The 72089-nt window shown below is 34.9% G+C and overlaps 4 protein-coding genes across 4 annotated transcripts; 1 reads left to right on the top strand and 3 right to left on the bottom strand.

The window, feature by feature from the left end:
• Positions 1-4614: 4614 nt before the first annotated feature.
• Positions 4615-5592, top strand: LOC131941490 (uncharacterized). Its single transcript, XM_059300763.1, has 2 exons — positions 4615-4927; positions 5396-5592. The coding sequence occupies exons 1-2, from the start codon at positions 4615-4617 to the stop codon at positions 5590-5592; spliced, it is 510 nt and encodes a 169-aa protein (XP_059156746.1).
• Positions 5593-7339: 1747 nt separating this feature from the next.
• LOC131941508 (peroxisomal trans-2-enoyl-CoA reductase) lies at positions 7340-12174 on the bottom strand. Its single transcript, XM_059300780.1, has 8 exons — positions 12034-12174; positions 11245-11381; positions 10557-10722; positions 9571-9652; positions 9010-9106; positions 8731-8838; positions 7874-7988; positions 7340-7536 (listed from the first exon to the last, which is right to left on the bottom strand). The coding sequence occupies exons 1-8, from the start codon at positions 12161-12163 to the stop codon at positions 7439-7441; spliced, it is 933 nt and encodes a 310-aa protein (XP_059156763.1). The 5' UTR covers positions 12164-12174; the 3' UTR covers positions 7340-7438.
• A 33842-nt stretch (positions 12175-46016) lies between these two features.
• On the bottom strand, positions 46017-50103 carry LOC131941499 (peroxisomal trans-2-enoyl-CoA reductase). Its single transcript, XM_059300768.1, has 8 exons — positions 49971-50103; positions 49179-49315; positions 48297-48462; positions 48051-48132; positions 47797-47893; positions 47415-47522; positions 46793-46907; positions 46017-46309 (listed from the first exon to the last, which is right to left on the bottom strand). Exons 1-8 carry the CDS (start codon positions 50101-50103, stop codon positions 46221-46223), a joined length of 927 nt encoding a protein of 308 aa, XP_059156751.1. The 3' UTR covers positions 46017-46220.
• Positions 50104-53068: 2965 nt separating this feature from the next.
• LOC131941512 (nucleosome assembly protein 1-like 1) lies at positions 53069-55241 on the bottom strand. The gene is made up of 2 exons (XM_059300784.1): positions 54162-55241; positions 53069-53463 (listed from the first exon to the last, which is right to left on the bottom strand). The coding sequence occupies exons 1-2, from the start codon at positions 55210-55212 to the stop codon at positions 53321-53323; spliced, it is 1194 nt and encodes a 397-aa protein (XP_059156767.1). The 5' UTR covers positions 55213-55241; the 3' UTR covers positions 53069-53320.
• Between the last annotated feature and the right edge of the window lie 16848 nt (positions 55242-72089).

Below are 72089 nucleotides of genomic sequence, written 5' to 3'. Positions count from 1 at the left end.
GTTTAATTAAATATCATCACATTAAAATTCTGGTAGTCCCGGTTAAAGTAATAATTTTAGCCGTACTTTGCCTTTACTTCAGAACAATTGGTCTGTATTTGGGAAAACCGTATATCTGTAATGAAATTATTTTGGGTCAAATTATTTATAAAAGCGTTGCCTATCATATGAAGGTCTTCGTGTATATGCTAATGTATAGCTGATTGTAACCACAATAATAAAATATGTGTATAACTTTTAGAAGAAATCAACCCCACTTACATTCTTTATTTGGTAAAGACATAATCGATACAGAAATATGTGTCCTTGGCCTAATTGTAAACAAAGATATGTCTTGGTGTAGACGTCACCGTGTCAACAACTCTAAGAAAAGCACTAACAAGTGTGCTTGAGGAGTGTATTCCATTAATCTTGTTATAATGTTACTTTACCGGTAGAATTTGAGGTCGAACTGCTCTAGTCTCTCGAGAATCGATAAAAACTTTTCAATTCATATACGGTTTAGTGTATGAATAATGATTTAACCCTTGAAAAGAGAATCTCATTTACTCAATCATCGTCCAAATACAGTAAAACGAGCCTACGCATCTCATAGTTTGATAGCTCTTTAATAAAAATAAATCAATACATAAAAGTAGTACCGTTTGTAGCAAATATCGTACACGTGGCCACTTTAGTATAAAAACTAACTTAAAAACGATAATAATGTGCGGAAGCTTTATTTAGTATCTACGTATAGTTTTATTAAACGATATCACTTGAAGCTATTGATGAGTGATGCTCCGCTGTATAATTATGTTGTTCAAATTATATTTACTTGCAGCTAACACAAATCTTGAAGAAACTTCTTGCTTTGTTTGTTTAAATGCAGGGAAAGAAAGATAAAGTTAGAACTAGTTATGAGTGACATTTTGATTTAGATCTATAGAATGAAAATAGCGACTAAAACTAAATGAATAAATAATAATAAATTTCGTTTTCATCAGTGTATGTGCATTTGTATTTTTCAGTTCTTACACTCTAATCCACATTACATGGGCTTTTTAACGAAGAATAAATTTTAAAGAATTAACAGGCTCCTGTTGCAATTAAATTATTGTAGATTCACGTAGCTTAATGTTAAAAATGAGATTTAAGCTTTTAATTGTTACTGCTATTAATCTATTACAGCACTTTAACTTACGCAAATCAATAATATTTTAATATAATTTTGTTCGTCTCGCTTTTATTGTTCAAACATTAATTAGAGATAAAACAAAGCTAACGTGGACAATGATTGTTTGAGTAGTTTTTATCCATGTTATTTCTCTGATGAGCTTACACTATTTAGCAAAAGCAGACGATAAGTTGAACAAGGGTGAAGCAAGCGCGAAAGACGAAACTCAACCCCAACCAAACCTGAACATCGTTTCTGCTACAGAAAATGTGAATACGGTGTTAATCATACTAAGCCACTGTTCGCACATTATCGAAAACGCACAGAATGTATCAAACGAATTTATGTTACCATCAGATAGTGACTGCCTGTAGTATACTACTACTACTAGAACTTCATTATTCGCAGAAGAAGCTTCTCAAAATCTCTCCATGACGTTTTCGTTTTTAAACACGATGAACACAACAATAATGTCAACAACTGTCAGACAAAAAGGTACGCTTGCTATGTTCTCATACGAGGTTGAACTCGCTTACTATCTCTACGTTTTCGTCATCCCGGTCATTTTTTGCCTCAGCTTGTTAGGAAACGTGATTTCCTGTATCGTGTTTGTGAAGAGCGGCCTAGACAAACCGTCAAACATCATCACTCTTGGCCTGGCTATTGCAGATATATGCGCTATACAGATCAACATTGCCAAATATTTTTACGTATTTGGACCAGGTGTCAGTTTATTCCTCCCAGGGTGGGTCGCACCTCGGATAGTTGCGTACGTCGCCTTCATTGCTTTCATCATGATCGAATTTTTCCAGAACATGGGCTCCAACTGCGTCTCATTCATGACGGTGGTGATAACGTTCGAGCGGTGTCTAGCTGTCTTCTGCCCACTCAGGTTCTCAACGATCGTCACGGCGTCTAGAGCTAAGGCCACGGTCATATTCGTCTTTTTGTTTTGGCTGCCATGGAGCCTCTGCATATGTTTTGTGTATACTTTTCAGTATTACTTCACTGAAACTTATAACCGGTTTGTTGCAAGAGTGTATTATAGTGACTGGTTCTTTGAAAACGAAAGTATAATTAGCTTATTTAGCTATGAAATAATGTCTACATTGGCAACTCTTGTTCCATTGATACTAGTCACTATAGGATGCATACTCATCGGGATAAAAATCCGATTCATCAACCGCAAGAGGAAGGTCCTTACATCCTCGTCTACATCCGTCTCGTCCTCACGAACTACAAGGACCCTGGTCAGCGTCTGCTTCCTTTTTGTAGTTATCCACTCCTCCATCTACTTCATTGGACTAGTGAGTAGCCAGCTGTTTGCAGTCAATGGAATTGAAGGCAGCGGTTTCTACCTAGTGCTGCAGGTGCCTGTCATAAATCTGCTCAGCTCCATCAATAGTTTGATGAATGTCATTATATACCTCTTTCTCAATCCGAGGTTTAAGGATATTTTCTTAGACTTAATGCGTCGTTCTTTTATGTAAGCTTTCAGCAACTTGATTTTTCTTTTACTTAATGCGTCTCTGCTTGCGAGTGCAAGTAATTTAATCCCAAACACCGGAGCAACTAAACAAAAAATTCTATTACATTTAAGCTGTGTAATATTTATCAAGTAATACGAAATACATTTTTTAGTAATTTTAAAATAATTTGATGTTTTACGTTTATATTTCACTGGACTACTCGTTTTCCTTAGATAACTGTTGGTTTCGGGGGTCATTCATAAATGAAGTCACATTTATTTCGACGATTTTTATATTTCCCCACCCCTACTTACTGTACACTTCATCCCAAAACGCCAAAAGCCACATTTAAAAAGGCGTCACACCTCACTTTACTGTCTTTCGAAGCACCGATTTCTGCTCAGCATGGACCTGACCACATTATCCCTTCACGTGCTTAGGTTACAAATATCGGTGAAATCTTCTTCACCTTCCTTGTGTCCGATGTCTCGATGGGTATTTTTATCATTTAGGGGAAAAGGGGGTGAAAAGTCACAAATTTCACTTTTTAGGATCTGGAGACAAGAATTGTGAAACTTTAACAATGCCAATGCATCAGATACTAGTTCCACATTTCAGATAAGGGGTGGTCCATAAATGACGTCACACTCGTAGGGGGGAGTGAGGGTCGGTAATTTTGTGACGATGTGCGATGAGTGGGAGGGATGGGGGTTCAGATGTTGCGGGTTCAGATATATATATGGGGGTTCAGATATATATATATATATATATATATATATATATATATATATATATATATATATAAAGTAGCATTCGTACATTTTCCTTGATTCTAAAATGTTATTCACGCATTATCAACCATTTCTTTTTATTATTTTATCTTTTTTTCGTTTATACATTTATTTATTTGTTATTAAATATGAAATAAATATTGTTAAATAGTTAATCTAATATAACATTTGTTTATTCGACACATTATAACTGGTTTTTTGTTTAAAAGAATAATTCGATTTTTTTCTTCTTGTTCAGTAGTAGATAATAATTATATAATTTTAATTAGTCTTTTAAATTTCTACTCTAGGACTACAAAATGAACTTGTCAATATAATCCCAATAAAGTACATAAGTTTGTTTATGAACATGTAATTAAGTTGCTTTATCTTAAAACAAAATTTACAATAATAGCTACTGATTTTACTTTTTGTTGCATTGATTTTGTTTAGTTGCACTTACAATACTTACATGTTTCAGACCATTAAACAAAATTAAAGCTCTAACTATTTATTTCTTATTCAGATATTTTTTTTCATGTCAGTTCATACCAGCCGTTTGATGCGCTCAAAGCAAATAGGCCTACATGTCGTGTAATTAGTGCCGAATCACTATATAAGATCAACGAGTCTTTGATATCGTACCGAATCACAGCAGTATTCGGTAATTAAAACGAAGTTTTAAACCATAAGAGATTGCTGTGTTTAATCCAAAATACTGCTTGTCAGAAATAATAATATCCTGCAATTATCTTTTGAACTCTGAGTTTAAAAGTATGTTTGTTGAGTCGAGTGGGTAAAACAAAATGTTATTTGTAAGACCTACACAGTTAATATTTGCCATTCAATAACATTGTACTTCCCCACAACACATATGGGAGTGAGTAAAGCGTGTTATCGAAAACTTTGTCCCCGGGCGACGGGAAGGATCGCTACGCCTCTGTACATGAGAGAAGCTGTTTTTTATAGGAGAAATAGTTGCTTTCCAGGAATGGTAATCGTAATGTTTATTCCTCTAATGAGGATTAACGAGCAGAAAGTATTGCAGTTATTTACCATTCACTGTATCTTTCTTCTCTAGCTCCTGTGTAGTTGTAAGGAGATCTTGATCAATGAAATTCAATTCTTTTTCAAGGTGGCATCAAATACAAGTATTAAAGAATTAACTAATTTTCTATTTACTCAAGATCCATTTAAGAGCGTGCTGTACTTATACGCCATGGATGTCATCAGTATAATTTGTCTGGCTGTTGGCTCTATGGGAATCGTAGGCAACATCATCAACACTATCGTCTATCTCAACATGGGTTTCAATGATTCAGTTAACGTCAGTCTCTTTGCTCTGGCCGTGTCTGATCTTTGCTCCCTCCTGATGTCGATGGCCAGAGTGCCGTTCTACGCCCCTAACTACAAGAGCTCCTCTGATCTGTTGATGTTTGCGACACAGTTCCATATTCTGATAGCCGGGTGGCCTCGTACTGTGTTCACAAGGATCACTGCATGGATCACGGCCTTCACCAACTTTGAAAGATGTCTTTGTATAATAACGCCGTTAAAAGTCAAATCAATAATCACACCGAAACAAGGCATTTTGTCAATGGTGTGTATTTTCCTCAATGTGATTAGATGTTCTTCGCTAGCGTACGTTTTAATAGGTTTGGGGTGGGGGTTTTACCCTGCAGAAAATAGAACAATTCTTCATCTTGTTCCCAAACTTGATCATGGAACACGTGTCCTTGTTGACGTCATTTCCTTTGCAGTAAACGGAATATTTATGCCAATTGTTAGCTTTCTTTTAGTTTTTGTTTTTACCACTATTTTAGCCATTGCTTTAAACCGAAAATCTGATTGGAGGAGTTCACACTCGTCTGCTAAAACACAAACAGGAAACACAACTAGTAATACACTTTCGCCGAGGGATAAAAAAGTTGTGAAAATGGTCGCATTAGTTTCCTGTGTGTTTATAATTTGTTTTCTTCCTTCGGTGTGTATATTTTTAGCCAGCACGATGGAGAAAGGATTTACGTACGGCGGAGAATACACCTATACGTTTGCTGTGTGTATATTTTGTAGCGCCATCTTGGAAGGCCTTAACGCAAGTTTCAACATTGTAATCTATTTTAGGATGAGCTCAAGGTACCGAGACACCTTCAACCGAATAATAGGCACAAAACTGAACAAATTACTAACGCATTGAATCGGAAGATAATCATCATTATTCTTGTGGGTCGCTTGTGGAGATCAAGAGGGACACAACCCGACTTTTCCATCGTACTCAGTTCTGGGAGATTCCTTAAAGTTGGGTCCATGACATTCTGACTGCTTGTGATTCACTGAAAGTTGATCTTTCCGAAGTTTGTTTTGGCCTACCTACTTTTCTCTTGTCTTGGTGATTCCAATCTATTGCACGTCGAGTTGATTGTAGGTGAATTGGAAGTACACAAAGATTTTAACTTCATTAACAATTTAATTAACTCCTGTCCCCTGAGTCTATCAGCTGTGTGAAGGGGGGGGGAGGGGCTGGTGCATGTGCAACATCTGACTATTCTCAACTTAGGGCTCAATTTGTTTCCATTAAGATAACTGTGCTTTTTAGTGCAGTGAGGATTTACAGTGTACTTTATTATTTTAACTTTAAATAGTCAGTTTCTTTCAAGCATTTCTTTAGTGCGGCAACGCTACCATCCTAATTTCCTCTCCACCCCCGAACGAAATAAGAAAATATGTAATGCAAGTTTAGAAAATATAGTTATACAACTAGCACCCCCTCCCCGGAGAATAATAGATGAAAGAAATTCGTAGCGAGTTATACATTACACTTTTATCCAGTGTTTCTTCCAGACTTTTTTCTCCGGGGGGGGGGGGGGGGACTTGATATTTTCGGGGGGAGGGGGGGCGGTCTAAATTTTCCGGGGAAGGGGGGCGGACTCTGGTAAAAGTATATGTTTTCTATATAAATTCCATTTCGTTCGGGGGGTGGGAGGCGGTAGACTTTCTTCGGGTGGGGGGAGGGGCTTCGCTCCGAAGAGATGCCTGGAAGAAACTCTGTTTTTATCCTAGATTCTGTCTTACTAACTTTTTCTGGTATCATTTGACTATCACTAGTATTTTGTTGATGATATTTATTTTTGTTGTATCTTTCTATTGTATAAGTTCGTGACGCGCCGTGTCGGCGTGCTCTCAACGTGGATGTTACACAACGTTAAAATGATAGGCTGTGCTTTAAATATTTTGTTTACTTCTAAACAACTGTGTTCTTCAAGCTGCTTCACCGCCCATATTTTTAAAAATGTCTTTTGCATACATATATTTATTGACGTCACTGACGGATAAAGACGTCAACGATAAAATAAAATTAAAAAATACGTTTCGTCACGACACAGCAGCCTACTGGACAGAGGCGTCACGAGGCGGGAGCGGGGTGCGGGCCTCACCGGGTGACACCAATAGGGAGGGGGGGGACACCAAGATGTAAATATTGCAAATTATATAGATGAAAAATGCTTTTTGCCAGTTCAATTAATGATTCATTTGAGTTAAAAAGTCTTAAGTTTTAAATTGACGATCCCGACAACTACTCTTTCTCATCTTTCCCTTGTCTCATTTGGTTAAAAAAAAACTTCCACAACAAGTAGGATATTCAATGGGACAATATCCTTTTGCAACTAAATACAATTGTGCAGAAAAATGAACATCTCTCTAATCACTATCACCATTACCCATCCAACATATAACCACATCATCAAATGAGAAAAATGTTGCTACCCGGTATCTCACTCCAGACAACAATAAATCATCTTTTCCCCTCAGTGCCCAGGCTAAAAGGGGCCGCAAGTAATTTATAGTCCTCTCATTTCAACACATTTATTTTAATTTATCAAATTGAATCTCTGCATGTATGCTGTATATAACTTAAAGAAGAAACAAGAAAAAAAAGGCATTTGTTGCATTTATTTTTATTAGTTTTGCCATAACATTCAAATGTACTTATGAATAAATTAACAGCAACAAAAACATGTAAACAGCTGGTTTAAAATAACAGTCTAAAGTTTAGATTTCATTTCATCAGTATGGCACTTGCAGATGCTTTTCTGTGATTGAATATCAGTGTCCCAGGAATATTTGGGGCAGCTTGAATGGTCTGTTGACAAAATACTACAAGGTCTCAGAACATTGTTTTAAATAGATTTTTTTACAGATCTATATAAAAATCAAAATATTTTTATAAAATATTTTTGTTTTTGTTCTGTTTATAACTTGTAGGCACATATTTAGAATGCAGATTGAAAGACTTCCATATAGTTTTTGTAATAGAATTCTTAAATATCATATATATATATATATATATATATATATATATATATATATATACACAATCCTAAAAAATAACAATGATAAATGGTATTGAAATAAGAAATTTTTAAAAATAGCTAAATGTTATTGAAAAGAGAAATAAGGCAGAAAACAGTCACATTTACCTTGTACATCAAAACTGGAAGTCATGTAGAGTGATTGCCCACCATCAATTTGAATGCTCTCCCCTGTTATAAAGGCCGCAGCTGGTGACAGTAGAAAACAAACAGCTGCTGAAATCTGGGGAAGGAAAACAATGGTCGCCTTTTTCAATCCAAGACAACTAAAACCAGACAAGAATCTAGAAGTTTAATTGTGTAGGTTAATTATCATTAGGCGGTCCAGGTTAATTAAACATAACAGGTCAGTTTTTCAAATCAGTTAATTCTTGTAAAAATGACATTAAGGAAATATAATTTCACATCAAGTATCTCTTGTGCTATTATCACCATTATTTAGCATTAAGGTATTGCTGCCAGGAAATACAGCTCTCAGATTCACTATCAACAGTTTTAAAAGTAAAGGTAAGTCAAGTTTCCTTACAGATGAGTTGGTCAAATACGGCAGTCGAGTTTCTGTTTCCTTGATCCTGGCACATCAATGGATTGTATGGTCAACACTGCACAAGTACCCATAATGGCAGGGTTTATTCAATGCAATAGGGACAGTGTGGCCTAGTGGTAGAGAGCTAGACTGCTAACCCGAGAGACTCGAGTTGGAATCCGGGTTCAAATCAGTGGAACGTCCCTAAGTCCACCCTTCTCTGATGGGTACCTAACTTACATTAGGGAAATCAAAGGTAGCTGGGCATAGTGCTGACCACACTATTCCTTCATATGCCGGGGTCAATTAATCAGATGAACTCTACTTCATCTGCCCCATGTGCCTTAGGCAGGACAAGATGAAGAAGAAGAAGATTCAATGCACTAATCCAAAGGAAATATTTGTAGGTAAATTATAAACAAATAATTTCTCCTCTCACCTCTTCAACTGTGCCAAGTCTTTTCATTGGGATACGAGGGACGACCAAGTCAAATATCTTGCTGTCTCCGTAATTGGCGGCAGCAGTTTCTGAGTAGATAGAGCTTCCCTGATAAACAGAAATTGATATACATAAGATAAACATCACAGATACTATTTAAAAGATGAACATGAGAATCCTTAATATGAGAAATATTAGATGAATTGAAATAACTATTTAAAAACAGTTTTAATAGCTTAGGTCTATTGTTTAACTACAACAAAACTGGATTATATTTACTGGGGCCACACAGTTGATCCTGACTCCACTGTGGACCCATTCCAGGGCTAAGGACTTGGTTAGGTTGTTTACCCCAGATCTAGCAGCACCAGAATGGCTGAAATTTTTTTTACATTAATATATTAATGTTTACCATAAAAATCAATTCCAGTTTATTTTACATACAAACATGATAGGGCTTATCAGCTACTGTTAACGTTTATAAAAATAAATGTCAACTTATGCAGTCTACTTTGTTAATTGAATCTGTGTCAGAAAATATTTTCATTTAATTTTTACATTCAAATGCCATTTGTTTTAACAATTAGGGGAGGTAAGTCATACACTGTTTTAAAAAATGGATATTACATTATGTTCAAACTTCATACAAGTTTTAATCAGCTACTAATATCTTTAGCAAAAACATTATTATATCCAAGTAAGAAAATAATTTTAAATATACAATTAATTTTAACATTCCTAGACTAGTTTGTAACATTGAGGGGAGGTAAATAATTAACAGTACAAATATTTTATAAATAAGTACTGTGAGAAGTATATAATGCTTTGTTCAACACTTACCTCATCATTGGGTACCCTTTCACCATGTCCATTGTTATGTTAACGATAGATCCCCCATGTGCCTTCATCCATTGTTTGTAAGCTAAAGGAAAACAATTTTTTAAAACTTTTACAAAATAGTAAGTAAAAATGTATAAATCAGAGAATTTCAGAATAATTTTTAATAAAAGTTTATCACTTTATTCTTTATTCATTTTGTTTTAACCTACCAGTGTTTAGTTCCAGAATTTGTAACATATCATGTTGTTTTATAGAAGTTCTTTTTGATACAGTAATTAATAAATGGAAATTTAAACTCTGATCAAATATTATGCAAAACCAGAGGCGTAGCTAGGGGAGGGCGGCCGCCCCGGGCGCCGACCCTAGGGGGGTGCCAAAAGGGGTAGAAATAAATTTTAAAAGCTCATTTTAAGCTGCAGTTTTGAATTATAAACAGTCAAAGTAAAGAAATTTAACGGCTGAGAGCCTTTGCATACTGATTTAACTGTTTTCTACCTTGACTGTGTAACTGTAAAACGTATATCCTTAAGAAATAGTGACCGGAAAAACCGCTCTCCAGCTTCAAAGATAAAACATAAAAAGACTGTCCTAAACGAATTAGCATCTTCGCCAATTTTTTTTCCTGACATTACTGATCGTCATTTTCTAAAGGATAATGCATTTTAAGGGGAGTTAAAGTTTTAGGGAACGACATTCAAACTGAAAGTTCGCCCCGGGCGCCGGGAAGGGTCGCTACGCCTCTGTGCAAAACTGTGTTTACCATTTAACACATTCCTCAATGTTACAAAAGCTATATGACAAAACAAATTTAGTTTAAGTTTGTCTAAAAATAACTCTAATTTCCATTCACCCTGCTATCATAACATCTACAATTCACTCTAATCTCCATTTATTCAGCAAAAATGTATCTACAAATCACTATTATTTCCATTCACCCTGTCATTATAATAACTACAATTCACTCTAATCTCCATTAATTCTGCTACCTTCTCTGCACATCAAGAATGTGCCGGTCAGATTAGTCTCAATGACAGCATTCCACCCTTTTAGCGTGATGTCCTCTGCTTTACTCATAAACTGCCCTCCACCATTGTTGACTAAATAATCCAATTGACCAAACGTTTTCAGTGTAAATGATATCAGATTTTGGACCTAAGAGTGGAACAGTTAACAAAATGTTACGTTACCTGATTAGAGTATGGGAAAGATAGAGTGGTTGGGCATTATGCTGACCACACAATCACTTCATAACCCCTTGATATGTAAGGGTTCTGAAACCGATGAGCTCTACTTCATTTACTGTATGGAGAGTCAGGTCTGTGGTGAATATTTGCTAAGGACAAAGAATCTAACAAAATCAGAATTATGCTTAAAGTGGATAGAAGTCTCTTCACTAGAAATATTTTTAAACTTTAGTACTTATTAAAATATTGGCAGGACCTAACCAATACTAACTTTTACATGTGTTGATATACTAACATTATGTTAACCCTAGAAGTCACCCAATCAACCCAAATACTAACATTATAACTGATAATCCTAACCCTGACAGTATTAAGATATGACTTGCCATTTTATAGGCAAAAGGACTGTTTACTTTTAAAAACTATTATACAGCTAGATAGTCAGTCCTGCAAAAATTTAATAAAATGTTTAAAATGACCGCAACCTCACCTCATCTTCTTTTCTAATATTGCACTGGACAATTTTAAGTTTTGAGGCTGTTTCAATTTGTGACAGCCACTCACTGATTTCCTTCTCAGCTGTCAGCAATCTGTCCTGTTTTCGTGATGCAATGACAACATTACAGCCTGTCAAAAGTGAGCAAGTTACTTTATTATTAAATCATTAGGCCTATTTACAATTTTTAGTAAATGCACCAGCTAGAATGTATATTTTTTTGTATATCATTAAAAATAGATAAAAATGCAACAGGAAAAATATCATCATTATCATGACATAGGCCCTACAAATACCTTTGATTCATTTTAAGCTGATGGTACATTCACAAACTGAATTGGGGACTGATGTATTCTCAGATTCTGTGAATTACACAGCATAACATCTAACTTTAAACTTAGATTGTACTAGATTACTAGATCTATAGGCCTATGTATTTTTATGTAATTATATTTTTATAAAATTGTAAGGTGTCCAAGACTATGTCATAAAATGATGCAATTGATGTTGAATGTGTACTGTGTAGTACTATAGTACTGTTCGTAGTCGTGTACTTGTTGTTGCTATTGTTGTGGTGGAAACCGTCCAGACCAGTGAATGACTTTTTTTAGACCTAGAATCTAGATCTAGATCTAGATCTAGATCTAGTAGTGTTGAATGACGAGAAATTAAATTTGTTTTTAATTTAATTTTTTTTTTATTTTCTAAATTTAAAAATGTTTTAACTTTTGCCTAAATAAATAAAAGACCTAGATCTAGATCTAAATATTAAGCAATAATTACCGAGAAGAAGTAATTCCTTTGTTATTGCCTTTCCTATCCCCGTAGCGCCACCCGTTACTATTGCAACTTTTTCTCTAAATAAGTTAGGACGTAGGACTGAAGTTACACATTTGGAATAGGGCGCCGCCATTTTTAAACAAAGTCCAAATAAAGTAGTCACGTGATAAAAAAGATCATCGATGGGAATGAGTCTTTGAATTTTTTTCTCAATCGACTTTGTCGTTGAGATACCATTTAAAGTATAAAAAACTGTAATAACTATCAAACGAAATAAAACTCTTTTAATTAATTAATCGATTAAAAAAATTAAAATGGACATACAGAGCTGACGAAAATCCTTCACTCATTATTGTTGACATGGAATAAAAAAACGTATTTTATTTATTTGGTTGTTTTTTTTTTTTGTTTTTTTTTTTCAAGATTTTTGCAATTAAAGCGGCATTAAAAAATAGAAAAGAATAAAAACTTGAGCCTGAAAACTATTCAGAAATTTCTCAAATATTTTTAGAATCAATGTTATAAAAGTTGTAAATCCAGAGAACTTAAAATTATTTTTTTTTAGTTCAAGACTACATTTCTATTTATTTTCATCATAGTTTGAAATTTCACTTTCCTAAGACACATTGATTTGCTGAACAGGAGCTCCGTGATCGATATTCTGACAGCCCCACATCACAGTTATTTGTTTACAAAATTGTGCAGATAATTTTTTTTTTTAATTATGCTATTTTAAACTATGAACTGCAGAGGCGCAGCAACCTCTTCCAGCGCCGGGGGCGGCCTATCAATTTTGCGCCCCCTCCCTCCTTTTTCTATGTATAGTTATTCCTGTCTGTGAAAAGCGCTGCCCCCCCCCCCCCAAGTTGGAAAGGTTTGTGTCGATTCTGACCACTTACTATCCCGCAACATTTTCTAATTCGGTGCCACAAAATTGATTTAGAAACCAGTTAAATCAGTGTGTAAAGCCTTGTATTCGTTTATTCTTGTAACTTTGACTGTGTATAATTCAATACTTCAGCTTAAAATTAGCTTTCATGTTAATTGCTCTACCCCTTTTTGGCACCCCTTTATGGTCGGCGCCCGGGGCGGCTGCCCCACCTGCCCACCCCTAGCTACGCCTCTGAATTGACCTTATATTTTTAGTTGTATAAATGGTAGTTCATTGTTTTATTTAAAGAAAATCATTTTCTCATTGTTCTTTTAACGTTGTTTATACATTTTTCTCGGTACTTTAATTTTTTTTAAACAATAGAGTTTCATACATATCTAAAAATAAAATAATAGTGCACTAAATAAACATGAACAACATGCGTATAATAGCGCGGTAAATAGAAATTTATATAGGAAATTTTAATTAATGCTTGAAAAATTAATTAAGCATCCAATTAAGTCAAATTTGATGTCAGATTGCATTGTCATCTGGTCTTAACCCACGTGCCTTGTTTCAGAGAAATTGGTCAGTTAAAAAGGTCCATATTTCGCTCGCCAATTTCGATCCATTAGATAGACAGACAGACAAAAGATAGAGTAAGCAAGTAAAATAAAAGCTTGTAATAATAAAACATGTCTATATCCCGATTGCACTGGAAGTGCTATCTCCCTTAGTGACACATTATGCATATACTCAGATCAAACGCATGAGTAGAATTAATTCAATGTCCTCAAAGTTTAAAATGTCACGAGGTCCCCATACGACTATCAACAATGTCTCTTTTTACTGAACCAAACTTCCTAGAGAAAATATCAAGAAATGCCGTCTTGTACCGAGCGCTCATTGTGTAGAAGATGAAAATATTGAACGAGCTCCCGCAAGCCTCGAATGATACAGCAATCGCCCAAATCAGCGAGTAAAAATTGAGGTTGAAACCGGAGAGTGTATCAATGTAAGCCAAGCAGATGGTGTAGCTTATGGCGGGAATAGAACTGGCGATGTACATACTAGAAATAAACACCAACATTTTGATTAGTCTGTAGTCGCGGAGACTTGGTCCGCATTTGGAGTTTCCGCTTGACGATTCGCCGCGCCATTTTGATTTCAACTGTAGCTTTTGTATCATGATAATTGTGAAGATAACATCAAGGATAAACAGCACTACTCGTGCCGTGACGTTGATCAGGTTACTGAGGTCTATGTTGCATGCTGCAGACTTGGTGACCGTGAACGCAAACATCGTCACGTTTTTTATTGGGTTAAAGGCAGGCCGGAAATGTAGACAAGCTGCGCACTGGACCAGGAAAGCCAACATGACGAGGTAAATACAGAAGATAACTACCACCGTCTTTGTCTTGGTGAAAAACATTTTCACTTTGATTGGAAACACGATACAGCAGCATCGTTCAAAGTTAAGAAGTTGGTTTTTTTGGAGCCTACCCCCTTAAATAGTTATGCCTATTATATACTTAAAGAAAATAATTTATTTTCTCCTTTTAGTTAATTGTTACTTTAACCCTTTATTTACGGAATTATTTTCTGAATGAAATTTTTTCTTAAACAATGTGTTATCATATTGCTTTTGGCACATTTAAAGCATATGTCGAAGGAAATTTTGTTTCATAAATTTTTAAGGGCCCAAACATGTATTGGTACTTATAAGTACCGTCAGGAATGTAGGACATTTTTTCCAAAAATTAAAAAATTTACAAAACAGGAAAAAACGATACAACTTATTAAATAATAACTTGGCAATCATTATAACAATCATTTTTTGTAATTTCCACACATAAACACAGCACAAAGTATATTTTGAGTACGATTTTTACTGGATTTTCTATCGGAACATATGTTAGACCTCAAACACAGCAAAAGGTGCTGACATGTCATGCTCCCTCATTCCTCATTTAAGGGGATATGCGCGGAAAAAAATCACAAAATTTCTTGTTTTTCGTCATGATGGGTTTCTTGCACTTTTGGATACTTTGTCCATTTTTGTATAAAGAAAATAATAACTTTAAAGAGAAAAAAATATTTTATGTGTTTAAATTACGATTTTTATGACCCTATTAATTAAAAAATAATCAATTTTTCCCAATCTTACAAGCTCTCTATAAAAAGTTTTATATCCGTCATTATATTGTATTTGACATCATTGGAAAGCTGGATTTCTCATGTATCTAATAAACTTAATTTCCGACATCTCGGAAACACCCAAAGCTTACAATCGGCTTTGCAGTTTACACAGATATGGTACTTTTCTGACCTAGTTTTCGTTACTTTTGGCTGTTTTTCTCAGTTCGCAGGTTTTTAACACTAAAAAGCCTACTACTTTTTTATTTATTAAACAATGCAAACCATATTTTCAGTAAATGTTCTTAATGCGAAAATACAACTTTTGTCACGAGGGAATAGTGATTGCTTTCATAGAAAAAAAGTATTTGGTAATTAATATGCAAATTTTGAAACTTTTGAACACTAAAAAGGGTACGATTTTTTAGACCTTGTAAAATTCTTACTAGTAATTATTTCAAAAAGCTGTCGTGACAAAAGTTTTAATATATACTAAAATATAAGCAGTTTAAATTTGATTGCTATAGGTGCATAAATAAAAAAGCCTTAGTATTTTTAAAAGTACCGAAAAATTCAAAATGGCGGAGGTTTTTTGGGTTTCCATGACAACCAAAATTGATTTCGACCCTCTTTTTTGCTGTTTAGTACTTACTTTTATATGCCAAATATGATAAAAGTATTCAAAAGGCTTTAGATCTTAAAGTGTAAAAAATAGAAAAAAACATAGCATATCCCCTTAAGACATTCTTGTCTGTCGTCTTTCTGGTGTGGCAACAGTTGCCGGACTGAACCTGCTTTTGCATGAGGCTTCCAATAGCCGTTATAATGAGCCGCATAAACAAATATTTTGAAAACGAAATCCTAGTCATTCAATACACTACTACTAGTAATGCTAGTATAATTGTAGCCTACTAGAATGTTATGACAAGTCTACACTACAGTGTAAAGTTCATAAATAGAAGTGAGCTCAATGTGTTTTGAATAGCCGTAGTGGCCTACTGTTTTGTGTTTACTGATTCAAAATTACAAAACGATCTATACTACATGCAGATGTATGGACTATTACTAGTCTACATGTATACATTACGTACACGCCAGCTATTGTATGCAAGACAGTTTTTTGCAACAAATATAACTTACAAATCTTACTTCTAGAACTAGACTTTGGTATACAAATAACGTATACTAAACCTAGTAAACGAGCCTGCAACTGCCACCTCTATTCTTGTTATTCTTTTACTACTAGAAATCTGCAATTAATTACAATATTTCTGAAGAAAACCCTATGCTAACCTTCTTATAAATGCATAAATATATATTTTTAAGTACATTTCGATAATTAATTATCAAAATAATATTTATGGCACTCCACATCGAAAATCAGCAATTTCCAAGAAATCCTAAAAAAATGTCCGTGTGCCCTGACGGTACTTATAAGTCCACTTGTAAACATCTATGTATTACAAAGACAATTTGATAAAAATTGTATAAATAGAAGTTAAATGCATTTGCCTGACTATTGAAGATGCCAATAAAAAATATTCGGTGTTAAAAACGTGAAGAATAAGGTAAAACAAAGGAAAATCAGGAACACGTGTGAGATATGCACAGAACAATTGTGAACTACCGATACAGGTAGAGATTGAAAATGGCGCCACACCAGTAATTTTCAAAAAACATCGTTCCCTCCACTTCCTGTGACTCAAGGGAGATAATACTATCAATTACATTAATAATTTTAAAAATTCGTCTTAAATTAAAAATAATACAGGCGCTTAATTAAAGTGGTACTTATAAGTACCGTCAGTAGATAAAGGGTTAAAGCTTGTTATTAAAACGCTTTTAATGCAATTTTTTTCAGGTTTGCCCCATACAATGTTTCTGAGGTGTTCCTTTTGGATTCGGGAGACATTATTTGATAAAATAATTCAATTTCCTCATTATTTATGCTCTCTACACAACACAGTCCACCTTGTAAGATTTTTTTTTTCTCAAAAAGCTTTCACAAAATTAATTCATGAAATGAAGGGTTAATTAATACGTTTTATTTATATATTTGTGTATATCTAAGTTAGGATACTTAAAGGAAAATATTTGCAAGTATCATGGACTCTTTTGAAAATATGGTTGCCATGGCAACAGCGGCCATCTCGGAAAAAAAAACCATTTGTGGAGTTCCAAAATTTCGTAAAGTAACATATTAATAGGCCATATAATCGTTGATCCTTCACTTACTAACACTAATAGAGTCGACTGGCTAGTTTTTTTAACAGAAAACACTCTAGAAATATTATGTTTTTAATTATTATTTTTTAAATTTTTTTTTTTTAATTTTCAAAATTTGGAATGGTGAAAAATCTTTTTTAAAAATGCAAAATATAACTGTATTTCACCATAATTTTTTAAATAAAATTTGAAAAAAATATTTCTAGAGGTTTTTCTGTTAAAAGAAACTAGCCAGCTGACTCTATTAGTGTTAGTAAAAAAAGGATCAATATTATATATATATATATATATATATATATATATATATATATATATATATATATATATATATATATATGTGTGCGTGTGTATGTGTGTGTGTGTGTGTGTGTGTGTGTGTTAGTTGATGAAATTTGAGAACTCCAAAACGGGTTATTTTTTTCAAGATGGTCGCCGTTGCCATGGCAACCATATTTTTAGAAGAGTCCCTGATGTTTGCAAATATTTCCACTTAAGTACCTTAACTTACATATAAAAAAGAAATATTTCGAGATGACAGTCTCTTAGTCCCACCGATATTTCATTTTATGATGGAGTTAATCTCCATTCAAACATTGAGAACGACATTCATCTATTTTCTAAGAAAACTACTGGAATACCTGAGGTCATAAACACAAACGCAGTGTTTTCTGTTTGTTTTTTCAACTCGAACAAAGGATTCGAACACACACTAGCCCAGACCAGAGGCAACAGGTTACACAAGTCAGCCACGCTCAGTGCCAGAAAACTGATGGTCACAGTTTCTATTAGTCCCTGAGGGGAAATTCACAAAGTCAACATTCATCAAATCGGCAGAATTCATATTATGTCTATCATTTTAACATGTTAAATTTGAAATTCATAAGCAAATATATATTTATATATATATATATATATATATATATATATATATATATATATATATATATATATATAATTATATATAATTATATATAATTATATATAATTATATATAATTATATATAATTATATATATATATATATATATATATATATATATATATATATATATATATATATATATATATGTGTGTGTGTGTATATATATATATATATATATATATATATATATATATATATATATATATATATATATATATATATATATATATATATATATATATGGGGGAGAGGGGGGATGGGGATGGAAAATCTTAACTATACTCCTGGAAGTTTTCGGCAAAAAATAAAAATTGCAACATTTGGCAAGCTATGGCTCCTGATAAGCGCTTTGGCATCTATATTTGTTTTAAAGAGTGCCCAACACGAGGATTTCGGTAGGCTACTACAATCTATTACCAAACCCAAAAAGGGGACACTGCGGTAGCTCGACCGGTGGCTCCCAGAAGAGCTCTGCAATATTCCTTACAACTTACAAAGGGGTATTCTACCTTACCCTTTGCATAGTGTGATTAACGGTCACTAGGTTTGGGTTTCCTTCCCATATGCATCTGTTAGTACAAAAACGGAAGGTGTGGACAGAAAATTAGGCCAGGCGTCTAAAAAATACATTATTGGTAACAATTGAATGTTATTATCACGAGTGTGCTTGATTATCTTTTCTTCTGAGACAGCAGTGCGCGCGACGGTGCGCTAGGGACAAATATAAACTTAAAACTAACGATCTATACTTGATACCCTTGAAAAATACAACGCACGATCATATTAGCCACTGACCTGTTCTATGAAAACCACGATTTTTAATGATGACGTTATCTACTTACCTGTTTTATAGCTGCCATTTTGTTGATGACATAACCTACTGACCTATTTTATAAACACCATAATTTTTATGACCTTAGCTACTGACCTGTTTTATAAACACCATGATGTTGATAACGTTAGCTATTGAACCAAACAGTCCCAGGAAACCGTGGATGATGACGACGAAAATGAAATCACTGAGGCTGCGTGTCTCATCGCTAATCAATTCAGGGGTTTTAGTGACCGCCATGTTAATCCAATTACCGTGTGTCTCTGCACTGATTAAGTCAGGGATTTTAGTGACCGCCATGTCGATCAATTGTGTAACTTTGGGTAACTTCTAAGTTCTATAGCGATTTTGTTTTAAATTTTTCTCTTGATTTTCTTGAATAACCTGTAAATTAGATTAGATTATTTCTCTTACAAAGGAGACACACATACCAAAAGTTCACTTCTACTAGATTATCCTCGATAACATTTATTGTGAAAAAATGACAGTATTCGAATTTGTTTTTGTTTTTTTTTTTAAATACGTTAAAAAAAAATTTTAAATAACAAGCTTTTATGTAATAATGCTCTAAAAAGTAGAAAATAAATTCAGAAAATTTTAATAAATTTATAAAAAAATAATTAGTCATACAATTAAATTAAGATACTTTTGATGTCATAGCGCATTGTAATTGGGTCTTGACCCCGTGCCCAATTTCAGAGAAGTTGATCGGTTAGGAGTGCGTAAAATTTCGCTCGCCCGTTTCGATCTAAGAAGACAGAGGAAGTACGTTGCATAAAAGATTGTAAACAAAACAGATCCATATTCTAAAATGACAAAGCAAAATAGTGAGTAATATGATCAAACTTATGTCTGCGTTTTTCTTCTCCCAAATTACTCAATACGTTTATTCATTTTTACTTTCTCGTATATACAGAGTATAGAGAAAGTCTTGTAATTGTGCATTTAAAAAAATCGAGATTTGTAATCTCGACGTTTTACACCTCACTGATACGGTAAAACATAATTTTGCAATCTTGTCCGTATGTCGGTGTGTCTGTCTGTGTGTCTGTGTGTGTGTGTATGTGTAAACACGATGACTTGAGTACCGTTACAGCTAGGTTGATCAAATTTCATATATAAGTATTTTATCAAAATCGAAGATCCGTATCAACTTTTGAGTGATTTCCGATAACCGAAAGTGGTACTTTTTCTACTTTGAATTTTTAAAAAGACTATATTCTTGAGTACTATTTCAGATAGATAATTGAAATTCTACATGTAAGTAAAAGATCTAATTCTCTAACTTCTGTCAAATTTTTACTAATTTCCGTTGACCGGAAGTACTAATTTACGCTATTTCTGATTTCTCAAAAAACGCATGTGAATTTATAAAGTACTAATAAAATTCCGCACTATTATACACATCTTTATTCGCCGTGCGCAATTACTTTTTTTATGAGATTCTATTCTATTTTAAAAAGTTTTAAGTATTTTAAATGGATTAAAAATCATAACTATATCCCGAGTTCCCATCCCCTGTTGTTTTATGTAAGAATATTCGAGAAAGTTTAGGGGAGATCACACCGGGTTTATTAAAGGAAGTGATAGACTAGACCAGTTTTAGATTAGACCTGTGATAGACTAGACCTGAGATCGACTAGTACTGTAATAGACCAGACCTGTGGTAGACTAGACCTATAAAATACTAGACCTGTGATAGCCTGGTCCATGGAAAGACTAGACCTGTGAGACTAGACCTGTGAGACTAGACCTGTGATAGACTAGACCTGTGATAGACTAGACCTGTGATAGACTAGACCTGTGATAGACTAGACCTGTGATAGACTAGACCTGTGAGACTAGACCTGTGATAGACTAGACCTGTGATAGACTAGACCTGTGATAGACTAGACCTGTGATAGACTAGACCTGTGATAGACTAGACCTGTGAGACTAGACCTGTGAGACTAGACCTGTGATAGACTAGACCTGTGATAGACTAGACCTGTGATAGACTAGACCTGTGATAGACTAGACCTGTGATAGACTAGACCTGTGATAGACTAGACCTGTGATAGACTAGACCTGTGATAGACTAGACCTGTGATAGACTAGACCTGTGAGACTAGACCTGTGAGACTAGACCTGTGATAGACTAGACCTGTGAGACTAGACCTGTGAGACTAGAACTGTGAGACTAGACCTATGTGACTAGACCTGTGATAGACTAGTACTGTGACAGACCAGACCTGTGGTAGACTAGACCTATAAAATACTAGACCTGTGATAGCCTGGTCCATGGAAAGACCTGTGAGACTAGACCTGTGAGGCTAGACCTGAGATCGACTAGTACTGTGATAGATTAGACCTGTGGTAGACTAGACCTATAAAATACTACACCGGTGATAGCCTGGTCCTTTGATAGACTAGAACTATGAGACTAGACTTGTAATAGCCTAGTCCTTTGATAGAATGTGTGACCCGTGAAAGCCTGGTCCAATAAGCTATTCCATAACTAGGCCAAATATTTCAGATGCTTTGTTTTCAAAACTTTCAATATGCAGTTATATGTTGGTAGTTTCTACTTTAAATTGACGAAACCGCTACACAGTCATCCCATTGATCCACAGACCCCAAGATTTCAACCCCACCCATTAAAGCAAGTCAATTATTTAAAACAAATGGTTGGAACAAAACAATAGTCTGAACAGCCGTAATTTTAATATTGTTTTCTAATAACTGTGCGTCTCTGTTATTTTCCACGTCTGTAATTTTTTTTTCTTTTCTCGAGCTTTTAATCAATATTTCTTCTTCGAAAAGAAACAAATAATTAAATCTTACCTTTACGAAATACATAAAAAAAGATATTTAAAAGATAAAGAAAAAATAACCCAAAAACTGTTCACGCAAACTGACCTAAGTTTTTATCCATCAGTTATGACGGCTGTAGGCTCAGATCTCCAGCTGTTGACTGGAGCCCCAGTGCCCAACTATCAGATGGAAACATACCATGGGGGCAAGTTTAGTGGCGAGACTCGAATCGTTGTAGAATTTATTTTCAGCGTTTTAATCCAAGGGTCGCTTGGTGTGTTTGGCTCAGTGACTAACATCATGAACATTGTGGTGTTCATAAAGCAGGTCAGTGGACGGATACAAATTTGAGCAAACTTACATTGTGTATGTTTGAACGATGTTACCAAGTGTTATTTTGCGAATAGTCTATCTATGTTATTGAATGTATCATATTTTATTATAGTGTTCGCAGCCAGTTTAACAGAAACTTTATGAGGAATTTATTGAAGACTTTTCTCAGTCAGGACAGTAGAAATGAATGGTAGATTTTTTTCAACCAGTAGACTAGGAATTATGGGATTGCATGGTTGCCTAACCGGTATACTAGAAAAGATGTGATTGCGTGCGTGTCACACAGAATAATAATTTGATTTCTGCTTAAGAACGTAAAATTTGAAAAGTGTGCAAATTACTTTCCTTTGTTTCTTCAGTACCAATTACTTTCCTTGATATGTCACACAAAAAAAATTACTTCCCTTTAAAAACCTATTACAACGGGGGGGGGGGGGGTGGGATACTTTTTATTAGTTTGTTTTTGGTGTTCGAAAAAAATTATTATATAATTTGCATGGATTGATAAAGTGCAATGTGGTAGGTACAACACGGAAGTTTTAAATACTGCCTTTTATTTATTTTAAACACTGAACGTACTGTTTACTAATTATTATATTAAATCAATAACGGTTTAGAAGCCGCTCCTAAATATCCTCTATCTTTACTTCTATCGATCCGTTTGCGGACCAGCTGGGGTATTATAGTCGTTCAGTAAATTGAATTGTGAGTTTAAATTAATGCAATAGACTCTGTATAAGTTGGGGTATATAGCTGTTTACTAAGTTAAATCAGGCGGATCCGCCGGCGTCCCGGCAGGATGCACCCCGGGTAACCCTGAAGGGCGCTATGGCACATACGTTTTTGTTTTTAAATGAAAGACTATGCATAAGATGGGGAATGAGAGTCGTTCACTATACATAATCTGGCGTGTTCCCCTACGCCCCATCAGGGTGTGATTCGGCGTTCTGTGCTACTTCTTGAATGTGACGACGTGTGACAGAGGGGAGAGGGAGGCAAAAATCGTCAAAAAAACGTGACGTCATTTATGGAAGACCCCTAATTTGTTTTAATTAAAATATATATATATATATATATGTATATATATAAATATATATATATATATATATATATATATATATATATATATATATATATATATATATATATATATATATATATATATATATATATATATATATATACATATATATATATATATATATATATATATATATATATATATATATATATATATATATATATATATATATATATATATGCGGGGGGGCTCAGAATTATTTTTTTTTCGGTGTGGCCATTTTATTTTAGTTCTGCCGCTGGATTTATATTAAATATTTAAGCCTAAAATATATTAATACGAGCCGGCCCGCGCCATATCATACGCCGCTATTTAGTTGTTTTTTTTTACTTTTCAGTAATTCAGAATTTGTGAATTCGACAGTACCAACGCTGCCACTGAAAATATTTCTTTAAAACACTATAAGTAGCTCGTTAAGGACGATAACCCTCCCCCTTCCTCCCCCCTCCCCCGCTCCGTTAAAGTAAACTCCACTTAGTTACCCCCCCCCCCCCCCCTCTACGTTCAAAATCGTCCAAACTAAATTATCTCTCCCTAATAGTCGTCACTAAACCCGGATCTGTTTGTAAACATAGCGTGAACCACAGCTCACCAGACCATGTAGGAGTGGGGGTGGTAGGGAGCGCGTGTGCAGCTTGTTTTCTAGCGTCTCCCAGAAGAGAATTATATATATAGATAGAAATTCATTTATTTTTTTGTGCATTTATACTCGTTTTTCTTTTTAACTAAATATTTTTGGTTTGGTCCGTAAATCTAGTTTATCTATATAAGTTGCGCTTTATTTCGATAAATTCTTATACGTTTCAAATGACGTCACTATAAGTCCCTGTATTTTTGTGTAAATTATTTTTGGTTTCGGATTCAATTTAGTTTATCGGTATATGTTGCGTTTCATTTCGATAAATTATAAATTCTTGTGAAAGTTTTTAATATTTCTGTAAATGAAGTATTTGTTCTGAGCTTTTGTAATTAAGGGGTGCTTCTACAAATGAATTTATCAATAAATTAATTATCGTCTTTAAATAATTTGTGTATAAAATTTGGGGGAAAGGTGGAAAGGTGCATTGCTCTACATAAATAGGGCCTACGTGTTTCATACTTCTACGTACAGTAGATGCTCTTATCTAACAAAAAAAAATAAAAAAATAAAAAAATAAATAAAAAATAAATATTCAAATTTTTGCTTTCAGGGCTGTTTAAATTATTAAAGAAACACTAAACATATTTATAATCGTGCAGTATTTTAAAATTCTCAACAAAAAAATCAAAATCTTAAACATGGTTATGACATTTCTGTAATTTTTTTAGCGCAAATTCCATTCTGGAGAATTGCGATTATTAACTCGTCATTTCTGGGAATGGATGGATGGACGGATGGACGGATGGACGGATGGACGGATGGACGGATGGACGGATGGACGGATGGACGGATGGACGGATGGACGGATGGACGGATGGACGGATGGACGGATGGACGGATGGACGGATGGACGGATGGACGGATGGACGGATGGACGGATGGACGGATGGACGGATGGACGAATGGACGGATGGACGGATGGACGGATGGACGGATGGACGGATGGACGGATGGACGGATGGACGGATGGACGGATGGACGGATGGACGGATGGACGGATGGACGGATGGACGGATGGACGGATGGACGGATGGATGGATGGATGGATGGATGGATGGATGGATGGATGGATGGATGGATGGATGGATGGATGGATGGATGGATGGATGGATGAAAGGATGGATGGATGGATGGATGGATGGATGGATGGATGGATGGATGGATGGATGGATGGATGGATGGATGGATGGATGGATGGATGGATGGATGGATGGATGGATGGATGGATGGATGGATGGATGGATGTGTGTGTGTCCGCAGCGTGTTCGCAGCTTTAAGTCGTATCTCCTCCTCAACGAAGCAATATCGAGGACTAGTTCCAAAGCAAATATAATAAGCAAGTTTCGAGGATGATTGTGGGCTAAAAAATTCCCGGAATTCCTACCTGGATTTCCAGGAAAAGCCAAAAAACCTCAAAAAAATGCAGTTTTTTTGCCCATATCTCGGCAACCAGACCACTTAGCGACTTGAAACATTTACCAATCGATTCCTGCCATAATTTAGAACAATATTGCCGAAGAAAGTTTTCAAAAATATCCTTTCGTTCGGTCACAAAAAATTAATTACTACTTTTTTAAACTGAGCATCGTGTAGGCTTTTTTCCCCCTTTTTTTCGACTGATACGGGAGGCTAGCCTGTCGCGACGTGGGATCGTTCGCGTCACTGCGCGCGGCAAGAGAGAGAGAGAGGCGAGCTACGCGCCGCTCGTTTTTTTCCAAGTGCTAATGTTTACAAACAAGAGGGCGGGTTTCAATCATAGTCAAATACTGATATAAACGTTTTAATATTTGGGTACCGTTGCCGAATATATGATTTATCTCGATTTAAAATTGTTATGGATAACATAAGGAAATTGCGCTTAAATTGTCACTAGACTTTTTATTAACTTGTTTTTTACTGTTTCCCGGTAAGTTTTTTTGTTGTGTTACTTTTTTTTCTGTGACTTTTTTCGACTTAATTTTAGTGCCAGGCCCCTTTGTCCGTGGGAATAGCTAGTGAGGTGGAACAATGGTATACATACAGAACCGTCAGGGATTCTCTCGTTCTTTTAGCGGAACAGCTATTTGATTTTGTATTATTTTACTCTGGCTGATTATGAAAATACTATTAAATTACCCCTTGACAACGACAGCCTTATTGGCTTGTGCCCGAATATCCAACTTACAAAATAAAGTAAAACGCACAGTGGGCAGGCGTGATCTCAAGTTCGAATCCATATCGCTCGAGTTTGGCTATTTTATTTTATCGTTATGTGAGCGGGTGAATGGATTATTTTGTATTATTTTATTTGGTGCGAATCTGCGAGTGGATGATCCAATGGGGAGCGGCCACGGGGTCCCCCTTCCGCCCGAAGCGGTCAGTATATAAATTGACCGTTCGGATAATTTTTTTTCTTTTGACCCGAGGCAAGATATAGATAGGGTCGGTTTCTGCGTGGGCGCGTGGCGCACCTCACGCGTGAAGTGAGGTTGCTTGGGCAACTTGGCTGGGTGTTTTGTTTGGTGTAAAAAGTTTGTTTGATATATATTGTTTTGTACGTACTGTTTTCTACGTAATGTCTTTTGTGTGTGCTGAAGCGATGAGGTGAGGGCGAAGGCGTTCCTCTTTCCATCAAGTATAAATCTGTTTTGTTTTGTTTAGTCGTGTTTTGTCCCGTTGAGTTTTGTTTAGTCGTGTTTTGTGTTTTCTGTAGTTTATCATCTTTCTTATTTTGATTGGTTCCATGTAATAAATTTTATTAATTTGTTAAAGTTTTTTTGTTTTTTTTAATTTAGACTAAGGTTAGGTTATTAACCAGTCTGGGTTTAGCCGGGCTTGCACTGACCGGACGGTAATAGATAAGCCTAGGGAAGGGTAAAGATAGATTTTAAGGTATCCCCCATTAGCAGGGCTTACAGTTATATAGCTGTTTTGTTTAGTACCTAGGCATTGATGGTGGTTAATGAAATAGAGAACACAATACTAGATAAAAGTAGTTGTTGCTCTTTAATTAAGAGAAAATCTCTGGCTACACCTCTGCTTTCTCTGTGTCTAACTAAATATCTTCTCCGCTTTGAAGTAGGCCTACATCTCAAAATTTTAAAAATACACAAAATTGTTAACTTTTAACCATTGTATCTTTACTCCAGGGTCTAAAGGAAACAGTGACAACCAGTTTCAAGGCTTTATGTCTGGCTGATTTAGGTAACTTACTGCCTCTTGTATGGGCTAGTGTGTGTTTGAATCCTTTTTTTGCGGTAACAGACAGGACAGACAACGAACTTTCCGAGCGGCTAATTTCAGGTGAGGAAAATCATTAAGAGCAGTTAGTGCGTATTTTGGCCAACGGTAGACAAAAGAAGCAATTGCTATTACTTCCACTAAAGGTTTTTCAAACAAATAAGCAATGTGCTTATATTCTCCGACTGTTTAGAGGCTATAAACGACTTGATTATTTCCTAATTTATAATACAAAATGTCTGGGGTAAAAAAAAAAGGCTTACATAACATGTATGCTCATTTCATTTTTAATTTAAATTCTACATCTGAACCCTCACCCTAACTCTAACAGTAGAAAAAAAAAACGATTAAGCTATCCTCAGCTCCGAACTCAACTTCTAGTGAAAATAACTTCTATACTGTTAAGGAGGGTACAAAATAATGTTGTGATCCTCTCTGTGTCTTTTTTATTAAATATTAAAATTTACAGCTCTATTTTTGGTTAAACGTTCAGGCATTGGTGTTTTAGAAATAACAATAATCAAAGTTCTTCTTCTTTGTTCTTTATATTACCTTTGACTCCGCTTTCAACCTTTTTTTTGCGGAGAATGGGGGGGGGGTGGATTAGCTTCCAAACAAGAACAAATTTGGAGTAGTCCTCAGCTTGGTTTCTGTATATATCGTCGCTGTAATTTTCTAATTCAAGTTAATTCGCAGTGAATTTAGACTTATATTTATGGCTTTTAAAGACTTTTTTCTCCCACTTTACAGGTATGCTTCATGAAATGTTTCTACAATGTTCCTTCTGGATACGAGTCTACATCAACTTTGAAAGATGTCTTTCTATTCTATTTCCCCTGAAAGTGAAGCTGCTCTTATCAAAGACGAAAACTTGTGTAGTGTTAGCGAGCTTTTATTTGGTTATGTTAGCATTTTTGTTTCAAATTATTTTTTGCCAAAAGTCGGAATCGTTTTTTGATACAAGAAAAAATGTGGCAGTGACTAGCGTCGTTATAGCTCAGGGTAGTGTGTGTAATTTAGAATTAAGTAACTTCTCTGCAAGAGTTATCCCTTGTATCCTTGATGCCATCTTTACTATTATCTTGATTCACCAGCTACAGACGAAATCAAAATGGCGCTGCAAATGTTCTGCAGGATATTTGAAAATTGGGTTAAGCGTTCGAGACTGCAGATTAAATAAAATGCTTGTTTTGATTTCGTTAATTTACCTAATGACTTCACTACCAGTTGTCAGTGTCACATTGCTGAATACGTTGGTTTACACTGAGTATCCACAAAACAAGAACCCGTACCTTGTGCTCGGGACGGTCAGCACGTCTTTTGAAGCGGCTGGAAGTTCTTTTAATATTTTCCTCTTCTACACCATGAGTGACAAATTCAAAAAGGTATTTGAAGAACTTTTGCAAGAAGTTTTTAATTACAAAATTTAGTCAAACTTATACATTGTCAAATTCAACATTTAAAATTTTGAATTATGATAATCAATGAAATAATACTTTTTTTTTTTTAAATATGTATTTTAATCAAAGAGAATTATACATTGCAAAACGATCATTAACATTTTAAAAACTACTAGATGTATATACCTTTAAAATCAGTGGCTTCGCTAGGTTGGGGGAGACGAGTGTGACGTCATTAAACATTAGAGTAGAGATGTGAATACTTTTAGTACTGTTTCAGTTAGGTAGAAGAAATGTCATATATAAGTGTAAGATTTTAGACTTTTAATTTTTGTATGAACTCCGATTAATGGAAATAGTATTTTACTCTATTTCCGGTTTCTAAATTACCGATACCATAAGTACCGTTTCATATAGGTGAACTAAATTTTATACATACGTACAAGATCTTATTTTATTGAATCTAACATATTTTAAGTGATTTACAGGGACCGGAAGTATAATACATTACGTAATTTTTATTCCTCAAAAAATATTACTTCTACTAGACAGATTTGTTTAAAACTTTTCATGTAGAAAAATACCCAAAGACAATGAAGTGTGATATAAAGCGAGACTTAATTAAATGCTTAATTTAGATTTTAAAATTTAATTAAATTTTCTTTTATATAGGAATACTTTTCCACGCTATTATACACTATTTGTGTGTGTTCATTTGTTGCGTAATTATTTTTCAAGTATAAATTTTAAGATTAAAAAATAATGCTTAAAAATGTTTTAATAACAAACTTTTATATAATAACTAGGCTACCCGTTATCCTTGGATAACTGTTGGCTTCGGGGGGTCATCCATTAATGACGTCTGTCACTTATTGTCACAAAAAAAAATCAGACCTCACATTCAAAACGTCACACCTCAGACGTTTTTGACATATGCTGAGGTCGCAAAAACAGGTTAACTCTACTTAACCGGCCAAGTGTCCCGCCAATGTTTTTCTTTTAAAACACCGATTTCGGCAGAGCATGAGTCTGACCACACTATCCCTACATATCTGACGTCACAGGTGAACTCTAGACCTACCCAACTCTACTCAGGCAACATATTTTTATCGTTTTAAAACACTGATTTCGGCCGAACGTGGGTCTGACCTCACTATCCCTTTACATGCTGAGGACACATAAACAGGTGTATTCTACTTCACCTGCAATGTTTCCCGCCAAGTCCTGTTAGGCAATATTATCATTCACATCCCAAAAAAAATTGAAAAAAAAATTAACATTGACATGAAGTGTCTCGAACCCGTGCCATAGCTAAACAAAGTTGTTTTTTTTTATTAAACTAAGGCCTGAAATAGCTTAGTATAGAAACTCATTATTGGCATACATTCTAGATCTAGATAGAGCTAAATCTAGATGTACAATCAACGTAGCTCTCTAGATCTAGAACCTAGATAGATAAATCCAATGTATCCTCGAATTAGAGGATCCTTGAAGCTAAAAAGCAAAGATTTTTATCAAATATTTTAGGGCAAACATAGTCATTGTTCTGAACTTTTATAATTCGTGTTATATCTACCAATGAACATATCAATTAATTAATTAAATGTATTTGTGATTAACAGATTGGTAAATAAGAACATTATTCTCTACCTAAATACGTATTTTACATCCCTTCACATAGTGCATAAATTATAGATTTTAGATCAGGATCTAGGATTGATTTTCCATTCATACGACAGCTGATCTGTAGAGAAATGTATTGTATAATCAAATTAGAAGAACTGTTGAAAATTGATAATAGTGTTGGAACCTAATAAAAATAGCAAATGACGTATCGTTAAAGCTATAGCCGACAGAAAAATTATTCATTATAATGCGTTAAACTTTGGAATGGGTAACAAAATCTTCGATGGAAGCCGCCATATTTGTTGTAAAAAAAAAGAATCATGTTACGTCACTATAAGTAAAGTCATTGTTCTGAACTTTTATAATTTAAGTGGTGTATAGACCAATGAATATATCAATAATTTAATTAACGTCTTTAAATAAATTTGTGATTAAAAGTTTCGTAAAAAAGAACATTATTCTCGACCTACTAACGTATTTATAGCTCTAATTATAGCAGATTCTCTCATGTAATCAAAAAAGACAACAAAAAAAAACATATATATATATACAAACTTGTAAACAAACTTGAGTTTTAGTAGTATACTAGGCATGCTGCCCAGCTTCGCTTAGGCTTTCGAAAACATTGAGAATTTGAATGCTTAATTAATTCGCCCGAGGGTCGGTCTACGGCCTCAAGAGTTATGAAGAGGTTCCTCCGTGGACATTTTTTTCGATTTATAGCTCATATAAGGCACCGGTCAGTCGAGGTCAGTTTTGACCCCCTCATCGTAGACTTTTCGGCCAACCGGCCCCCGTGTTCTGTCGCCCCAAGGCAAGATCCTGCCAAATTTGAAGCGCCTGCGGCGCCGGGAAGTGCCCTATCGGACACCCGACAATCTAGATTTAGATCTAGAATCCGAATAGAATTTTTTTTTAAAGTTTAGCCCGAGCATAATAAAAAAAATACATTAACCAAGTTGACTTGGTGTGTCTCGAACCCGCACCACCTGCGTGGTTTATAGTACACTAACATCTCCGCTACTTAAGCACCTTATAAAGTTCGGAGAATGAAACACGTATTTTAAAATCTTAACTTACGCAAATATGCCTATTCTTTCAAATTAATTTTTTTATCCCAAATTAGCCAGTTCCAAACAAAGATTTTGTATAAAATAAATAAGTCTTGAAATAGTTTAGTCCTAATATAGAAATTTATTTTTGGAATAGATTTTAGAGAAGTTAGAGTCTAAATCTAGATCTTAGCGTGTACGTAGATTTAGATTTAGTCTAGATCTAGAATCTCTATATCTAGAATCCAAATAAATAAAATAAATTTTATGAGTTTAGGCTGGAAAAATTGTATTGTATACATTTCATAGTGTACGTAGATCTAAATCAAATTTGAATGAAATAGTTCATTTCTTTTTATTGTAAACACGGCAGATGACGTCATTAGTTAATGTATAAACATTAGTGACGTCACAGTTTTATGCGTTCTTTTTCACATCAGTAAATGCTTTTCCGGTTGCATAAATAATACTGTTTCTTTACATTCGAATACGCCTTTAATTTTTATTTTTCTTCTTTAAATAAAATTGTGGTTATACATTTAAAACATCTAACATATTATTTTCAACAAAAGTCCGTATAAAGGTATCCATATATCGCTGCCGATTCTGACGTGATGTCCGGCGAAAATATTTTGCGGACAGAGAGAGAGAAGTGCGCACATGGGGATTTATATATTAGGATACATAGATAGATAGAAGCATTGAAGAGGAAGATCAGTGATTTTCTTTAAAATAATAATGAACTACTATTTTAAAAAACTAATAGCATGGGTCGCTATATTATTTATTGAATACCTTTACTAGAAATTAAGAAGCTACCTAAGTTTTTCAATTATTTAAATAGTAATTCATTATTATATTTAAAGAAAATCACTTATTTTCTCCTTTTTAAGTAGGCCCTACATAAAAACTTGATATTATAAAGTTTTAAGGCTTTTTTTCAGTACTTTTAATTTTTTCTTTCGCGTATACAGAGTATAGAGGAAGTATTGTAATCGTGCACAAAGATCACATGAAATTTTGACAGTTTTCATCGTTTTACACCTCAGCACTTCATCACGTACGGAGTATAGGGGACTTATTTTAATCTGGCAAAAGGTATAAATCCAGATTTATCAAATTTCATTTTTTACGCGTAATCGAGTCGGAAAAACTGGACTTTGCTATTCTGTCCGTGTGTGTGCATGTTTGTGTGTATGTGTGTCTGTAAACATGATAACTTGAATACCGTTACAGCTAGGTTGATGAAATTTCATATACAAGTATTATATCAAATTTGTAGTTCCGTATCAACTTTTCAGCGATTTCCGGTAACCGCTAGTGGAATTTACTCTACTTTTAGTTTTTCAAAATCCTATAACTTAAGTACTATTTCAGATAGATAAACGAAATTTCACAAATAAGTAAAAGATCTAATTCTCTGCCTTCTTTCAAATTCTGAGCGATTTCCGTTTGACAGGAAGTAGTAATTTACTCTATCACATATTTCTTTAAAAAAACGCATGTGAATTTATAAAATACTAATAATATTCCGCACTATTATACACAAATTGTTTGGCGTTCACTTGGTGCGCTAATCTTTTTTCTATGAGATTCCATTCTATTTTTAAAAGTTTAAGTAATTAAAAATGGATAAAAAAATCATGTCTATATCCCGAGTTGCCATCCCCCCTACTGTTATATAAGAATATTCGAGAAAGTTTTGGGGAGATCACACCCGGTTTTTTTTTTAATATAAAATAGTTTCATGGCTAAATTTAACAGGAAAAATGTGCTTATAATAGCGCGGTAAATAGTATTTTAAATAGGAAATTAACTCTTTAAAAATAATTAAGCACTCAATCAAGTTAAATTACATGCCAGATTGTAATATCATTGGATCTTGACCGTCATACAATGTTTCAGACAAATTGTTTGGTTAAAAGTGGTCCAAATTTCGCTCGCTAATTTCGATCCATAAGACATAAAGACAAAATACAGAGGAAGCAAGTAAAATAAAAGCGTGTAATAATAAAAAAACATTTCTATATCCCGATATCACTGGAAGTGATATATCCCTTAGTAATATATTATACATATATTCAGATCAAAAGCATGAGTAGAATGTCATCTATGTCCTCAAAGTTTAAAATGTCACGAAGTCCCCAGACGACTATCAACAATGTCTCTTTTTACTGAACCGAACTTCCTAGAGAAAATATCAAGAAATGCCGTCTTGTAGCGTGCGCTCATTGTGTAGAAGATGAAAATATTGAACGAACTACCACAAGCCTCGAATGATACAGCAATCGCCCAAATCAGGGAATACAAATTGATGTTGAAACTGGAGAGTTTATCAATGTATGCCATGCAGATTGTGTAACTAATGGCGGGGATAGAACTGGAGATGTACATACTAGAAATAAACACCAACATTTTGATTAGTCTGTAGTCGCGGAGACTTGGTCCGCTTTTTATGTTTCCGGAAGACGATTCGCTGCGCCATTTTGATTTCAAGTGTAGCTTTTGTATCATGATAAGTGTGAAGATAACATCGAGGATAAACAGCGCCAATCGTGCCGTGACGTTAATCAGGTTACTGAGGTCAAGGTTGCACGCGGTGGATTCGTTGATCGTGACGGCAAACACCGTCAAGTTTTTGGTTGGGCTGTATGTTAGCTGGAGCTGTAGACAAGCTGCGCACTGGACCAGGAAAGCCAACATGAGGAAGTAAATACAAAAGATAACTACCACCGTCTTTGTCTTGGTGAAAAACATTTTCACTTTGATTGGGAACACGATACAGCAGCATCGTTCAAAGTTAATGTAGACCCGAATCCAATAAGAACATCTCAGAAACATTGTATGGGGCAAACCTGAAAAAAATGCATTTAGAAAATTCATAAAAAACGTTTTAATAACAAACTTTTATGTAATAATGCACTAAAAAGTAGAAAATAAATTATAAACTACTATTTTAATAACTATAAAGAAAACCATGGGTCGCTTTAGTATCTATTTAGGAAGAGACCAACGCTTTTCTTTATAATTATTTAAATAGTAGTGTATAATTTATTTTCTACTTTTTGTGCATTATTACATAAAAGTTTGTTATTAAAACGTTTTTATAAATATTTTTTTCAGTACTTTAATTTTTTAAAATTGACAATAGAGTTGCATGTCTAAAAATCATTGCGCACCTAATGAACGTGATGATACATGTATAATACTGCGGAATAGTTGAGTAAGACTGCCTACTAATTTGGTCAAAATTTTAATAAACTCATAAAAAATTAATTAGGCAACCAATTAAATCACATTTAATGTCACGCTGCATTGTCTTCATGTCTTGACCCACGTGCCAACGTTGAAACAAATCTGTCAGTTTGGAAGTGTCCGAAATTAAGCTCGGGCGTTTCGATCTAGACAGACAGACTGACGACTGACGACAGAGGAAGCAAGTTAAATAAAAGCTTATAAAAAACGTTTAAATAACCTATAATGTAACAATATTCATGCAAAAATAAACACGTGTTATAAATGACATCTGTATTTGATTAAATCATTGAAAACAAATCAAAAGGTAAGTACTTCGAGAACAATTTATTTTTGTAGACTTCCATATCTGGAGTAACCTAATGGAAGGAAGGGATGGAGCTTCATCTGAATCTGTCACTTATGGACAGGTAAAGGGAAGCTCTAAAATTATTTTCCTTTTTTTTTAAATGGATTAAAATGGATTACCCTTAAAATCGTATTATCAAGTAATCTAATGTTCGATATAGTATTTTGTAATTTAAATCTTTAATCATGGAAGAAATGTTTCAAGATGACAATCTCTTAACAACACCAGTCTTTCATTTTACCATTAAGTTAAAATCTCTATTCAAACATTTAGAACCACATTCATCTATTTTCTTAAAAAAAGCTACGTGAATACCTGAGGTCATAAACACAAACGCAGTGTTTTCTGTTTGTTTTTTCAACTCAAACAAAGGATTCGAACACGCACTAGCCCAGACCAGAGGCAACAGGTTACACAAGTCAGCCACGCTCAGTGCCAGAAAACTTATGGTCACAGTTTCTGTTAGTCCCTGAGGGGGAAAAAGAAAAGGTCATCATTCATCAAATCGGCAGAGGTAATTTTATGCCTATCATATTAACATGTTATATTTGAATATCACAACATATATATATATATATATATATATATATATATATATATATATATATATATATATATATACATACATATATATATATATATATATATATATATATATATATATATATATATATATATATATATATATATAGTTATATGGATATGGAAAATGTTTTTTTATAAGTTGTTTTATAAAGACCATTGTTTATTACGTCACCTCAGAGGCATAGCGAGGGGTGGAGGGGGGCGGGAGGTGCGGACCGCACCGGGTGACACCATTTAGGGGGGGGGGTGACACCAAGGCAAAAAATAGCAAAATATATAGAGAAAAATTTGAGGTGGGTGCAAATCGTAAGTTTGAGGGGGGGGGGGGGGGCGCACCGGGTGACACCAGACCTCGCTACGCCACTGCGTCGCCTACTGACCTGTTTTATAAACACCATGATGTTGATGAGGCTGGCTACTGAACCAAACAGCCCCAGGAAACCGTGGATGATGACGACGAAAATGAAATCACTGATGCTGTGTATCTCTTCGCTAATCAATTCAGGGATTTTAGTGACCACCATGTTAATCAAATTGCCGCTTGTCTCATTGCTAATCAATTCAGGGATTTTAGTGACCGTAATATTAATCAAATTGCCAATTGTCTCATTGCTAATTAATTCAGGGATTTTAGTGACTGTCATGTTAATCCAATGTTTCGCAAGTTAACTTCTATAGCGATTATAACTTTCTCTCTGGATTTTCGTGGAAATCTATGAGCACCTGTTATGTAGATTAGAATATTTCATTTATAAATTGCAGAGGATTTATAAATTATAGAGGATACACACATACCAAAGATTCACTACTACTAGATTATGCTACATAAATGTGCATAAATGTCAATATTCACTTTTTTTAAAAGTGTTAGTGTGTTCCCGTGACAGGCTAAATCTGTGATAGATTGGTCTTGTGATGGACTGTATTATCTTATGATATACTTGAACTTAGGGACTAAACCTCTCATAGACTAGACTACCGATAGACTAGAACTTTGATAGACTAGACCTACAATAGACGAGACCAGTGACAGCCTCGTCATTTTATAGACTAGACCTGTGATCGACTAGACCTGTGTTTTAGACCTATTATAGACTAGACCTGTGGTAAACTACCTAAGGTAGGATAGACCTGTCATAGCCTGGTCCTATGATACTGGTCGTTTGATAGCCTGGTACTTTGACAGCCTGTTCTTTTAATAGCCTGGTACTTTAATAGCCTGGTACTTGTTAGCCTAGTAAAATAATAGCCTGGTCGTTTGATAGCTTGGTACTTTGGTACGTTGGTGTGGCCTGTGATAGCCTGGGCCTTTGATCTATTCCGTTACATAAGAAAATGTGTGTCTCTTAACTAGGCATAAACCTGCATGTGCTTTCTACATCTTCAATATGCCGTAATAATTATGGTGGTAGTATCTATATTAAATTGACGAGACTGCGACAGAGTCATCTCATCGATCCCCAGACTCCCTTTTATTTTAACCACACCCATTAAAGCAAGTCAATTTTTTTTAAATAAACGGTTGGAACAAAAGAATAGTCAGAACAACCGTAATTTTAAAATTATTTCTTAATAACTGTCTATATTATTTTCCACTTCCTTATTTTTTTTTCTTTTTTCGAGTTTTTAATCAATATTTCTTCTTCGAAACGAAACAAATTATTAAATTTTACGTTACGACATAATCGAACAAATTAATTTAAAATATAAAGAAAAAAGTGTCCATAATCTGTTCGCACATTCGGGAATACTGACCTATGTTTTGTCCATTCAGTCATGACGGCTGTAGGTTCAGGTTTCCAGCTGTTGACTGGAACCCCAGTGCCCAACTATCAGATGGAAACATACCATGGGGGCAAGTTTAGTGGCGAGACACGAATCCTTGTAGAATTTATTTTCAGCGTTTTAATCCAAGAGTCACTTGGTGTGTTTGGCTCCGTTACTAATATCATCAACATTGTGATGTTCGAATTTATTTTCAGCGTTTTAATCCAAGGGTCACTTGGTGTGTTTGGCTCCGTTACTAATATCATCAACATAATGATGCAGGTTAGTGGACGGAGACCAATTTGAGCAAAATTACATTGTGTCTGTTTGAACGATGTTACCAATTTTTATTTTGTGAATAGTCTATCGATGTCATTGAATATGTCTTATTTGTTATTGGCCAGTTTAATAGAAATTATGAGAGTACTTATACTGGGATGCCCAGTAAGTATACAAGAAACGATGTGAATTTGTGAGGAAATTCTTTGAAAACTGTTTTCGCAGTCAGTATAGTAGAAATGAAAGGTGATTTTTTTTTTTCAATTAGTATACTAGGAATTATGTGATTTCTTGGTTGCCTTGCGAGTAAACTAGAAAATGCGTGATTGCGTGGGTGTTATGCAGTATAATTATGTGATTTCTGTTGTGCCTAGCCAGTTTATTAGTAATAAATTTGTAAAAATGGGTTGCTCCACTCCGATTTAAAAAATTCGTTTTTTCTTTTTACACTTCCCCCCGACCACAAATAAGCCCCATAGGAATTCAGGAAGAAAAACAAAATTATACAGTTTTCTAAACAAAACAAAATTTATTTTATAATTTTTGTCTCATCCGTCTATAATTACTTTTACATATTTATTTATATTTATTAATATTAAAACCAGATAATATTTTTTGTCGGCTAAAAAATTAGAATAAAAAAGTTAAAACTGGGCTCTAGCCGAATTATTTTACATTATTTTGTTGCTAGTTTTTATATTGGCATTTCTTCTGATCTCGCAGCAATGCGCGACAGTGCGCTAGGTGATTTAGTAAATGGATATTAATTTATTTTTAAAACATCAACTGGTAATATTTTTATCTGATTAATTTTTCACTCAAGCTTATGTTTGAGAAACAAGTAAATTTCAAATTTATATTTTAAAAACCCTAAAAAAAATACTTAGATTGAACATCGCACAACATGAGGGTTCATATTGATGGTGAAAACAAAGTAACCCTTATAGAAAACTCGTCGACTTCTGGCGACTCCGTTTCCATTTTTATTTTATTTTTAGAAAATTGAAACTGGAAATGCCCGAAGTCACGTATAAAAAAAACTAACATTACCTTTGTAAGTTTACCATTACTCTGCTCAACAGTACAAGGGTTAATACTAAAGGATCATCCATTCATATGTCACACGGAGGAGGGGGGGGGGTGTGGTCAAAAAAATTAACTTTAATGGATGCGTGCAGGGAAACAGTTCGGCTCCGTGTGGATGTCCAAATATTCAATTTAATATAGAAAAGCCTACATTTAAAACAAAATTAAAAACTCGTATCCTGCATGTAAAAATAAAAATAAAGTCGACAGTGCTTGTGTTTTGAAAAAAAAAACATCCCAGCGTGAAAATAAGACACTGTAATTTTATCGACACTGGGGTCTTTTATATCATAAGCGATATCATCATCATTTTTAGCCATAAGTACCTCCCCCTTCCCCCAACGTCATACATGGGCACACGAAAATCAGGACCCAACACCTAAAATGACGTCACACATCAGCCATCCCTCTCACGACTATACTTTTTAGCGCAATTTCCATACTGGACAATTGCGATTATTAACTCGTCATTTCTTGTGATGGATGGATGGATGGATGGATGTGTGTCCGCAGGTTTAAGTCGTATCTCCTCCTCATCGAAGCAATATCGAGGACTAGTTCCAAAGCAAATATGTTAAGCAAGTTCCGAGGATGATTGTGGGCCGAAAAATTCCCGGAATTCCTTCCTGGATTTCCCGGAAAAGCCAAAAAACCTCGAACAAATAATGCGGTTTTTTGCCCATATCTCGGCAACCAGACCATTTAGCGACTTGAAACATTTACCAATCGATTCCTGCCATAATTTAGAACAATATTGCCGAAGAAAGTTTTCAAAAATATCCTTTCGTTCGGTCACAAAAAATTAATTAAGAACATTTAAACAGAGCATCGTGTAGGCCTACTTTTTAAAATAAAACTGTTTCCGTTGATATAGGTTGATATAGTTGTCTTTTTTTTAGCGCAAAAAAATATCCTTTCGTTCGGTCACAAAAAATTCAAAATTGTTATGGATAACATTAGGTAATTGCGCTTAAATTGTCACTAGACTTTTTATTTACTTGTTTTAAAAGCGGTATGCCTAACTTTAACGCTGCAGTGGGAAGGTGTGGTCTCAAATTCCAAGTTTGAGTCCATGTCGCTCGAGTTTGACTTATTCATTTTATCGCAATGTGGTTGGCTAGTTAAGTACATGCAGTAGCGTACGCAGGGGGGGAGCAGGGGGAGCGGCCGCTCCCCCTCTGGCCATTTTCAACAAAGTGGCGCCTTTTTAAAAACTTTTTAAACTCAAAGTTTTAAACAATGGTATTTGTTAAAAAATATTTTTGGTCGGCATATCTATGTAAATCACAAGATTTCTTTTCATGCAGCTATTAAGCATTATTGTACTAGTCTAGTAGTGTCTACGTTTACAACACGTATTAACAGGTGCATCAGTTTGTCATTCTAAAAATAACCATTACGATGCATTGCAATGTTTAAAAAACATCTACGGGTAGTACCACTTGGCAAGAGGGGTTATAAGTTTAAGGCAACTGTATAATGTATTTGCTTACGAATAATTGAATTAGAAAATGTTATACATAAAACTTCACACATAATTACTTTATATATACAGCTTGAATCGTGTGATTAATTTAAAAAAAAATACAATACAGAAACAAATACAACTGATGTAGCACCTCTATTTAAATTTACTTATGAGCAAACTGCGTAGTGGTGGGGAAATTTTGACACGGTCAACAACGTCATCACGATGAAGTAGTAGTATTCTTACAGTTTGGGCGTTAGTGATTACGATTACAAATTATATGAAACAGTTACAATCCCCCTCCCCCATGGACCCCTCTGTAAAAAAAATATTGTCATAATACCACTGCTGCTTATTTAAATCTATTTCTGTGATATATGTTTGTGTAATATATATTTGTGTAATATATATGTATGTTTAGAACAGTCATTTAAAAACTGACGCTATGTTCACTCTGAGTTGGTAATCTCTCTCCCCCCCCCCCCCTACATACACCTCACAACCACAATAGTGTAGAGCGACATTGTCACACCTAGGTATACACTGGGTTGGATAATTGACCTAAGGTGACTGGACAGTGGTGAATGAAGTTGAACCCATCCCCCCACCCCCCCCCCCCCAACCCACCCCGAACTGATCTGTAAAGTACATGTAGATAAACGCGTAATGATGTGATGTACCAAAGTACCATGCCGCCAGAAAATTAGTTTTTTAAACGTAAAAGTCTGTGAATATTGTTTTTGCAATTACCAGTAAAAAGGTGTGTGATCAATACAGTGATCTAATCCATACCTATCACTATGTTAAAAAATGATTTTTAAAGAACACAAAAAAGCCGTTGTTAATTAAAAATATATGAACTGAACTAAAATGCCGATATTAAGTTAAATGTAGGCCGTTATTCCGAATGTTTTTCTATTACATCGAAAAGCGTGGTTTTATACCAACTCTGATTTTATAAACTTTCATTATGCTGTAATACTTTAGCATTTATTATGACGATATATTAAATTCTGATTATAGAGAAACATTTTGTAAAACACGAATATTGTTAAACAATTTCATTATATTCTAAAGTAATTATTTATTTGTTTTGACATTTATAATTAAATGTGTAGATAAATACATATTTATATTAAGAGAGTTATTATTTCCCCTATTTCCATTGCCTTAAATAATTTCCCAGGAATTATTATGTAAGAAATTTTTTTTACAAAAAATACAAAACAGATTGTGTTACGTTCATTGTTTTTGGTTGTAGTGTTTGTATATTTTTTTTTGTTTAGATTGATACAATTTTTGTTTTGTCTGCCTACATTGTGTGTTTTTTCTTATTTCTTCTGAGTGCTACTTTCAATTTATTTTACATCATAGCGAAGTAATGACATACAGCTATTAATTATATATATATATATATATATATATATATATATATATATATATATATATATATATATATATGCATATGTATATAATACACGTATATAGAACGTGTTAAAAATTCGGCGCCTATTTTTGCTCTTTTCGCTCCCCCTACAACGAAAACCTGGATACGCCTCTGAGTACATGGTATTCATGGTGGTTAATGAAATAGGGGCGCGATATTGGATAAAAGTATTAATGCGCTATCTCTAAGAGAAAATATCTAACCACACCTCTGCTTTCACTATGTCTAACTAAATATCCTCTTCTCTTTTACCTACGTATATCTCAAAATTTAAAAATATGCAAAATTTGTAATTTTAGCCCATTCTATCTTTACACCAGGGTCTGAAGGAAACAGTGACAACCAGTTTCAAGGCTTTATGTCTGGTTGATTTAGGTAACTTGCTGTCTCTTGTATGGGCTAGTGTGTGTTCGAATCAGTTTCCTCCAGGCATCCCTTCCGAACGAAATGGAATTTATATTGAAAATATTTACTTTTAACAGTGTCCGCCCCTCCCCAGAAAATTTCAATTGCTTCTTTGGTGGGTCTAATTATTTCTTCAAGCAAGAACAAATTTGTATTAGTCCCCATCTTGGTTTTTAAATATATTGTCGCTGTAATTTTCTAATTCTAGTTAATTCATAGTGAATTTAGAGTTATATTTTTGGACAAGAATTTTTTCTCCCACTTTACAGGTATGCTTCATGAAATGTTTCTACAATGTTCCTTCTGGATACGAGTCTACATCAACTTTGAAAGAAGTCTTTCTATTCTATTTCCCCTAAAAGTGAAGCTACTCTTAACAAAAACGAAAAAGTGTGTGGTGTTAGCGAGCTTTTATTTGGTTATGTTAGCATTTTTGTTTCAAATTTTGTTTTGCCAAAAGTCGGAATCGTATTTCTATACAAGAAAAAATGTGACAGCGACTAGCGTCGTTAAAGCTCAGGGTAGTGTGTGTAATTTAGAATTAAGTAACTTCTCTGCAAGAGTTATTCCTTGTATCCTTGAAGTCATCTTTAAAATCATCTTGATACGCCAGTTGCAGACGAAATCAAAATGGCGCTGCAAATGTTCTGCAGGATATTTGCAAATCGAGTTAAGTATTCGAGACTGCAGATTAAATAAAATGCTTGTTCTGATTTCGTTAATTTACCTAATGACGTCACTACCAGGCAGTGGCGTAGCGAGGTCGGGTGTCACCCGGTGCGGCACTTAATGGTGTCACCCCCCAGAGGCGTAGCGACCCTCCTCGGGGACAAACTTTCTAGTTTTCTATTTGCACCCCCCCTCAAACTTTCGATTTGCACCCCCCCCTCAAACTATTGATTTGCACCCCCCCCCCTCAAACTTTCGATTTGCACCCCCCTCGAGTTTTTCTCTATATATTTTGCTATTTTTAGCCTTGGTGTCACCCCCCTAAATGGTGTCACCCGGTGCGGTCCGCACCCCCGCCCCCCCCCCCCTCGCTACGCCCCTGACTTCACTACCAGTTGTCAGTGTCACATTGCTGAATACGTTGGTTTACACTGAGTATCCAAAGAACAAGAACCAGTACTTGGTGCTGGGGACGGTCAGAATGTCATTTGATGCGGCTGGAAGTTCTTTCAACATTTTCCTCTTGTACACCATGAGCGACAAATTCAAAAAGGCTTTTAAAGAACTTTTATGATTACAAAATTTAGGCAAACTTATACATTGTCAAATTGAACATTTATTTTTTTTTTATTTTGATAATCAATGAATTTTTTTTTAAATTATGTATTTATGTATAATAGAATTATACACTGTAAAACGATCATTACCATTTTAAAAACTACTACTATATACTGTAGAATGACTAGTAACATTTGAAAACTACTACTTCTTCTTCGTTCTAAATTTTAAGTGTTGAAAGTCTTATCTACCAGGGTTTTAACTCGAGACTTTATCGAATTTATCAACCATGAACTTTTGCCGACTCAACCATGCCTCCATCACAATTAAGGATACGTGTCAACTGGTTATGCGCCATTGAGGCCATTGACTCCGATTTCAGCCTGCTTTTCTTTTTGGATTTGCTTCTATAGCCTTTGGTCAACCAACGAGCCTCATTTGCCAGAGGGTTCGAACTCGAAACTTTTCAGTTTAGCAACCATGAGCTTTACCGACTCGACCACGCCGACCCCTTGAAATCTACTAAATCCTTACATTTTAAAACAAAAAGTAATATTTTTTTTATAAACATAAGCTTACAGTTTTAATTTTTTAAATATTTTATAAAAGATGTCTAAAATGAATAAAATGTGTACTGTTTCTGTTGTAGTTTTATGTTTTAGGTTGATACATTGAAATTTCGGTAAAAAAAAGAAACGAAATAATGCGCTGTCCCGCTTCTTCCTCGGTCCAACCAGTGTTTCTTCCAGACTTTTTTCTCCGGGGGGGGGGGGGGGCACTTGAAATCTTCGGGGGGGGGGCGGTAAACTTTCTTCGGGGGGGCGGACACTGTTAAAAGTATATATTTTCTATATAAATTATATAAATTTCATTTCGTTCGGGGGGCGGTAAAAAATTTTCGGGGGGGCTTCGCCCCCCCGAAGAGATGCCTGGAAGAAACTCTGGGTCCAACTCTCACCACCCTCCCCTACCGAGTTAGGTTTAGAAAGTAACAGTGTGGTTTTTTTTAATGACATTCTAAATGTTGAATGCCAGGTCATTGTGGGTTGTTATACCCCCCCCCCCAAACACACACACCTCCCACCGACACACGCTTGCTAAGCCACTGACATGTAATATGTTTATAATTCCATTTTAAGGGTGCATAAGAAAAATGTTTTTTTTTTAAATTCTTTTATATAAAGGGAAGTAGCTCGATACTAGCGTACAATATTTCTTGTTTACTTCCCCTTTTAATGTTTTTTTTTTAATTTCTTATTACTGTTTTTTTACCTCCCCTTTTAATGTTTTATGTTTACTCCCCCTTACCATGATTCTCTTCGTTTACAACAGCTATTATTTCTGATCGATGAGTAGATGTATTCTTTAGTCTGAAGTGAAAGAAAACACTTAGAGAAGCTTAACATTTAAAAATTGATTATAGTTATTAAAAGTTTATTTGTAAATCCAACTTGGGGAAGAGACCTTTATTTTTAATGTTATCAGCCATAAAATTATTATATTTGGGAAACAACTGTATTTTCACGTTCTGCTTTCAAACTAGCTGTTGAATGGTATGTATGTGTCTAGACAACTTTTTTTTTTAATGTTTTTAACAAATTTCTTAAACCTTATGTCAACACTTGTGATTAATATTTAGATTCCACTCTAATAAATGACCAGCAAATATTTCATTAGTCCACGTAAACAGGTAAAGTAAAACAAAGTACAGAATCCTCTTTAGACCTCGCAATCCATAGGGCAGATAAAGTAGAGTTCATGTTTCTTGACCTCGGCATATGAAGGGAAAGTGTGGTCAGCACTTAGCTCAGCAGGTAACATACAATAAAATATCACAACGTCTGTGCATTCATATATTTGTTTCAATCTCAATATATAGCTGTGTATTCTCATAGTAATTTAGGGGAGGAAGTCTGTAATGCCAACGGTCATATCATAATCCAGTTTGTTGTATTGTGAAGCCTCTCTGTAGGTCTACATCTTTTGACAGCTGTGCCTCAGGGCCGAGTGTACGGAAAAATAGATCTTGCACAAACAGTAATCCAAATTCTCTATATCAGAGTAACAGGAATGCAATCAACATTACATAACGTTGAAGAAACTTGAAAGGTTAAATGCATTTGTCTTTTAAAATATGTTCAAGCAAAGCAATGATTTATAAAAGTGTTATATCAATATAAACAAGAACTTTTAAAATGTTAATTCTCAAATTGTTACTAAATTGTTTTGAATGTAAAACTTATTAAGAAATATTGTCTTTTTACCGGATTATGAAAACTTCCAGAAGAGACCTTATAAATAGATACTGGTGGACTTCATCAGACAGTACTGACATCCTACACAATGCTGAGGACAAAACACGCCAGTCACCACCAACAGCAGAGGCACAAGAAAAATGTGGCTCAACATCCTAACACACAAAAAAAAAACAAGTTTCCACCAAGACTGAACCAGTCACCGTTATAAGAAGTCTAGTCTTTCTGTGCACAATCATTACGAACATGCCACCAGAGTGTGGCAGGGACCACAAAACTAATTGTCACTTTAATCCGGCTAAAAAAATTACCACCAAACTTTCAGTCTTATTGAATAGAGCAGATGTACATAGACTATACTAAAACTCTAAAAATACTAAATTAAAATAATTCTCCATATAATAAATCTGAAATATGAAACAGAAGTAAAGATGGAGTTCTTTTTTGTGAAATCAAAGTGTGAAAATGTTTATTCAAAACCTTTTAGAACTACATAGGTAGGATTCTATAAATAGCCTGATATGTTTATCTAGAAATAGAATTGCTCTCCTAAGTATACATTTGAGATTATTCTGTGTAGATTAAATCATTTCAGTGTTTAAGTAAGTCTAAATATAGATAGAGTTTTGGTTAATGGTATAATGTTAAAGGGGGAAAAACAGCATGTAAAATAAAAGAGAAAAACAAGGTTCAAAAAAAGGAAAAAAATATTTATTCCAATTTTTTTTTATCTAATATGTAGGATTAAATCACATTGCTTAAATATATTAAAATATCACATTTCTTTTACATCAAAGAAAACAGCATTTGTAATAACATCAATACATAAATCTTTTCTTTATCATCTTTATGATGGTTTAGTAACATTAAAAATGGCATAGATGTTAAAGGTTTGAGAATCACTTTCTATAAAAACTAGGTAACAGTATTTTTTATTTCAACTAGATTTACTCCCTGAGGATCCAGCATTGTTTGATATGTGCTGTAGGTCATCTGCCCATGTGTAGGCAGGGGTGTTTTTATGTTCTGAAAATGTCAATTTAAATAATAAAACATAATTATACCATGATATAAAATAAAATAATAAAATATCTTTCAAACCTAAGGGGCTCTACAGTAGATAAATAAATGTTAGCGTTATACAGGTAATGCATTATTGTGTGAGTATTATAATTTATTATAAAATTAATTATAAAGCTAATGGAGTATGAAGTCAGCTCTATGACCTTTTATTTACCCGGCTAGAGTCAGCTTAAGGCGTTTAAGGTAATCTTAAGGACTTTAGACCTGAAAGTATCTTGACTTTCTGGTTTGTACACGTAAGCTTAACCATGCTGTGTTATAATGGTACTTAAGAGATCAAAGATTTTTTAAACCATATTTTTTTTAAGTAGACTTACAAAGAATATAAATAAACCCCTTTTTTTGCTAAGATTAAATTTTAGCAATTAATATAGCAATTAAATGTGTTCAATCATTAACAAAAAGTGATATTTCAAAATGGCTTGCCTGGCACTTGGTATGTTGGACATGAGTAAATGCTTTGAGCGCCATCTACTCTGATAGTCTCCCCTGTGATAAATTTAGCACCAGGCGATAGCAGGAAACATACAGCAGAAGATACCTAAATAGCAATTTTAAATTTTTAAATTTTTTTTTTTACTTTTAATTTTCTTAGCAACTAAACTGTTTTTAATGTATTAGATTAAACAAATGGAATACAATTAACTTTTTTAACACTACTAAATATAAATATTATAAATGTTATGCCAGGTACCCATTAGAACTGGGATGAATCAAAGACATCCTTAACATCTAAGTCACAAGAAATATTGTAAAAGACATGTAACCATCAATGAAACTTGTAGCACAGTGATGATTTCTTTACATCAGTGACTATTATTTAATCAGTGGCTAGACAGATAAATGACCATGTCCCCATTCCAGATGCCACAAATAAATGGCAATGTACAGAGGCCTCATATAAATGTCCTCTCACAAAATGGTCAAGTCCCAAAGGCAGACTACTATATCTGATGTAAAAATTGTCAATTATAGAAAAATATAAGTTGATTTGAGATAAATTTGTTATGTTAAAAATTACAAATTAGGAAGTAATAATTCTACCCACTTCTTCTACTGTACCTAGTCGGTGCATTGGAATTGTTGACTTTGTTTTCTCAAAAATATTAAAGTTACCATAATTGGCTGCAGCTGTTTCAGAATATATGGAGCTTCCCTGAATCAAATAACAGTCAACTTAGGATTTGATACACATACATTCTATAAATAAATTACTTTAATTTTTTTAGAAAGAGACCAGAAAGATTTAGCAAATTTATATCTTATTTTATTAAAACCTAATATAAATCTACTGTTATTTTTTTTAGGTTTATATTCTGGATTACCAATATCAAAAACCATATTAAATTATTTCTATTACTGGTGCACTTCAAAGAGTGGATATTTTTTGTCACAAAACAGGGTTTAATATTTTTTTATAGTTATCTTACAGGAGCAACACTGTTGACGCGCACGCCACTGTGAACCCACTCCAGTGAGAGTGTCTTGGTTAGGTTATCTACAGCAGATCTTGCTGCTCCTGTATGACTGAGAGATATACAGATAACATATGCTTTTCTACCTTCAACATGACTAGAGTGAAAAGAAACACTTTTAAAACTGTTAATGAAAAAAAATGTTAAGTAACACTATGGAGTTGTTTAAGAAATCTGTCATGGACTACTATTTAGGTAAATAAATGTACCTCATTAAAGGAAAACCTTTCCACATGTCTGCTATAATGTTTACTATAGTCCCTCCATGTTCATTCATCCATTGGTTATAAACTACACACATAGTAGAAAAAGGTTACAAAATTTTGATTTGAAATAATTGAAAGATAACAATTAAAATGGACAATGTTGGTACTTCTGAGAATGTTTATCGTCACATTACAAGTAACACAAATTCCTAGCAGTTATCTCAAATACAAACTTCAAAATTTGCTGACCTTCTCGACACATTAAAAAAGTGCCTGTCAAGTTGGTTTCTATAACAGCATTCCATCCCTTTAGTTTAATGTCCTCTGCCCTGCTTAAGAACTGCCCGCCTCCATTGTTGACTAGAAAATCTAATTTCCCAAAGTGTTTTAATGTACCTGAAACAAGGCTTTTTACCTGCAGATACAGAACAACATTGTTACAGATGGTTTTGTATGATGTCGATTAATCTTTAAAATTTGGAGTTCCTATTTTGGATAAAGGTTAAGTTTAACAGATAAGTTTGGTGAGGAGATGTCAATGGGATGGTGTGGTCTAAGCAGTAGAGCGCTAGGCTTCTAACCCAAAAGTCTCGAGTTAAAATCCAGGTACAAGTTAGTAGTCTATTCCCGAATCCATCCAGCTCTAATGGGTACATAACTCAAGTTAGGGAAAGTAATGGCGGTTGGGCAAAGTACTGACAACACCTTCTCTTCATATGCTGAGGTCAAGAAACATAAACTCTACTTCATCTGCCAAATGGATCATTAGGTCTAAAGAGGATTTTTACTTTTTTTTTATACTATTCTGATAATACTCTTTTATAGATTAAATCATACGTTTACATTTGGGTAAGAAAGCCTATTATTTTAGGTGACGCTAGTTTGAGGCACCAAAATATTTTTAATGTTAAGCACTATTTATATAAGTTTTTTTATATTATAAGCAATGTTCTCTCCTAAGGGGGAAAAGCTAATGTGCAAAATGTATTTTCTGTGCGCGGTGTTGTAAAAATCTTATACAATGATATATTTATTTTACAAAATCACTGTGAGGCAGCTCAAAACTTCTGCGCGGCCGCGCAACCACGCAGCTTAGAGGGAACATTGATTATAAGCCTTATCAAGACTCACATCTTCTTCCTCTCTGATGTTACATTTCATGAACTGCAAATCTACATTTTGATTGGACTCTTTCAACCATTCTCTCAGCTTATTGGTAGCATTTTCCAAGTTGTCCACTTTTCTGGAAGCGATCATTACATTACAGCCTAGATGTTAAAGAGAACAAATCAGTAGCAGTAAAACTAATGTTGAAACTTCATAACTAAATGTACTATATTATCATAATATTATTTTGCAATAGAAAATACAAGGCACACAATAATATTAAGATAATATTAGGCCCTATTATTATTTTTTTGGTGTATGTGTTATACCAGTGTCCGATAAAAAAAAAAACATTAAAAATATATATATATAGGGTTAAGGTTAGAATATTGCCTGGGCAGTAGGCTCACATTACAACACATATCAGCCCCCCTCACTTAACAGAGCTGATGAACCCAAGCCCAACGGACAGGACGTTAGTCGACGTTACCTATGCAGCTTGAAGTTGAAATTACTAGAAGTGTTGGAGGAAACCAGAGTTGGTAAGCAAGCCTGCCTCAAGATGTGTACTTACTTACTAGTAACTACTTTAGCCTAACAGACACAGTCTTGACTCTTACTTCATTCAACTGACTTAAGAAGACTAACACTAACAACAGTAACTAGATCTAGTTACTAACTAGAATCTTAGATCTAGATTTACTGATTTAGTAGTACCACAAGAAGAAGACTTAACAAAAGAAAGAAAGTGTTCTAATAACTAACATATTTTAAACATGAATAGGTCTAATTAAAACTGTGAAATACATTTTCTACCTAGGTATAAAAGTTCTTGTGTTATCCCTTTGCCAATTCCTGTACCTCCTCCTGTTACAATAGCTACTTTGTTTTTAAATAACTCACGACGAAATACGCTACTGACTGCTCGCTTTACAGTGGACGCCGCCATTTTTACGAATATTATGATCACATGACCTGAGTAGTCCTATAAATAACGTTTACTGACCTCCGACAATTTTAAACACATTTCAATTTAATTTTTACTTTTACTTACCAAATGGGTGAATATTAGGTCTACTCAGTGTGTTGTGATGTGTATGTCTAATGGAGTCAGGTGTTGTGTATTGATTTGTTGTGGGTCGTGGTGTGAGGTTTGGGTTGTGCTGTGGTGTATTGGGATGGGTCGTCTTGGTATTGGGGAGTGTGAAGGGTGGTGTAGGGATTCGGTTAGGGGTAATTCATAAATTACGTCACGCTTTTTTTTACGATTTTTACCTCCCCCCCCCCTCCCCTCCGTCACACACCGTCACAAAACGCCAGACCCCCCCCCTAAAATGACGTCACACCTCGGCCTACAACCCCCCCCCCCCTCAAAATTGCAGTTGATTTTTTTTTTTTTAACATTGATATGTTTCCAAAATCTTGTCTGAACTCTGTCAAAATAGTCTTTTAATCAATTCCTATTACAATTTATTAAAACAGTTTTCTAAAATGCGAAATAACTTCTAAAATTCGATTTCTAACATTGCTTTTTTATAATGCAAAAGTGTGACGTCGCACCATCTGAACCCCCCTCCCCTCATCACAGATCGTCACAAAATTACGCCCCCCTCCCCCCTATGAGTGTGACGTCATTTATGGACGACCCCTTACATAATAATGGTTAGAAATGTGGTTTATGATGTCACGCGGGTTGGGATGGGAGTCATACCTCAGCCTACCCCCCCCCCCCCCCACACCTTCAAAATAGTATTTTTTAAAGCATCGGTTTCTATCTAAATTCATTTACTTAACTCGGTTAACTTTGAGTATATTAATAAATTTCTATTACAATTTACAAAAAAAAAACTTTCTAAAACGCAAATTAAAGTGGGTGTTTTTTTTTTTTTAGCGTTTAACACTTCTTTTAAAAAATGCTGCTGTGTGAGATGACATCACACTCTCTGGCAGTGTTTCTTCCAGACTATTTTCTCCGGGGGGGCACTTGAAATCTTCGGGGGGGGGGCGGTAAACTTTCTTCGGGGGGGGGGGGGGGCGGACACTGTTAAAAGTATATATTTTCTATATAAATTATATAAATTTCATTTCGTTCGGGGGGGGCGGTAAAAAATTTTCGGGGGGGCTTCGCCCCCCCCCCCCCCCCGAAGAGATGCCTGGAAGAAACTCTGCTCTCTGACCAACCGCCCCTTCCCCTCGTCACACATCTTCACAAAATTCCAAAAATACTGACTGTGTCTTGAAATAAGTTTAAATTATATTCGAAACGTTTTGTCTTGAAATATTTTTGTCGGGAGATAGACATATGAAATACTTTGTCTCTAATTAAATTTCTGTTGAAGTATTTGGTCTTTGAGGTGTTTAGTTTATCTTAAGATATTTTGGCTTTACTAATTATTTTTAGAAATGATATTTGAATTTTTAAATATTTTGTTTTAAATATGTTGGGTTGTTTGTTTTTTTTTTTCAATAATTCTAGTTCTACAGTTTTGAGCTACTTTGATATTGAGATATAGTTTGTGCAATTACTCTTTAAGATATTTTGACTTCAGTTATTTGTATTGACGTAACCTATTTGAATTTGAAATATTTTGCCTTTAAAAATTTTTTTAATATTTCAACCTCGTGCTTCAGTCTTTGAGCCACTATGACCTTGAGGTATAGTTTGTGCAGTTACCCCAAGGAGTTTTGCTGTCACAGTTTTCATGAAAAGATTTATTTCGGTCAGACACGTGACGGTATCAATCATATCATGATACCACAGCCAACAACCTCCGCAACAAGCCCGAACAGCTGCTACAGAGATCCAGAAAATAACCTGGTTAAAAGACACCTTAAAATGGGATTGGATGTTATGTAATTGTTTTGTAGATTTCATGTTACGTGTCCTATTTCACAGTCTTTTTTAGGTCGTAGGCAATAAAATACAAAGCTTCATCGTGCATAACAAAAAAAAACTTGACGTAAAATATATCATATAGTTAAGATAAGATCATCATTAGCGTGATGGTTATGTGACACTAGGCTATTGTATGAGGACATCATGTTGTTAGCGTGGATAATGGCAACACGGTGTACAGTTACATGACTGCTGTGCTCGTTATTCTAGTGACTGGTGCTGTACTGTTGATTCTTGATGTGGTACTCCTGTATGAGAAGAGGAACTGTCCGCTCAATTTTGTTGATCCTTGGGGTTAACAATAAGGTACGGTTTGAATCGAAGTCTTTAGAGTATTCTGATGTTTTGTGAGGCAGGGGTGTCAATGGTGTCACCCGGTGGTGTTTTTGAAGGTGTCACCCGGGGGTTAATGAAGGTTTCGCCCAGTGGGGATTTAATGATGGTGCCACCCAGTCGTGTTTTTGAAGGTGTCACCCGGTGGCATCTTATGTTTGGTGTTACCCCTCTTTCCTACTATTTTATTATTTTATAGTAAAAAAAAATTTGGTCAGTAAATTTTAAGTTTTTCAATGTGGTGTCACCCCCTAAATACTGTTAACCTGTGCTGACCGCACCCACGCATTCTGGCCATTCAACCAATCGCTACAACTATACACAAAACGGAGGGTACCTGTCGCGCACAACACACACAATCAGGGGACATGTAAGGAACGTAACACTAATCTTTACCCATCACATTTTAAATATTTATTTTGATTTGGCTTATGATGTTTTTCTTTACCTGGCCAGCCAAGGTTAACTAAAAAGGCGGTTCCTCATAATATTTGGGATGATAAATAATTCCAAAATTATTTATAACTAGGCATACTGCCTAGCTTCGCTTAGGTTTTCAAAAACATTTGATAATTTGAATACTAATTATTTGGTGATGGATGAGGTGTGGAGTGCTTAAATTTAAACAGTAATGCTAATTTTAGTTTGTTTTTTTTTCCAGAAAATATACTTTAATAACAGGTTCTACAGATATTTAGAGTATATTTGCTTGCAACAATGCAATGAAAAAGCAGCACCAAATTTAAAAACCAGACAACATGATAAAAATAACAAAGTATTGTTTTTATGTAAATTTAAAGATTTTATCTGGAAGTAAACAAAAAGTGGAGCTAGTCATTGGACATCTTTTATGTCTGAAGTAATTGTGAAGTTTGTGTTTCGTCTAGGTTGAGTATCACAATTTTCTTTAAAACTAGTAGCCCATTCATTCACAGTTCTATTGCTGTTTGCATTCATTAGGTTTGCCTTGGGCATCAGGGTTGAAATCTGCATCTGCTTCTTCATCATATTCTTCATCTTCACCTTCCTCATTTTCATCATCCTCATAATCATCATTGTCTATGGCCTCTCCAGTGAAAACAAGTTAATTAAAAAGTCTAGTGACATTTAAGCGCAATTTCCTTATGTTATCTAAAAATAGCTCTGTCGTAGCGTAAATCAAGAGCAGGGTTAGTAAAACCATTGGTTAGTTATTAAAACGTTTTTTTTTTAAATTTCTTTTCAGTATTTTACATGTTTTATTTACAATAGAGTTACATGACTAAAAACCATTGCGCGCCTAGCTACTGAACGTGATGACGCAGCCATTGAACGTGATGGCGCAGCTATTGAACGTGATGACGCGTGTGGTGTGGTTGGAAAAAATGCCTACTAATTCGGTCCAAATTTTAATTAAATAAAAAAAAATTTTGTGACCGAACGAAAGGATATTTTTGAAAACTTTCTTCGGCAATATTGTTCTAAATTATGGCAGAAATCGATTGGTACATGTTTCAAGTCGCTAAGTGGTCTGGTTGCCGAGATATGGGCAAAAAACTGCATTTTTTCGAGGTTTTTTGGCTTTTCCGGTAAATCCATGAAAGAAACCCGGAATTTTTATGGCCTATGCTGATCCTCGTAACTTGCTTAACATAATTGCTTTTGGAACTAGTCATCGATATTGCTTCGTTGAGGAGGAGATACGACTTAAAGCTGCGGACACACATTCATCCATTCATCCATCCATCCAGAAATGACGGGTTAATAAACGCAATTCTCCAGAATGGAAATTGCGCTAAAAAGAACTGCCCTAGGCACTATCCTCTCTCTTATAAAATGGCCAATCTCAAAATCAGCACCCAATAAGGCCTCTACTTCTTCATCCATCTCTGACTCTGAACCTTCAGGAACTGCAGGTGGGTTAAAGAAATTAAAGAAAGAATCTGCTTGAACTTGTTTTGTAACAGTTCTTGTTAAACCTCTTCCTTTATGTTTTTGTTTCTTTTTTATCTGTTTCACAGTGACATTCTTCCCTTTGATCCAGTTAATATTGCACCCAGTGCACTTAATGATTTCTGGACCCTCATAAGAAAATGGATCTTGAGGGTCTGGTTCATAGCGCATTTCATAATGTTTAATTAGTACTGGGTCTGTAAAGTATTCATTGGGCTCAAAATGAAATTCTAATGTGAAACCTACAGGGTCTTTATCATGTATAATAACTTTGATGTCTTGTAAATGTGTCAAAATTGGTTCATCATGTTCCTGTACCATTTCAGAAAGCATATCTACATTCTTGAATATTGTTAACCAAAAACTGGGAGTACCTTTAACATCCTCTTGTTTTTTCTCCTCACTATCCCCTCCGGCTTCTTTGGCACCCTCAATACAAAGCTTATCTTTTAGTTCTCCGGTTATTTTTCCTACCTCATCCTTTTCATCATCTTCTTCTTCCTCACTGGGCCAATCGCATTCCTCATCAGTGGGCTCTCTACTAGCAGTTAAGATCTCTTTTCTCTTTTCAAACAACTGTGAGTACTTTGGTGCATATTTCAATTCCAAGGCATTGAACTCTTTATAAAATTCAGCTTCAACATTAATAACCTCATTCTGTAGCTTTTTAAGAGCCTTGATACGTCGTTTGACCTCCATGGGTAAACTCTGAATATAACCAGACGGAGAACCAACAATAGAACACAGCTTATCTTGAAGTGCTGCTAAGACACCAGGGTTTTTCATCAACTGATTTGCTATTGCCTGACTATCACCTCCTTCCCCTATTTCTTCTGCATGATCTTCCTCTTCCACTTCTTCAACTGCATCACTTGAAGGGTTATCTGGTTCTGACATTTTCTGGCTCTGTTACTTTTTAAGTTCCCTAGGCCAGGGGTCGGCAACCTTTTGAGACTGAAGAGCCAAAATTTACAATTTACCATAATACCAATTTTTTAAAGAGCCACTAATATTTTAATTTTAATATTATGAAATTTAATTAGGATATATATATATATATATATATATATATATATATATATATATATATATATAGGCCTTTACATATATTTATACATACATACATAAATATACATATATATATATATATATATATATATATATATATATATATATTATATATATATATATATATATATATATATATATATATATATATATATATATATATATAGCTTTAAATTTGAAATTATATTTATTGATATAAAAACATACACATGTGAACGGGTTAAGTATTTTAGCTAGCTCTGCTAGAATAATAAAATCAGTAATCAAATTATATAACTATAATTATTGAATTATATTTACAATAGTTTGGCATTGTATGCTGGAAAGTTTGGTTAAATCTGGCTCATAAATTGTTGTTTTCAGCTTCAAGCACAAACAATCCACTTCATCAACCATAGGCTGTTTCCCTTTCCTTGCCGTTTTATATTTAGCTCATTTAGTTTCTTTGTGATATCTACCATGAAGATGAATGTTTCAATGCGGGAACAGAGTTTATTCCAGGCATCTCTTCGCCCCCCCCCCCCCCCCGAAGAAACTCTGTTCGGGATGGACAATTTAATAGGAAGTCCATTGAAATAGGGAGTAACTAAACATTCTAATAGAATAGCGAGTGTTTATTGTTTACATTTAATATTATATCGTTTTGAGAAAAAAAAATTTTTGTTAGTTTTGAAAATAAAATAAAATAATTATTAATATTTGTGCGTGGAGCTGAAGAGCCGCATCTTACCATCAAAAGAGCCGCATGCGGCTCGCGAGCCGCATGCGGCTCGCGAGCCGCAGGTTGCCGACCCCTGCCCTAGGCCTTATAATGCTAATTTTAGAGAAGATGTTGTATGTTGTTTAACATTAGAAAAACATTAGAAAATACGCGATTTATAACTAAAATGGAATTAGAAATACAGAGGTTCCATGAACAGTATATCTCATAATTTATATTACATTAACTTTTAAAATTAATTTTTTATTTAATTATGATACATAGCTTAATTAACAACTTATTTTAAAAAAAAAAAAACAAATGCTATACTTTGTCGTTTTCTGTTTCTATTTAAAATAGTATACAATTATTTGAAAAATAATTATTAAAAAGGTTACCTCCCTTGAAAATGGACCAAATGACGTATATTTTTGTTTACTTTTTTTTAAAAACAGTTACTATGCTTATATAAGAAAATATGATATATGAACATATTTAACGACTACAATGGCTTTTTCCGACGGGAATAACGTTTTTTTTTGTTACCCTCCAGGGTCGGTCTACGACCTCAAATAATATTAAGGGGATCGTTCGTCAATTTATTTATATATATCTCATATAAGGAGAATTTCACTCGCGGTCATCTTTTAGCCCTGCTCGAGGGCTTTGAGTCTGACCAACAGTTTTTCCATACGGCCTAGTCATCTATAGAAGTTTATGCAAAACAATAGCATGATGTACAGAGGTTAAGTAACCTAAAACTTGTGTTGAAAATTCCTTGTTTTTCCCATAAAATACAACGATTATATTGGGAAATACGACTCGTCAGTTTTGACCCCTTTACGAAGTTTTCCCACATATGCCGAGTTTTTTGTGACACCCCAAGGCGTTCTCCTACCACCTCACAAAATATCAAGGGGGGTCGTCGGAGGAAATTTTTTTTCGTAATAGAGCTCATGTAAAGAGAATTTCACTCGCGGTCACTTTTTAGCCCTCGTCGAGGGCTTTGAGTGAAACCGACAGTTTTCCCTAAAGGTCAAGCCATTAATCTAAGAGTATGCAACAAATTAGCCAGATCTAAAGAGGGTAAGCGCCCTAAAATCCGTTTTCAAATTACCCTCTGTTTTCCCCATAAAATACAAAGATTATATAGGGAAATACGACTGGTCAGTTTTGACCCATTTCCCGAATTTTCCCGGACATGGCGAGTTTTTTGTGACACTCCAAGGCGTTCTCCTACCACCTCACAAACAATCAAGGGGGGTCGTCCGAGGAAATTTTTTTCCGTAATAGAGCTCATGTAAAGAGAATTTCACTCGCGGTCACTTTTCAGCCTTCGTCGACGGCTTTGAGTCAAACCGACAGTTTTCCCTAAAGGTCAAGCCATTGACCTAAGAGTATGCAAAAAATTTGCCAGATATACCGAGTTTAAGTACCCTAAAATCCGCGTTGAAATGAACCTCTGTTTTTCCCATAAAATACAAAGATTATATAGGAAATACAACTATTCAGTTTTGACCCCTTTACGAAGTTTTCCCAGATATGCCGAGTTTTTTGTGACACCTCAAGGCGTTCTTCTAGCACCTCACAAAATTTCAAGGGGGGTCGTAGGAGGAAATTTTTTTTCGTAATAGAGCTCATATAAAGAGAATTTCACTCGTGGTCACTTTTTAGCCCTCGTCGAGGGCTTTGAGTCAAACCAACAGGTCTGCCCTACGGCCACGCCAATTACCTAAAAGCAGGTCAAAAATTAGCCGGATGTAAAGAGGGTAAGTGCCCTAATATTCGTTTTGAAATGACCCACTGTTTTCCCCATAAAATACAAAGATTATATAGGGAAATACGACTGGTCAGTTTTGACCCATTTCCCGATTTTTCCCGGACATGGCGAGTTTTTTGTGATACCCCAAGGCGTTCTCCTACCATCTCACAAAATTTCAAGGGGGGTCGTCGGAGGAAATTTTTTTTCTTAATATAGCCCATATAAGGCGCCGGTCAGTCGAGGTCAGTTTTGACCCCCTCTCCGTAGACTTTTCGGCCAACCGTCACCAGCCCTCGTGTTCTATCGCCTCAAGGCACCATCGTGCCAAATTTGACGCGTCTGCGGCGCCGGGAAGTGCCCTATCGGGCACCCGACCACTTTGCTTTATATATATAGATAGATGCTTTACCCTCAATAAAAGAAACAGAGGCGTAGCTAGGGGAGTGTGTGGGGCGTCCGCCCAGGCGCTTGTTTTAAGAACATTATTTTAATAAACGTATTGATTATAGGAGGAATTGGATATTATTTAATAGTAAGTAATTTCAAAACTCTAATCATATCAGCAAGGAAATACGTAAAATAATATTTTTTTACTAAACGTGATACTATTTAATGACCTGTACTTTGAGATCACCTTACAGAGCGCATAATTTAATGACGGATGTGCCTGTTTGGTGCACACAGGCTTCATGGTTCTGGGTTAATGTGAAAATTAATGATCTGTGACAGACACCGAATATTTACCTAAGGGCCCAAGGTTATTAAGCAGCAGGACAAAAGCGGCTATTTAGAAGGATTTGGGGGCGTCTAGAAACCAGGCCAAACAAGCTGGCATTAATATGTGGTTATTTTTTTAAAATCGGTATGCGAATAGTGATAATGTTTGGTACGGCTTGGTCGAGGTGTAGAATACATGATTGCTAACTTTTAAAATGTCAAGTTCGGATTCCAGGCAGCACGCCGTCACTGTATACACCCAGCTCTGGTGGGTACCCAGCAAGAATCAGGGAAATTATGATGTCACGCGGGTTGGGATTGGAGTCATACCTCAGCCTACCCCCACCCACCCACCCGCCTTCAAAATAGTATTTTTCTAAACATCATTTCTATCTAAATTCATTTACTTAGCTCGGTTAACATTGTGTATATTAATAAATTTCTATTATAATTTACAAAAGAAAAAAAAACTTTCTAAAACGCAAATTAAAATGGGTTTTTTTTTTTAGCATTTAACACATTTTTAAAAATGCTGCTGTGTGACAAGACAACCGCCCCTTCCCCTCGTCACACATCTTCAGGGAAATTAGAAGAGGTCGAAAAGCAGCAAGCGTCTCTATATACACACAGAATCAGGGAAATTACAAGAGACTAATAGGCATGAGCTAACTACAAATTATTTTCTTTATGAACTCTTCTTTGTTTAGTCTGTTTGCAAATGGATCTAACCGGATAGTTTACATTTACCTACAACAAACCATGGACTAAAATTACCGATCATTATGTCAACTTGACCAAAGTGATGACATCTTTCGGTTGTCAAGATATTCATGGTGAGCAGTAGCGTACGCAGGGGGGGGGAGCAGGGGGAGCGGCCGCTCCCCCTCTGGCCATTATCAGCAAAGTGGCGCCTTTTTGGAAACTTTTTAAACTCAAAGTTTTAAACAATGATATTTGTTAAAAAATGTTTTGGTCGGCACATCTATGTAAATCACAAGATTTCTTTTCATGCAGCAATTAAGCATTATTGTACTAGTTTAGTAGTGTCTACGTTTACAACACGTATTAACAGCTGAATCAGTTTGCCATTCTAAAAATAACCATTACGATGCATTGCAATGTTTAAAAAACCTCTACGGTAGTACCACTTGGCAAGAGGTGTGTTAAGTTTAAGGCAACTGTATAATGTATTTGCTTACGAATAATTGAATTAGAAAATGTTATACATAAAACTTCACACATAATTACTTTATATATACAGTTTGAATCGTGTGATTAATTTAAAAATAATTACAAAACAGAAACAAATACAACTGATGTGGCACCTCTATTTAAATTTACTTATGAGCAAACTGCGTAGTGGTGGGGAAATTTTGACGTCATCACGATGAAGTAGTAGTATTCTTACAGTTTGGGCGATAGTGATTACGATTACAAATTATATGAAACAGTTACAACCCCCCTCCCACATGGACCCCTCTGTAAAAAAAATATTGTCATAATACCACTGCTACTTATTTAAATCTATTTCTGTAATATATATTTGTGTAATATATATTTGCGTAATATATATGTATGTTTAGAACAGTAATCTAAAAACTGACGCTATGTTCACTCTGAATTGGTTATCTCCCCCCCCCCCCCCCTCACCCCCACAATTGTGTAGAGCGACATTAATGTCCCACCTAGGTATACACCGGGTTGGATAATTGACCTAAAGTGAACGGACAGTGGTGAATGAAGTTGAACCCCCACCCCCCAACCCACCCCGAACAGATCTGTTTAGTACATGTAGAAAAACGGGTACTGATGTACCAAATTAGCTTTTTAAACGTAACACTCTGTGAATATTGTTTTTGCAATTACCAGTAAAAAGTTGTGTGATCAATACAGTGATCTAATCAATACCTATCACTATGTTAAAAATTGATCATTCAAGAACACAAAGAAGCAGTAGTTAATTAAAATATATGATCTGAACTAAAAGACCGATAATTAGTTAAACGTAGGATGTTATTCCGAATGATTTTCTATTCTATCAAAAAGCGTGGTTATATACCAACTCTGATTTTAAAAACTTTCATTATGGTGTAATACTTTAGCATTTATGATGGCGATATATTAAATTCTGATTAGAGACAAAAACATTTTGTAAACACAAATAGTGTTAAACAATTTCATTATAATCTAAAGTAATTATTTATTTGTTTTGACATTTATAATTAAATGTGTAGATATATACATATTTATATTAAGAGAGTGATTATTTCCCCCATTTCACTTGTCTTAAATAATTTCCCAGGAATTATTATGTAAGAAATTTGTTTTACAAGAATTACAAAACAGATTGTGTTACGTTCATTGTTTTTGGCTGTAGTGTGTTTTTTTCTTATTTCTTCAGAGAGCTACATTCAATTTAATTTACATCATAGCGAAGTAATGACATACAGCTAGTAATTATATATATATATATATATATATATATATATATATATATATATATATATATATATATATATATATATAATACACGTATATAGAACGTGTTAAAAATTTGGCGCCTTTTTTGCTCTTTTCGCTCCCCCTACAACGAAAACCTGGATACGCCTCTGATGGTGAGTATTGGTGTACTCAACGATACTGATATAATCTACCCGTATGTATATCACATGGACAGTTACCAGTGTTTCTTTCAGACATTTTTATCCGTGGGGCGGACAGTGGTACTAGAAACTTTCGAGGAAGGCGGACTTAAATTTCTGGAGGGCGGGAGGGTGAGGGGGGCGGACAGTGGTTCAAGTATATATTGTACATAGAAATTATATTTCGATCTGGGAAGGGGAGGTAGGGCTATTCCCCCACCCCCTCCCTCAAGAAGAGAGATTTGAAAGTTACTCAGAAGTCTCCAATACAAGCTATTTTAATTTTGGTACCAATCTGTAACAAAGATTCTAAGTCAAGATACTCTAGAACTACTTAGACAGTTGTGAAATATTCGTAGGGATGCTTCTGGTATTGTAGAAGAAATTAATATCAACTCATTCGTTTATAAGCATGTTCAACCAAAATCTTGTATTTTTATATAAAGGGGAAGTGTTTTTTTTACTTTTTTACTTTCTCGTGTATACGAAGTATAGAGAAATTCTTGTAATCGTGCAGAAAAAAAAATCGAGATTTTTACAAATATCGACGTTTTACACCTCACTGATACGGAAAAACATTAGTTTTGCAATCTTGTCCTTATTTTTGTGTGTCTGTCTGACTGTGTGTAAACACGATAACTTGAGTACCATTACAGCTAGGTTGATGAAATTTCATATATAAATATTTTATTAAAATCGTAGATCCGTATCAACTTTTGAGCGATTTCCGATAACCGGAAGAGGTACTTTTTCTACTTTGAATTTTTAAAAGCCTATAACTTGAGTGCTATTTCAGATAGATAAATGAAATTTCACATGTAAGTAAAAGATCTATATCTCTACCTTCTGTCACATTTTGGATAATTTCCGTTGACCGGAAGTACTAATTTAATCTATTTCCGATTTCTCAAAAACGCATGTAAATTTATAAAGTACTAATAATATTGCGCACTATTATGCACATTTTGTTTTGGCGCTCGCTTGCTGCGCAATTCTTTTTTCTATGAGATTCTATTTTTTAAAGTTTAAGTAATTAAAAATCATGTCTATATTCCAAGTTATATAAGAATATTCGAGAAAGTTTAGGGGAGATCACTCCCGGTTTATTTCAGAAGATCTACGGAATGTAACAACAGGAGAACCTCTGAAATATTTGAATTTTATTTAAAGAATGGGTAGAGCTGACGGACTACGCCGGAGCAACAACAAAAAAATCGTTAATGCAAAATGCTAATTTTTTGCGTCATGCCCTGATTGTATTACGGCATTTAGTACCAGCGGCGTAGCTAATGTGGAATAAAGACACCCCCCCCCCCGATTTGCATTGTAAGCAGTAGGTGTAATGTTCTGTAATATAGTAAAAATTAGGTGAGCACGTTAAAAGTCTCTAATATCACTTGAATGTGAATCGCAAGGGGGGGGGGTATATCTTAGGACAACTGTAATATAATATAGGCAGTAGATCTGATGTTATAGAGGCCACAAGGTTGATGTAATGGAAGTAATAGATCTGATGTAAGAGATGCCATATATATATATATATATATATATATATATATATATATATATATATATATATATAGATATAGATATAGATATATATATATATATATATAATTTAATAAAGGCCACAGATCTGATGTAATAGAGGCCTTGCATCTGATTCTCCATGCACGAAAGGGGTTCATTTTTTAGTTGTTTGAAGATAGCGACATTGCTCCTAGTATCTTTTATATGTTTTTTTCTCACAATAATTTGCAATTTAAATAACTCGTGTTACTATTTGCAAAGATATATTTAAGAGGGGCATATTGTCCCACTCTTATCTGTTTTATGGGACTATTTTCTTTTAATTTAATTGTAATTGCTTGTTCTCTTTATTGATTGATCTCATACAAAATTTGGTTTCATTTGCCTGTTTGTTGCATTGACCTCACGTAAAAAAATATATAGGCATAAATCCAATGGTCGACGAACTAAATGAACACAACTTCTTCCAAAGATAACATGTTTTCTACAGTAACAATTGCTGAGCATATTTCTCCTTCCTATTATTTGCAAATGGTCTATGTGTTGCTTCTTAAAGCTTTGAAATACACGCGTACAGGTATAAGCCAGATCTACCCCAGCTTACTCGGTATTAATTAGATCTACCTCACTTACTCGGAATTAATTAGATCTACCTCACTTACTCTGAATGAATAAACTATCCCACATAACTCTGGCTAAATTAGCTACTTCAGCTGATACCACCCTTAACAAACAGTGTCTTTATATGCACTAACCCATGCATACATGCATTTAAATTAATCAACTGCTTCAACTCTATACATGTATTTAAATGAATCAGCTACTTCACCTGCATACATGTATTGAGATAACCCAACTACTTCACCTGCATACATGTATTTAAATGAATCAGCTACTTCGGCTAATATTAACGTCAACAAACATTAGTGCCAAACCCCGTTCAAATCCAATTTGCAACTATTGTTAAATACATACAACACCAACCTCTATTGGTTAAACACTCGTCACGTAATGCAATCTCGACACTTTTACTTGCTTATAACAACCTCTATTGATGACTCTAATTACAATTACGTTTAGAGTATTGACTTACACTAAAAAAAAAACATTGCAATCAGACTGAGCATTCAGTAATAAAGATCTAATTAACGCAGGAATATAATTACGCTATTTCTGCATTTTAAAATTCAAATGGATTCGTTTTGGTACTCAGACGACAGCGGCGATAACTCTGGCCACGCCATCAGACAACAATCTAGTCGGGAACCACATGAGATATAAGCAAACCTGGCGGCAAGTATTGGTGGGAGGGGGGGGGGCAAATAGGTGACTGCAGCCTCGACCATTATGCGATCGACATATATATGGTCGAGGCTGCAGTCACCTATTTGCCCCCCCCCCCCTCCCACCAATACTTGCCGCCAGGTTTGCTTATATATATATATATATATATATATATATATATATATATATATATATATATATATATATATATATATATATATATATATATATATATATATATATATATATATATATATATATATACCACATGCTGGAAAAAATTTGACCCCCTCCATGAGACGATCCTGGCTACGCCACTGATTTGAAGCCCCTGAGGAGCAAAGATCTGCAGGTAGACCTATACACCGAATTAGCTTTTTTGGGAGGGGGGTGTGTGGAGTGGATGGGAGTGGGGGTAACTGTCTTCAGTTAAGGTTAAGCCTGCATAACATTAAAAGTTAGCATTTAAGAAAACAAAATGTTTTTAAAGCAATGAAATAAAAAGTCTGACGTCTATGTTAATTCTGCGTAAACCAAATACAGACCTTACGTTGTGTTACACCCAGACTACTAAGCTTCAACTCGGCCGTTGCCTCATAGGCCACGACAAACGTAGCGAATAAATCACCGATTGAAGAAAGATTGGAATCTACTATAAAGTCTCAATGTAAACATTTTTTTAAATCAATATTTATAATGCAAAAGCCATTAATTCAGATTTTTCTTTTATCCTGAGTTACAAGCAATAAAAGCAATAACGTTTAACATAAATTGATATTTGGCACAGATAGTCGTGGCTTATTTGGCACTCTCCACGTTGACGTTATTTTAATTCACACATGGATCAATGCTAGAATATATTTAAATTATTTAATATTTGAATAATAAAATGTATTTAATACTAGAAGACTAGAATATATTAGAAGACTAGAATATATTAGAAGACTAGAATATACTTAAACGAAATATTGCGTCGTATTGAAATGAAAGTCACCTTTTTGCTCTCAGCAAATATATGAATATTAAGTGGTTGCTTATGAATTAAGCTCAAAAAATGCCCCCACAACACACACACACACACCACACACACATACACACACACACACACATAAACACCGCCAGCTCCAACTCGACCTTATTAAAAACTATATAGCCGAAATTTAATAGGGAAAATTAACAAAGGGACCTGGATGAAATTTATCTCAGATTGAAATATTATTATATGTGAATAAAGTTTTTTTCTAACGTGTATGTTTTTTAGCGCAATTTCCATTCTGGAGATTTGGGTTTATTAACTCGTCATTTCTGGGAATGGATGGATGAATGTATGGATGAATGTGTGTCCGGGCTTTAAGTCGTATCTCCTCCTCAACGAAGCAATATCGATGACTAGTTCCAAAAGCAATTATGTTAAGCAAGTTACGAGAATGAGCATAGGCCATAAAAATTCCGGGTTTCTTTCATGGATTTCCCGGAAAAGAAAAGCCAAAAAAACTCAAAAAAATCAGTTTTTGGCCCATATCTCGGCAACCAGACCACTTAGCGACTTGAAACATGTACCAATCGATTTCTGCCATAATTTAGAACAATATTGCCGAAGAAAGTTTTCAAAAATATCTTTTCGTTCGGTCACAAATTTTAAAATTACATAAACACCTACAAACCGATCGTTCTTCTAGCTTGAACGCACCCCAGCATTATACGTCAGAGCTATTTTTAGATAACATAAGGAAATTGCGCATAAATGTCACTAGACATTTTTAATTAACTTGTTTCTTTAAAGCATAAATGACTAAAAAAACATTCAACCCCTGTTATAGAAAAACACAAGAGGAGACATCTTTAAAAAGTGTGATAAACTTTACTTTGACATAATTGTCGATCAACTTCGTATCTCAACTGAATTTCATTCATCGCATTGAATTAGTATTTTCACATAGTGTAATAAAATTAGAAAAATATCATTCTTGCTATTACCCAATATGAAAAAGTAAGAAAATGTAAAGCTATAAGCAGTGTTTCTTTCAGACATCTCTTCGGGGGTACTCCCGCTCCCCCATCGAAATGGGATCTTTATAGAAAATATGTAGGAATATAGAGAAAAAAATATATAGAAAAAAAAGTCCGCCCCACCCCCCTCTCCCGGAATTGAAAAATGTCTGGAAGAAACACTGACTATAGGTTAACCATTTCTAAAGAAAATCAACATATAAATATATACCTGACAGATTCTTGAAGTCACGACATATGAAGGATATATGCACTTAGATGTTAGGTTTTTTTAACAATGATGTCAATTATATTGTAAAATAACTGTTACAAACGTTGTAATAAAATGATAACTGGAAATGTAAAAGCTGTTATAGAATGTTAACTAGATATGTAAAAGTTATCATAGAATGCTAACTGGATATGTGAAAGTAGTTGTAAAATGCTGCCTGAATCAGATGCGTTGCGACCCTTCCCGGCGCCCGGGGACAAACTTTCGATGTGCACCCCCCCCCCCCCCCCCTCAAACTTTCGATTTGTACCCCCGCTCAGGATTCCGATTTGCACCCCCCCCCCCCCCTCTAGCTTTCAATTTATTTTTCCAACCCATTTTGGCGCCCCCTAAGGGCGGCTCCCGGGGACATGTGTCCCCCCCGCCCCCCCCCCCCCCCGACTACTACGCCTCTGACCTGAATATGTAATGTCCTTAAACAAAGTTAATTCAGTTGTTAAAGGGGCGCTAACTGAAAATGTAAAAAGGGACTTAAGGGAGGTAACTCGAGGTGTTAGCCGATACTATTACAACAACACGTCAAATATCAAGTTAAGTGAAGAAATCTGCAACTGAATAGAAGATTTACTCATTAGGTAATCACAGACACAAAGGTACCCTATTCAGTTATTAAAGCAGTTTAGACTAGCCATTGATATACCAGATAGCGTCAGACAATTGGATTAACTGCTTGGCTGGGTTTAAACTTGACGTCTATGCATTTCGTTCCAGTAGTTGTTTCCTAAATACTTAGGATATTTTGTCCTGAAATATCATGCTAGAAACATTTTTGAAAATTAGTCTTTGAGAAAAATTGTTCTGAGATATTTTTCATTAAGATATTGAGCCCTGAAATAATTTGTAAGAAACCTGTTGACTTTGAAATACTTCGTCTTAGTTATCTCAGGTACCACATTCACAACGTTTACAAAGACTATATCCACGAGGACAGACGAATACCTCTACATCCTAGCACAACATGACGAAGACTACACAAATCTATCTACCCAACAACCAGATCCTATTCTCAAACGTCACATCCTTACACAATCTTTTATCAATCGAAATCTTTCTACAACAAACACAATCTGATACCCTTGCAGTACCTAAGATACAATTTATAACACCACCCTTCCCGCTCACCCCTTGTTATGCCACTGCTTGTACATAAAAACTAATACATACGTTTGACATTAATTTAATCAAGCTTGATCGTTACAAGCTGTTAAAAAAATTATTACTCAGACGCGGTCAGTCTAATGACAGAGCTGTTGAAATTAAAAAGCATGTAACATTTTTGGATTAATTGTGCGACAGATGTAAATGATAACACGGTATATTGTGAGGTGAATAAAGGGAAATTACAGAAAGGCTAATCAATTTTGTTCATGTGGACCGTGCAGTTTGTAGACTGACATGGCCGGTTGGTGGTTGTTTGTTTTGTTATAATCTCGGAGGTGGCATTTTGTGACGTGATTTTTTTTTCTAGGTACACCCCAAAGTCATATTGCTTCATAAGCGGCTGGTGTTTTGTTCAACTTTTTAATGCAGCTTTGAAAAGGTCTTTCGTAAAGATTACTGTGTTGTAAAATTCTCAAAACATTATGTTTTTTTTTCTAACTAATTTTCAAAATATATATAATTACACGAAATATATAATCGTTATACATATAAACGTACACATACTAACGTATATACACATACACAAACACACACACAAACACACACACATATATATATATATATATATATATATATATATATATATAGGTATAGGTCTATATCATTTTTTGTTTGTGTGTAATAGTGCATAAAGGTAAATGATTAACGTTGGGGTATTGGATTTGTAGGTGGGTTAGAGTTTGATTAGCAGTAGGGTTAAAGAGGGAAGTGGTGTGGCAACAAAAAGGGTAAACATGGGGCATTAGGCCATATAATTGTAGGGCAGCAGACGATATAATTGTAGGGCAGCAGACGATATAATTGTAGGGCAGCAGACGATATAATTGTAGGGCAGCAGACGATATAATTGTAGGGCAGCAGACGATATAATTGTAGGGCAGCAGACGATATAATTGTAGGACAGCAGACGATATAATTGTAGGGCAGCAGACGATATAATTGTAGGGCAGCAGACGATATAATCGTAGGGCAGCAGACGATATAATTGTAGGGCAGCAGACGATATAATTGTAGGTCAGCAGACGATATAATTGTAGGGCAGCAGACGATATAATTGTAGGTCAGCAGACGATATAATTGTAGGGCAGCAGACGTTACAATTGTAGGGCAGCAGACGATATAATTGTAGGGCAGCAGACGATATAATTGTAGGGCAGCAGACGATATAATTGTAGGTCAGCAGACGATATAATTGTAGGGCAGCAGACGATATAATTGTAGGGCAGCAGACGATATAATTGTAGGGCAGACTGTTCACGATTATCGTCCCTGAGGGCCGCAGATAGTTTGAATGCAAACTTTAAAATATAAAAAGTGTGTTAAAGGGCGCTAACTTGTGAGTGTAAAAAGTTTGTTAAAGGGCGCTAACTCGAGGTGTTAACCGTGCACATCGCAACAAAACGTAAATAACAAAATAAGTGAAGAAACCTTCAGCTGAATAGTACACCTACGCACTAAATAATCACACACGCACAGTTCCCCATCCAGGCATTAAAGCTATTTAGTCTCGACATTAATATGACACGTAAGGGAAGATCTTTAATGGAGATGCTTGGCTGAGTTCTGAAGTGTTTTCAGCCAGGTATTATTAAGGTTTATTTATTCTAGATATTGACATTAATAACTTTATTAAAATATTTACGCCATACCTTTATGTTTTCTGTTTCATTTCTACTTTTTAAAAAAGTACATAAAAATATTAAAATTATTCAATCATCTAGTTGGTACTTATCTTTTATTATTTTGTCGAATCATTTTATCTTTGTCTTGAGGTATTTTGTCTTAAGATATTTTGTCCTGAGAACTTCGTAGAGATATTTTGACCTGAGATATTTTCTCCTTGAAATACTTTAACTTTTGATATGTTTATTTTTTGTATAAGATATTTTGTTTAAGGCTGTTTTGTCCTGTCACTTCTAAACAAAACGGAAATTTGTAAATTATTCCGCTACTGTGTAAATGTGCAATGGTCGCACAAGCCGAATGACAAACGAGTTTAAAAACGTGAATATAATTATGTTAGTACAAGGTGTAGGCCCACCGTATGTGAACAGAACTATAATAATAATCATTAAAAAAGTTTTTAAAAACCCACGTTTTCTGATTGAACTAAAAAGTAGAAAATAAATGCTATAGGCCCTACATCACAATAATGCAAGCGATCACTCTACTATAAGCGATCAAAAACGTGGGGCGCCGAAGTAAAAGTTATATTACTATTGATTAGATAATACTATTGACTTTTATTAGGGAGCTTGTAGAGAGTCAACAGTATTAGAAACTGTAAGAAAATCACGGCGCCCCACGTTTTTGCTCGCTTATAGTAGAGTGATCGCTTGCATTATTGTGATGTAGGGCCTATAGCATTTATTTTCTACTTTTTAGTTCAATCAGAAAACGTGGGTTTTTTAAAACTTTTTTAATGATTATTATTTTCTACTTTTTAGTCTTTGTCTGTTTGTTTGCATTAAAATCTTGCTATCGATTTTATCTTTTCACTTTTTTGGGTAAACGAAGACAACTCGTAAAAAGACAACTCGTAAAAAGACAACTCGTAAAAAGACAACTCGTAAAAAACACGTTGTTTGAATACGTTACTGACTAGAACACATAGATTTGAACCCGTGTCGAGTGGGATAGCAATCGTGTGCCCAACCACTCGACCATATCGTCTCCCCCAAACTGGCCTACCTCCTGTAAGTTTAAACTCGGTTCAAGCTAAATTCTCTGCCCCTAAGCCTGTGGCGACATGTGATCGTTCGCTTCACTGCGCGCGAGGTACGCGTCGCTGGTTTTTTTTCTAATGGCTAGCAGAGGAGAATTATATATATAGATTATATAGCGGTCTAAAATGCTCAATAAAATGTTTCCATTGATCAATTTAGTAATAATAACAATTGAATATTCAATGGTCATCCAAAAGAAAGCTTCCCTGAAAATTTCAGCGCGCTAGCTAACTGGGAAGTGCCAGAAATTTCGATCGCAAGATTTGATTGGAAAGACAAACAAACAAACAAAGACGTGGGAAAAAGAATAGTCGACAGTAATGTGCTGTTTGTCATTCCTATCATATTTTTTTTGTAAACAAAAACATTGTGTGATACGGTTTCAATGCTTTAATGGTTAACATTTGTTGATATGTTTAACATTTATTGATATGTAATCTTAATCCAATAGACATGCGTCGATTTTTAAGACACCTATTTTAGGCGACAGAAAATCTTCTATAGGAAAATATCAATATTTAAAACACTGCTTCTGTGTATGGCATTCGACATAAAACGGAAGTAACACAAACAATACATAACGTTAGACTTGGTCTAACACATGTCGCTTAACCAACTGAACCGTTAACTTCGGAACAACATTAAAAGTAAATGTCATGCGGGTTTTTATACTCCATACAACTGAAACTTTGTTTTGTAAAGTTACTGTCATTCATTGCCGTATGTTTTTTGGTGGTGACGTGGTCGGGCAGTGGAGCTTACGACTTAACCCGAAAAACTTGAGATCGGATACGAGTCTGTAGAATGCCCCTGAGTCTACCCAGGTCTAACGCGTACCTGTCTCCAGTTAGTGAAACTAGGGCTACTAGGCATAGTGCCAGAGTTTCTTCCAGGCATCTCTTCGTGGGGGCGGAGACCCCCCTCCCCCCCCCCAAAAAGCGATGATAATATGATTCAGGTGTTGTTTTTTTTCGCCTTATTGAGAAATACTTCAGATCCCTCGTTCCACTACTCTTCACAGTTTGGGAACTACTGTACATGGAAGTAAAAAGAAAAAAGGATACCATTACAAGCCTAGTGGTAATAATCTGTTAACAAGCTGATGCGTTAGACTTTGTCAGTCTAATGAGAGAAAAGTGGGGAATAACAAGCAGGGAGGAGGGACTCACTGGACCAATCGTGTGACAGGTGTAAAGGATACCATAGTACGGTGTAAAGTGGCTGAATATAGAGTACACTCCCGTTTGGCTAGGTGACTTAACGGCGTGAGGACAGCGCTCTCGGTACACATGTAGCTAGACTTACCTGGTAGGTGGCGTTTTGTTTGATCTTCTAGGTGGCATTTCGTTATATCATCAAGGTGGCATTTCGTTACATCATCAAGGTAGCATTTCGTCATATCTTCAAGGTGACATTTCGTTATGTCTTCTAAGTGGTATTCGTTATATCTTCTAGGTGGCATTTTGTGAAATAATTTCCAAAGTGTCATTTCCTGATATATTTTTACAAAATGTATCATCTATCGCGTTTTGTCTTTATTAGATGGTATTTCATTTCATCTAGTAGGTGGTATTTTATTACACCGGGTAGCTGTTTTTATAACACCGGTTAAGTGGTATTTTGTAACATATTTACACAGCTTGGTCGAATGGTAGAGCATTCGACTGCTAACCCGATAGTCTCGAGTTCGAACTGGGTACAAGTCCGTAGAATGTCCTTACGTCCATTCAACTCTGAAGGGTACCTGACTCAGATAAGGGGAGGTAAAGGCTTCTGGGCATAGTGCTGATCACACTATCCTTTCATACGCCGAGGCCACAGAAACAGGTGAACTCTACTCTTCTTTCGCCATGGACACTCAAGTTCGAATTTTAGCTAGGTGGAATTTCGTTGTAAACATCCT

The sequence above is a fragment of the Physella acuta genome, unplaced genomic scaffold (genome assembly GCF_028476545.2).
Source record: "Physella acuta isolate Inbredline_101_S28 unplaced genomic scaffold, ASM2847654v3 ptg000363l, whole genome shotgun sequence".
Taxonomy (NCBI): Eukaryota; Metazoa; Mollusca; class Gastropoda; family Physidae; genus Physella; species Physella acuta.
This window is presented reverse-complemented; position numbering and strand designations above follow the sequence as displayed.

Excerpts from the sequence above, each read along its gene's own strand:
- LOC131941512 (XM_059300784.1), bottom strand. The coding sequence starts at position 55,212 with ATGTCAGAACCAGATAACCCTTCAAGTGATGCAGTTGAAGAAGTGGAA. Across the intron at positions 53,464-54,161 it reads AGTGCCTAGGGCAGTTCTTT|TTTTCACTGGAGAGGCCATA; the intron begins TTAGCGCAATTT and ends TTAATTAACTTG.
- LOC131941490 (XM_059300763.1), top strand. The coding sequence starts at position 4,615 with ATGGATGTCATCAGTATAATTTGTCTGGCTGTTGGCTCTATGGGAATC. Across the intron at positions 4,928-5,395 it reads CTTCACCAACTTTGAAAGAT|CCAGCACGATGGAGAAAGGA; the intron begins GTCTTTGTATAA and ends GTATATTTTTAG.
- LOC131941508 (XM_059300780.1), bottom strand. The coding sequence starts at position 12,163 with ATGGCGGCGCCCTATTCCAAATGTGTAACTTCAGTCCTACGTCCTAAC. Across the intron at positions 9,107-9,570 it reads AAAGGGTACCCAATGATGAG|CCATTCTGGTGCTGCTAGAT; the intron begins GTAAGTGTTGAA and ends AAAAAATTTCAG. Across the intron at positions 7,989-8,730 it reads GACTTGGCACAGTTGAAGAG|ATTTCAGCAGCTGTTTGTTT; the intron begins GTGAGAGGAGAA and ends TTCCTTCCCCAG.
- LOC131941499 (XM_059300768.1), bottom strand. The coding sequence starts at position 50,103 with ATGGCGGCGTCCACTGTAAAGCGAGCAGTCAGTAGCGTATTTCGTCGT. Across the intron at positions 48,133-48,296 it reads TTTTTTAATGTGTCGAGAAG|TTTATAACCAATGGATGAAT; the intron begins GTCAGCAAATTT and ends CTATGTGTGTAG. Across the intron at positions 47,894-48,050 it reads AAAGGTTTTCCTTTAATGAG|TCATACAGGAGCAGCAAGAT; the intron begins GTACATTTATTT and ends TATATCTCTCAG.